Here is a 71,466-nt window from a genome sequence, read left to right as displayed (position 1 = left end):
TTACATTAAATACACAATCATTCATTCGTGAAGCCAAACAAATATTATCAGCTGAAATGAGCATCAAGAATTCCAAATATCAATGGTGTTCAAATACAAAAATGAAAATCAACATAAAACACCAAGTCACACAGAGATGAATGGAGCTCTTCCTTGTGCTTTGCTCAAGCATCAGTCTGTAAACTCCACGCACATAACATAAGCATCTCTAGTCATGGAATAGTATCCTTCAATCAATCTATCGATTTTAAAACCTAGTTTTTGGTAGAGAGCTAAAGCAGCAGTTCTGGAGGGATCGACATGAAGTTGAACACGTTGAATGTGTCTGGTTCTGCATTTCTGAATTGCTGCTTTTAGTAATGCTTCTCCATGACCTTGTCTCCTAAAATTGTCCTTCACTTTACAATTGAAGCACCAAACAAAGATCACATAAAACAAGATTCAGTATCTAGCAATTTATGGATTCAGTAACATCAAAACTTATTCAGATTTGAATCTTAAATTGGTTTAGTTTCTGCTGTTGTTTCAAGTTCTACTATCTAAAAACCTAGATTAGATAGAATTCAGAGGGAGATGGGGTTTTACCTGCAAGTTTAGTAATGGAAGCATACAAGGAAGAAGGCCATTGATACATAACATAACCAGAGACTTCACCGTTAACATGAGAGTAAAGTAATCCGCAATTCTTCTTTTTGAGTTCTTCATCAAAGACTGTAGCAAGTGATTCATGCTTTGGGAAAAGTTTCTTCTCTATTTTCACTATATCCTCCACCACGCTTGCATACTTCTTATTGTTTCGACCTAATTCCACGATTACGGTACTCGCCATTGTTTTCGCTACTGTTCGTGGGATGATTATCAATTTCTGCCTAATTCCGATCTCCCTTTCTCTCTCTCATCCGAATCCAATCCTTAAATATTAGGGAGGGGATTCCCTACCCCATTGGTGGTGTGGTGATGGTCTATCCTTGAGGGTACTATTCTCTTATTGGACATGGCCTAAGGTTGACTCTAATGGGGAGCCTAGTTAGCAATTCGGTGTATGGGAAACATACGTAGCCGCATACTACGCGTATTATTCGTTTTGACGGAAGATAAATTCGGTCCGTTATTCGGTTAATCATTTATAATTCGGGGATAATTTGGAACGGCATACGTACGTGTAAAATTCGTTTTAAAATTTCAACATGGGAGAGAAATTCGGCCCTTAAACAATATTAAATTAGTAAGTATTTGTAATTTTAAAAACCTAATTGTAGTATACGTATAATTTTAAGAAGAATAATTTCAAAAAAAAATATTTTAAAAAGAGTACATACGAAAACACACAAATTCTATGGTTTAAATGGTTATATAGAGAATATATAAACTGTTAATCAAAAATTAGCAAGTGGAACTGTGGTTAGACCAACCGTACAGGGGAACTGTGGTTAGACCAACCGTACAGGGAGTTGGACGTCGCAGGTTCGATTCCTTTTCTACTCAAACAATTTTTGAGTATTTTCTCCCCCAGAAGTGTCGTTCTTTCGTCGTTTATAAGTTGAATTCAGCAAGTTGTCCTTAGTTTGCTTGAACGTGAGATGGAATCAACACCGGACGCCATTAGGGTTTGGCATCCCCAAAAAACACCAGACGCCAGAAGAACCTGCGTCTGGAGCGAATATTCGCTGAGATGCCATTAGGGTTGGCGTTGGACGGTGTTATAAATGGCGTCTGGCCTGGACGCCGAAGCAAATGACGTCCCATGTTTATATTTGTTTGACCTTTCTAATACTACACCCCATTTACATTCTTACGTTTTGTTTCACGCTCTCCTTATAAACTTTGGCGCCATGGGCAAGGGTTACACGGAACATCGTTGTGAATCAATATGACCGAGCCGTACACGGACCCAAGCATTATTTATTAATTTCACCAAGTGACATTGAGATTACATGGATTGATTAAAGAATTCTAAACGAAGCTCACTTTCGCAGGCAGCGCGACAACACTTAGCATGTGCGGCAGGCCTTTAAACCGTTATGTGGCCATAACGGACGAGTGTTGTCTCGTGAGGGTTTACATAGAGGTATACCCACAAAACCAGTAATGTAGTTGTTGCAGTTGTTTTAATCTTCGTCTCCATCTTGAGGAGGATTAGGTGGGGGTTGTATCATGTTAGGTTCCGGGAAGTTTGCCTTCATGATTAAGTAGCATTGATAAAACATGAATTCTATTCATGTATCCTGAGCGTATTTCATGTTTGCATATCGCTCCAACAAAAGAACGTCATAAGTAGGTTAGTGTTTCTAACGAAGAATACGAATAACGAGTAGGAGTGAAAATATAAACCACTTACAAGTCTTTCAACTATCCATAGAGGAGATCGGTTCTGTTCAATATAAATTTTTTTCTGGTAACGTACGTAAACCCTCACTCCCTTTTTTATTACTCCGAGTTTACCCTTTATAGTTGATGTTGTTCTCTGATGAATATTTATGAATTGTTGTGTGTAATTTTCACATATCCGGTTCCAAACCATGTTAGCCAGAACCAAATGATGAACAACCTCGGGGAGGGTAACAACACTAGCCCACACATTTTTGATTGCAACATCCTCTTCCATGGTATACAAAGCCATTATATGTGTGTTGTGCTTGTCGGATAGAAGTGACGAGATGAACCGATATTCCCGGAGAAGATGTAACTGGATGGATCGGAAAATCTAATATTTGGCACAATAATTTGGGTGGACGCATAAGTGACTTTATAAAGGACTCGGTGTCACAGTTCTTTCATGTAGCAATGACGTGTAAGGCTTATCTGGTTTTGCAAGTTGGTTGAAAGACCCAATAAAAAAACCCAACATGTTAGTCACCTTAAATCACTTCCTTGATTTATCATTCACAGTTTGCCTTGTCGGAAGAAGTAAATGAAGAATAAATAAAAGGATTATTTTTACGAATGATTGTGTTTTTTAACACAACAAATATTATTTAGGAGACAAAGTCCTATAAACAATTTTATTGAATTCAACTATGCTTTAAATTATTTCATTAATTTAAGACTAGTACACGTACGATGATCCGATATAAAAGTGCAATATAAGCCTAAGCCACTATCGCAGTCACCGCCAGTTGCACTTAGCACGTGCAACAAGCCTTTAAACCGGTAGGTGTCCCTAGCGGACGAGTGGTGTCTCGGGAGGGTTTACAAGAGATATACCCACAAAACAAATAATGACGATGATGTCACATTACCCAAAGCTCCTTGCTAGCGCCAACGGGTGGAACTCATCCACGACGCCCTTCAAAATGAGGTAGCATTCATAAAACTCGAAACTGATATAATTTTCATGCAAGAACTGACTTTTCGCCATCGATTCCTACATGCATTCAACAATAAAACCATTCATTATGTCCTCAAAAATAATGTTTTACAAACAAAATAATTACTTACGACACCATTTGTATCATAATCAGATGCGAGGTTTCTGATTAGATTAGCCTGGATGATAATATACATCCTAACATGCCTGGGTATTCTTGAAACCCGGTGTCTTATATCATCTCTTATTCTTTGCTTAGGATTCAAAAAGTTTGCAACTAAACGGTTATGTACCAATTGCCAAAAGTTATGTGGGTCTTTTTAAGCTCCTTCTACAACTGGAACGGACTTTACTGTGATCCATGACGCTATGAATATGCTCTGTTCTTGAGGGGCTGATGTAGGATCCGTATTGCAGAATTCAAATAAAAGATTTGATGTAGGAATTAAAAAGGATGTTGAAAGTTCTGGTGTGTAATTATCTACTCTATTTATAGGATATTTCTGAAGGATGTGTCCTCCCTTCTACACACTATTGATAGTGTTTCGGACCCATTGGGTCATTATTTGTTATCAATGTTAATAATATAACATGCCAAGTAGTGTCATTGATAGGTTATTTCAAACAGGAAGTCTCTATGTATTCTAATTATTTTTGGGGTTGGGTGTCCAGTGAGCTCTGTAAGTGACAACTCATAACACTGTATAACATTGCTCGTCCTCACCTTTGGTTGTCGGATATGGTATGATACAAATATTTGTATTATTTGGAACACAATAATCTTTGTCATTATCAACATATATATTTTCGGAGAAAACTTCCAATGGTGAGTATTGATCTTAGTGAATTCAAATAATATTTAAGACACAAGATATTACAGTGATCCTATATAATCAACAATTCTAATCTTATCTCACTTTCGTAGGCACCGCGGATGCACTGAGAACGTGCAACAAGCCTTTAAACCGGTAGGTATCCGTGCCGGCCGAGTGGTGTCTCGGGAGGGTTTACAAGAGGTATACCCACAAAACCAGTTAAGACAGTGCAGTTACATTACGGTGCGCGCCTATACAACCTCCTTGGATTGTACTCGTCGAAGTCGTCCTTCATAAAGACGTAACATTCATAAAACCTGAAATGACGTCCATGTTTTTCACAGAAATATGCTTTCGTCATCGTTTCCTACATGAAGTGAACAAATAATCAAATGAATATGGAACAAAAATATGTTTATTAAAAATCAGCATTTAAAGCTATAATTATTTACAATATCTGTATCCGCTGTAATGAGTGATGGTGGAACGTCTCTAATTAGCCTATCTTGGAGTCTAACATATGATTTCACCTCTTTATTTATACTCCCAACCCTGATTCTTATGGCCTGCTTCGATCTGCGGTTGGGATTCGAAAAATTTTCTACAAAATGGTTATGGACCAGATACAAATACATGCCAAAGGACCAACAAAACGAATACACGGAAATATTATAAATCAATGTCATTTTCGTCTGACCAACGATTACACTTAGCCCGTGTAACAAGCCTTTAAACCATTAGGTGACCATACTAGACGAGTTTAGCCTCGTAAGGGTTTACGAAGAGGTTTACCCACAAAACCAATAAATGAGCTGCTTGTGTCTTAATCTTCGGCTCCATCTTGTGGAGGATTTTCTGCTGGACGATGAAAGATCTCATGATTAAACTCCCCACCAAAATGCGTCTTTAGAATCTCGAAAACCGCAACATATGTCCATCATTTTCCGTGAACACCATCATCTTCATATGTAAGTTGGTATTCACTGTACTGGGGTGAAATTCATAGAGTGTGTTAGTGTAATGATATCGTGAAACAATATCATAAATAATTATTGTTTAATAAATTCACATCTGTTGTAAGGTTAGAGCAATTCCTATGGGATGAACAAACTCTAAGTTTGTTCATTTTGATCCCACTATGGGATGAAAAAACCAAGAAAACGGATGTTCAAATGAACATATCTGTTCATTTGAACATCGAGTCGAACCATCAGACGCGCGTCTGTAGCAAGGACGCGAGACATGGATAATTGCGCTGGCGATCGGAAGGATGACGCCAGAGTTTTCAACTAAAACGCGCGTCCTAGGGTAAAGCTCCGGCGACATCATCAAAAACTCCAGCGTTTGGCTCAATGGCGCCAATGACTCCATCTGAACGGCTGAATAATCTGGTGATCCAACGGCTGCATTTTTTGAATTCTATAAATACTCCTCATTTATACTCTAAATTCACACATTCTACACATTCTTCTCTTCACTCTCAATTCTTGATTGAACATGTCTCGACCCCGGTTAGTTCGGCGAATTCCGTATATTAAAGAAGAAGATGAATCTATTTGTAGAAACTATGTTTTTTTATCTACCCAGCTTGCTTCGGCAAACTATCCATGCGTGAATTTCTGGGCGGTTATTCACGATGGGTTCTGCAGTGATGATGAGTGCCAAATATTGTATATATTTATCCCTTTTTGTTGGCATTTTAACTCATCTTTTATGCATTAATTCTACATTTTATCCCATATTCTGTATTTTCATTGTTTTCAAGAATAAATATTTTTATTAATTAATTTTGCATTTTTAGGTAGTAAATAAAGTTCGGATGAGTCGCGGAGCGAAAAGAGCAGAAAAGTAGTGAAAAGCCGGGAGAAATTACGCAAGGAAGCCGCGAAGAATGGTGCGCACAACCTCATTTTCTACACACAAAAGCGCCTCCGTTCTCAGCCATCAGATCATTTCTCAGAAGCATCCGACGGCCGCTCCTTCATAGAGCATCAAAATCTGAAGTCTCTGCCGAGCACCACAACGCTGAAATTCCAAGCCTTCAGATTAGATGGTCGTTGAATCCAACGGTCGCTCCCTTGCTGTGCATCAAAGTTCGATATATCCGCCTAACACTACAACACCTAACTCCATCTGGCATCGTTGATTTTGTTGTATCATATAATCTGACGGTCGCTACAAGCTTCACTCCGCATCACCGTCTGATTCACCTACCAGCTTCGCATCTCGCGTCCCATCTCACGAAACATCGAACTCGATGAACCTGCCTAACACCCTAGCGACCGAACCCATCCACTTAACCAAACACCCTTCTCTCCCAAACCATCGAACCCTTTCTTCTCCACCAACCCCCTCTGCAGAGCCATCACCCTGCAACTGCCGCACCACCATCATCACCACCAACTCCACTGCCACCACCACTCCTCCACCATCATCACCCCATCACCCAACAACCAATACCATCTACTCCCATCTCCCTAGTCCATCTAATTTCTCAATTTTTGCACGTTCTCTTTCAGAAACCCTAGGCGTGCAAAATTGGTAAATTAGGTCGAGCTAGAGTGAAATTGAAGGCATGGAGTGATACAGGAGAGTCAGAGAAAGGATGGGTCGACGTCAATTTGACGATTAGGTGAGCTAATTTCACTGTTGGAATTTGGGGATTTTTCTATAAACCCTAATTTTATAATTTTGAGAAATTTGGGTCTGTGACTATAAATAGCCTTATGTGTGTGTTGTAATAACTATGTTGGGATTAGCCTACATCCAGGACTCTCATGTCCTGTTAAATGTTAAATTTTAATTTGCAAATTCAGCTTCAGTTCACATGATTAATTTCAGTTCAGTTGTTAATTTCATTTTATGTTAATGCCCATGTTCTGTTAATGCTGTTGTCTCTTGTTAATTTGTATGCTCCTGTTATGTTATGTTATGTTATGTTGTCTCCTGTTAGCTCAGTTCAGTGTGTGATTGTAAGTGCTTAAATGTCATAGGGCTGATAATATCTACTTGAATGAATGCATCTGTGATCAGTTGTGCTGTAAGAAGACAACTGATTCTAGGGGTGAAAGAATGATGGTAGCTAAGAATTCAGTGTGATACATGTTCAGTTAGTTCTGTTAAATGGAGTAAACCTTGCTGCATAGTGTTAATTGAGTAGTGGGAAGAAACTAGTGCTCACTAGTGACAATGAGCAAGCTAGCTCTCTTCCCACTCTAAAAGAGTGCCTTAGTTTAGCTCCATGTTAGTTTAACCATATCCCCTGCCTTAGGCTGATTTCCTTTGTGTCATTTTACTTTGCTTTTGTTTTGTTTTTGCTGTTTAGTTTATTTTCACTGCCCTGCTACATTGCTTTCCCCTACTGCACTTGGCTTGCTGCAATTCTGTTGCTGCTGCCTTCCTTAGCCTTGCTGTGCAGTCTTGCCAGGTTGCTGCTGCTTTTCTCCCCTTGCAGCTGCTGCTGCCTTCCTACAGTTCCTGCTGCATCACTAGTTGCTGCTACTGCTTTCCTTCTCCTGCAGCTGCTGCACTGCCTCCCCTCTTGCTTCTGTTGCTGCTAGGCCTGCTACCTGGTGCTGCTTCCTTTCTCCTGCAGCTGCCCTTCTGTTGTGCAGTCCTGTTAGCTCCTGCTGCCTGCCAAAGCCAGCTGAGCCCAATCTGGTTCACTGTCAAAGCCCAAAGCTCAACTCAAACTGAAGCCCTATTCAGCCAACCTGTGGGCTTAACCAAAGCCCATTTGTTTAAGACCAAAGCCCAAATTCATTAAGGCCCAATCCAATTCAGGCTTAATCAAAAGCCTAAGTTTAAGCCCAAAGCCCATTTGCACTTCAAAGAAAAACTGAGCCCAAGGCTCAGTTCAAATTCAAAGGCCCAAGACCTAGTATTTCATTGTTAAAAACAAACCCATTAAGCCCAATAGTTCCAAAGGGGCTTCTAAGCCCGAAGCAAACTTAGGAACCCAATTAGCTAGAAACACTTCCGAAACACACCCGATCTCTGTGGATCGACCCGTACTTGCACGAGCTACAACCGACGACCGTGCACTTGCGGTATTACTGTAGGCCCCCGTTTTTATTGCGCTTCATTTTATATACATATCTCCGGACCCACCAAGTTTTTGGCGCCGTTGCCGGGGACTACCAAGTTTTTGGCGCCGCTGCCGGGGATTGGTGCTGTGTTTTATCTGTGTTTTTCTTTAGCTATTTTGTATTTCATTGCATAGCATTTGCATCTGCATCTGCTTCACTTCATTTGCTGTTGGACCTGCTATTCTGAACCTGTTTTTTTCTCTGCTGGGACGCCACCAAGGAAAAGAACCAAAACCCAACTGGGTTTTTGCAACAATATCAGAGCAGCTGGGCTGTGCTAAAAAGGTAAGCCTAAACCCATTCAATTGAGAGAACCCAACCTGTGGGCTTCCAAATTTCTTTAATTGTGGGCTTGTAATAATTAACCCAATTTTTTTGGGCTTTTTATTTTTCTATTTTGGGTTTGTAATAATTTATTTGTGGGCTTGTTGTTTAATTTGTGGGCTTGTATTTATTTTGTGTGGGCTTGTTTAAATTCTTCCATTGGACTTGTATTTTGGACTCTGGGTTTAAACCCAGCTGAGCTTATAACTGATTGTGGACTTGAAAGTGGACCTCGAAACCAAAGTTTTAAAACAAACGTCGGGCCTTAACCAACTGGGCCAAATTAAACTTTCAAAAATTAAAACTTGGATTTTCGTAGGCCGCAGCCTTCATTTCATTAGAGGCTTGCACAGTGGGCTTGCTCCCATTTCAAAAACCAAATTTTATTTTCTTTTAAAAAAAAAAAAAAAAAAAAAAAAAAAATTAAATTTTTTTGCTCCCATTTTAAACCAAACTTTTCTTTATAGCCCATCAAAACCAAATTTTCCCATAAACCAAATTTTTAAAATTTCCCATTTAAAACCAAATAGTGGGCTTTTTGTCATTTCAAAATGGACCAACCTCGTGCTCTCCATGAATACATGTATCCATCAATACAAATTCCATTATCATGTATTGTCTACCTCAAACCAATAACCCTTTTAAAATAAATGCAAACATGATACAAATACTTCCTATATTTCGAGGGTTCGATTCTGAGAACCCCTTACTCATGTAAGAGAGTTTGAACAAATTTGTCGGACTATGCAACCTGATCATTTGTCCGAAGACTCTCTGAAATTGCGTTTGTTTACATTTTCTTTAAAAGAAAGGGCCAAAACATGGTTTTACGGTTTGAGACCACAATCAATCACCACTTGGGAACAACTCACTAATCAATTTTTCCAAAAATTTTTCCACATCATAGGACCATCGCTATTCGTCAAAATATCAATTGTTTTGTCCAATTGGATGAGGAAACTGTTTTTCACTATTTTGAACGTTTTAATGATTTGTTGAGTGAATGTCCGCACCATGGAATTGAGAAGTGGAGACTTGTCGTCATCCTCTATGAGGGACTAGACTTTAAATCTCGAACCATGGTTGAATCTATGTGTAATGGTGATTTATTGATAAATCTGTGGATGATGCATGGAATTTTTTAGCCGAGATTGCAGAAAAAACCCATCAATGGAATCCGTTAGGGAAACAGGAACAACACCACATGATATGAGTCACCCTCATGAATTAGAGTTTTATTCTTGTAATAGCTCCGACCTTAGGATTGAAAATTATCCTATTGCAAAATGCCTATCATGATGATGATGATGATTATGATGTTATGTTAGAAGAACATGTCTATACTGAAAATGTTATGGAACCTTTGGGTTCAAATACATTAGGCTTCTCTGCCCCGACCTTAATGCATGATATTTCTTCTAGTATTCCATGTGATGTTTCCCCTGATGTGCCGATACATGAAAATAAATCTGTTGATGATGTTGATAATTCTGATTGTAATCTTGCCATTGATTGATGATTGTGAGCATGATGTGACATGTGTAGATGAGTTAGAAGATTTTGATTTGATTGATAATGATATGCCTATTCTTCTACCTAAGTCACAATCTGTGGCCTTCCACCCAACCTAGATTTGGTTTGTACCAATATTGTAAAACCAATTTTTCTGAAAATTCCTAATCTAGGATTGGAACTGTGTGCTTCCCAAGTCCTCTTGGACTATTTTGCTTCAAAATATAACACTTTTAAAGAGCCACATTGGAAATTGCATGTTTGCCCATCCCGAAAACAGTCCATTATGAGTTAACCTTTTGAATCCTGAACCCTAAAATTGTTAGATTTTGTGCTTAAAAGTAAACCTGTTGAAAATTTAGGTTTAGGGTAATTCATTCGGTTTTTCACTCTCATTCCCATTTAAGTCCAATTTTAGTGTTTTGAAACTTCTTTGTCTCTACACTTGTCTTTTGGGTTGATCCTCAACTCTTTAGATTGTTAGTGTATGGTGAATTTTTTTGTATATAATCCAGTAGTTAAATTTTTAAAAACCCTTTTGTTCCTTTTGTATATATTTTGCTAATCCAATATGATCTCGGCTGAAATATGTTGGATTTTTGCCTTGAATAACGGAGTTTTAATTCTGCTTTCGCCGAAATCGGGTATTCTCTCTCCTTTTACTCTACTCAGCATGTCCCTTTCCATATGTTGCATTTTAATTCTTTCCATATTTTGAAACATTGAGGACAATGTTTAGTTTAGGTTTGGGGGTATAGAGTAGATACCATGATAATTGCCATAATTGAAAACGAACTCCTTCTTCTTTTTGAAAAAATTGAAAAATTCCAAAAAAATTGAAAAATCAAAATTCAAAAAAATTAAAAATGAAAAAAAAAAAATCATAAAAATGGAGCTCATTTACCTTGAAATGTTGACTCTTGTGCAAATATGTATTTTTATTAGGAGTCTTAGTCTAGATATTTAGGCACCCTGATTCTAGCACAATTCACATAGTGATAAGAAATTTGCACGCGCACGATCTACCAATACATGTATGGCCTCGATCTTCAAGGTGTTGATAGGAAGTTACGATTGCCAATCACTTTAGAATACTGAACGAAACTTGACTAGCTTGTTCTTTGGTTGGTTGGGATAGAAGATGGAGGTTACATTAAGAAAAACAACCATCGAATTTAACTGGGTGCATCAAAAAGGGCTACCTCTTGCAAAGTGTCATGTAATTTTTGTTTCCTTTTGTTATGTATCAAAAGTGTTTATTTCAAAAAAAAAAAAAAAAAAAAAAAAAAAAAAAAAAAAAAAACGATGTATATTTCAGAAAAAAAAAAAAAATATCAGAAAAATACCAAAAAAAAATCAAGTATTTATCAATTCCATCATCTCTTGTTCCAAAAATAAAAAGAGAATAGTCAATGTAAATAAGAGTCATGTAAATAGTCATCTTTTGTTGTTTGTTGTAATAAGCAAGGAGGGTGTATGCCATTGATGTACAACGCGAAATTGTGAAATACCTCCAACTCATTCACAATTCTCGTAAAGTCCGGACAGCTAGCTAGATTTCGACCTCAGTTCTTAGCCTGAGAAACTATCTCTTGGTGATTAGTAGTCATGACTTCAGATCTTTCTTTACACATGTGTAGATACACTTTACACTCTTATCACATGTCTTATTTGTTATCAGTGCTAGGATTGTGCCTTCGATAGCTAGATTGACATCTCCATTTTGCTGTGAGCTTAACTGTTTTGCACATGTCACATTTGATGGAATCTGAGCTTATATTTTGTCCTTAGGTTTTGTAGGCACACCTCTGGTAAACCTTCACGAGACTTCAACTCGTCCACTAGGGACACTTAGTGGTTTAAAAGGCTTAGTGCATACGCTAAATGCATTCGAGAGACCAGCGACAGTGGTATAGTTAGGATTTCCTTAGTTTTGTTTTACTTGAGGACAAGTAAAATTCAGGTTTGGGGGTATTTGATGAGTGCCAAATATTGTATATATTTATCCCTTTTTGTTGGCATTTTAACTCATCTTTTATGCATTAATTCTACATTTTATCCCATATTCTGTATTTTCATTGTTTTCAAGAATAAATATTTTTATTAATTAATTTTGCATTTTTAGGTAGTAAATAAAGTTCGGATGAGTCGCGGAGCGAAAAGAGCAGAAAAGTAGTGAAAAGCCGGGAGAAATTACGCAAGGAAGCCGCGAAGAATGGTGCGCACAACCTCATTTTCTACACACAAAAGCGCCTCCGTTCTCAGCCATCAGATCATTTCTCAGAAGCATCCGACGGCCGCTCCTTCATAGATCATCAAAATCTGAAGTCTCTGCCGAGCACCACAGCGCTGAAATTCCAAGCCTTCAGATTAGATGGTAGTTGAATCCAACGGTCGCTCCCTTGCTGTGCATCAAAGTTCGATATATCCGCCTAACACTACAACACCTAACTCCATCTGGCATCGTTGATTTTGTTGTATCATATAATCTGACGGTCGCTACAAGCTTCACTCCGCATCACCGTCTGATTCACCTACCAGCTTCGCATCTCGCGTCCCATCTCACGAAACATCGAACTCGATGAACCTGCCTAACACCCTAGCGACCGAACCCATCCACCTAACCAAACACCCTTCTCTCCCAAACCATCGAACCCTTTCTTCTCCACCAACCCCCTCTGCAGAGCCATCACCCTGCAACTGCCGCACCACCATCATCACCACCAACTCCACTGCCACCACCACTCCTCCACCATCATCACCCCATCACCCAACAACCAATACCATCTACTCCCATCTCCCTAGTCCATCTAATTTCTCAATTTTTGCACGTTCTCTTTCAGAAACCCTAGGCGTGCAAAATTGGTAAATTAGGTCGAGCTAGAGTGAAATTGAAGGCATGGAGTGATACAGGAGAGTCAGAGAAAGGATGGGTCGACGTCAATTTGACGATTAGGTGAGCTAATTTCACTGTTGGAATTTGGGGATTTTTCTATAAACCCTAATTTTATAATTTTGAGAAATTTGGGTCTGTGACTATAAATAGCCTTATGTGTGTGTTGTAATAACTATGTTGGGATTAGCCTACATCCAGGACTCTCATGTCCTGTTAAATGTTAAATTTTAATTTGCAAATTCAGCTTCAGTTCACATGATTAATTTCAGTTCAGTTGTTAATTTCATTTTATGTTAATGCCCATGTTCTGTTAATGCTGTTGTCTCTTGTTAATTTGTATGCTCCTGTTATGTTATGTTATGTTATGTTGTCTCCTGTTAGCTCAGTTCAGTGTGTGATTGTAAGTGCTTAAATGTCATAGGGCTGATAATATCTACTTGAATGAATGCATCTGTGATCAGTTGTGCTGTAAGAAGACAACTGATTTTAGGGGTGAAAGAATGATGGTAGCTAAGAATTCAGTGTGATACATGTTCAGTTAGTTCTGTTAAATGGAGTAAACCTTGCTGCATAGTGTTAATTGAGTAGTGGGAAGAAACTAGTGCTCACTAGTGACAATGAGCAAGCTAGCTCTCTCCCCACTCTAAAAGAGTGCCTTAGTTTAGCTCCATGTTAGCTTAACCTTCTTCCCCTGCCTTAGGCTAGTTGCCTTTGTGTCATTTCACTTTGCTTTTGTTTTGTTTTTGCTGTTTAGTTTTTCTTTCATTGCTCTGCATTGTTTGTTTCCCCTGCTGTTACTCCTTCTCTGTTACTTGTGCTACATTGCCTTCTCATCTTGTACATTCTGCTGCACTTGCCTTTGTTGCTGTTGCTTTCTCTGCTGCACTGTTACTGCACTGCTGTGCAGTCTTGCCAGGTTGCTGCTGCCACTACCAAGCTGCTGCCACTTCCATTTCTCTGCTGCAGCTGCTGTTGCTTTGGCTCTGCAGTTGCTGTTGCTGTTTCCTTTCTCCTGCTGCTGCCTTTCTGCTAGGCCTGCTACCTGTTGCTGCTTCCTTTCTCCTGCAGCTGCCCTTCTGTTGTGCAGTCCTGTTAGCTCCTGCTGCCTGCCAAAGCCAGCTGAGCCCAATCTGGTTCACTGTCAAGCCCAAAGCTCAACTCAAACTGAAGCCCTATTCAGCCAACCTGTGGGCTTAACCAAAGCCCATTTGTTTAAGACCAAAGCCCAAATTCATTAAGGCCCAATCCAATTCAGGCTTAATCAAAAGCCTAAGTTTAAGCCCAAAGCCCATTTGCACTTCAAAGAAAAACTGAGCCCAAGGCTCAGTTCAAATTCAAAGGCCCAAGACCTAGTATTTCATTGTTAAAAACAAACCCATTAAGCCCAATAGTTCCAAAGGGGCTTCTAAGCCCGAAGCAAACTTAGGAACCCAATTAGCTAGAAACACTTCCGAAACACACCCGATCTCTGTGGATCGACCCGTACTTGCACGAGCTACAACCGACGACCGTGCACTTGCGGTATTACTGTAGGCCCCCGTTTTTATTGCGCTTCATTTTATATACATATCTCCGGACCCACCAAGTTTTTGGCCGGGGATAATTTCTATACCCTTTTCAAGGCCTATCAAGTGACACTCGTAATCCGAGTCGTCGTTCTATATCAGACATAAAGCATCATTTTGGTACAATTAAGAAAGAAGTAAATGAGTTTGTAGCTTTAACCATACACGTAAATCGATATCGACTGAGAGGTGAAACTAATGCTGAGATGGTGACAAGATCGTTGGCTGAATGGCGAAGATGGAAAAATGTGGCTTTTGCTTTCGACAAATGTTTTGAAATCCTTAAGGTGTTGAACAGTTTCAACCCCTTCCTTAAGGTGTTGAACAGTTCAACCCCTTCCTTGGTGTTGTTGTTTCCACCTAGTACTTCTTCTCATTAGTGAAGCTAATGTAATGTGTAGTCCGTCGTAATTTAGTGTAGCTGAATTAAAAATTACAATAATTAAAAACTACAAACAAAAACGAAAACTACAAATGTAAAACGCTACTTCTAACGCCTCTCATCTCTATCTCTAGATCCCACATTGTCCTGGGGAGACAATAATTCACAGAGTCCTGGGGATAGACCTGTGAAATCACCCGTTGCCAACATAGTTTGTAAATTTCCCAATGGCGATAGACCTGGCTGAACAAAATTAGGTGATTGGTAAACATTCTGTGTACTCGTTCCTCCAAGCATATAAGAGGTTTGTTGTTGTGGTGGTGTTGGTGTGTAGCATTCACTTTGGTTGTATGACAAATTTGGGTTGTATAGCACATTTTGGTTGTAGGGCACATTTTGTGGTACATTCTGGTTGTAGGGCGAGAATGAAGATGAAATGCGCCTAGGTTCAATCCGATATGCCTGAGGTTGAGATACAGGCACAATTTATGGTGAAGAAGTAGTATTGTGTTGTGTGTCTCGCACCATTGTTTCTTCACTTTCGTGCATTGCTGATCTGTCTTTTCTGGGCTTTCGTGCCATGATGATCTGTTGGAATTAGAAGAATGTGACTGCCGCCCATCATCATTTGCAGTTGGAGGTGGAGTTGGAGTCATTCCAAACATTATGTTTGTATGCCAATTTCGTACTAGTTCCATGTGCGTCGCCTCTAATTGTCGATTAATCCAGTGCAGATCGTTGAGTTGATTTCGCATCTCATCCTCACTTGCAGTGACATTGTAGTAAGGATAATAACGTTCCATACATTGGGAAACAATGGGGATCGTGGTTGGCTCACCTTGTGAAGTAATACTTTGCATCTCCCAATGAATTTCAGGCATATTTGATGAGGATGATGAAGAACTTGCACCCGTCCTGGGATAATGCATAAAGTTTGGATCTTCTGGAGGTGGTTGGCTAGGAACGATATTTGGATTATGGGACATATTTGATAACCCTGGTAAATCAACCCCATAGACGTGCATACCCTGTGTCCCAATCACAGACTTCACAATTGACTTGTACCAGCTGTCATATTGCGCATCATTGAGAACCGGCTTTGTATTTAGTTCATACCTCTCCCATTCAGTTACTCTCAACCGATAAAAATCTGATGTAGAGGTTTCCATCTGTTGTAGCGGGTTAATTGTAATTACAAATATATCTTGTATTTGGTACTGCACTCTTTCTCTCAAATACCAAACCCCTCTTTTTGATTTCGGACTGTAAAAAACAACTCTACGAGAAGAATAATCACGAATACGTACTCCAAGCGCTTCATTATACTGAGGATAACCAACGTAAGGGCGAACAACTACGTTGTTGTGGTTCCGAGTCATCTGCTGTAACCTCTGCAGAAAACTGGAACCAAAGACGTCAGTGCCAGTGTTCTTCTCCATGTTGGTCTTCGTATACATGTCGAACATTGGAAATCTATGTCCCGTCTTTTAGGATTGGTTTACCAAGACGGAAGTAGATATACCACCAATACTGCAAATTACTCCATAATTTTAGTATATTAACTAAATAATCCACATTTGTTCATAAAAATTATTTAAATTAAGTAATAATAATAAATTTAAAAATAATAATTTTGATATTTACCTCTATGATGCTCCACAAACCATTAATGTTTGTATCGCCCGTGGACGCTTTATCCAGCGCAAAGTACAATTCTCCTAAAATTGCAGACCCCCAATCATAATCTGGTGCTTTGTCGAGATCTTCTAACGCTTCAAACTAACCAATATGAGCAACGAAAGTTGAGTTTGGAAAGAATATCTGACCCAGTACCCATAAGATAAACAATCTTTCGAGTTCATCATAGTCATCTACATCTTCTGGGTTTCTGGGTTTCATTAGGAAACTCTTCAAGGCCGAACATCTAATCCCATTTCCTTTCAGACCTTTATTAGGGATATCTGATTCCATAAATGAGGAACAACCGTTCTCCCATTTACTATTTGAGATCCATTCGTTTTGGTTGAATGGTGGCGAGTCTCCAATTCCACTTGGGATCCCACAAATGAAATACAAATCAAGGGGAGTAATTCCTCTTACAAGTATAATATCAACTATGATTAATTCTTTCGATTATTTAATTATTTAAATTTTTTAATTTAAGTTAACTTAAAAAAACTTACCAATTTCGAAATCCAGAAAATGAAATGTGTGCGTCGTCTTCCACCATCTTTCTACCACTGTTTTTGGATTTTTTTTGTTATGTAATCTAGGCAATATTTTATAAAGCGCACGCCAAGGATATCTGTCAACCTTGCTCGGACGGCTAGCGGTAGACGAAGATAAATAGCATTTAATTCTGAAAATCCACCTCTCGTGACATGATAATCCTCAGATCGTTCATGATGCCCCGACACATGACATGGAATTAGTAATGCAGCAACAACTGGGATTGGATTATCAAACTCTTCTTCTCTATTTTGAGAAAAATCTACATTTGTGTGAGGCAACGATAACGATTCACCTCTTCGATCTCTTTTATTCTTTATATGGTTTATCGCTCTTCTCGCTAAATGCATATTGTAGTCGAAATTTTTGATTTTAGAAGAGTTTTTAGATTAAGGAAATGGAAGTGGTGTGACTGAAAATGAAATAAATAGAAGGAATTTATAGGCAAAGAATTGGACCGTTGGAGATATGGGGTCGACCGTTGGAGTCTTTGATCCTAACGCCCGAGACAGCATGCCGAACGTTGGCGTAAGCATGGCTGTCGCCCAAGTCCTTGACCCAAACGCCCAAGTCCGTGACATTTTCGCGCGTCTGTTCGCGCAGCGCACTACGGTTTCCCATAGTGGAAAACCGAGTTTGGCCATCCACCTGGCTGAACAAATATTTGTGTTTGGCCATTTCCATAGGAATTGCTCTTATAACCCCAGCAACCATTCCCCGACAATAAACTCTCACATGACCTACGTATCTCTTTACATATTTTTTCAAGGTTTTCTCTGCTGTATTGACTTTATATTTCTTGTAGTGTCGTCGCCCATTGCTTCTCTGTGTTCCGCTAGAATGAGCGCCCGGAACACGCTGCCGCCCGTAGATCTTCCTATAAAAGGTTCACTAGAAACCGAACAATAAGCAAGAATTAAAGCGACATCCTCGGCGATTTCAAATTTATGTTGGGGTTTTGTTCCGTGAAGATTCCAGAACTTACCAGAACGTAACTTGGGTGTTTCCCAGGTTATGTGGTTTCCTAGTTTAGGATTTCCTAATTAAGGTGTGAGTCTATTTTTAGGAGTTCTAAGACTTTGGGAGCAAGGATTTGTCTACTATATAAGAGGGTTATATTGTGAGTAGAAACCCATTCTCTTGGAGAATCCTCTCTTTATGACAGTGTTCAGATCACAACCGTTGTGTCCTACGATGGTTGGTGATGGGGAAAAATCTATGTGAGAAGAGTGACTCATAGTGAGAACGATATGGGAGAAATCTAGGGTTCATATGGGAGAAGCTAGAATTCATGATGTTCTTCATGTTCTTGTCTGAAGTCGAAGAAACCATGACGGTGGAGGTTTATGGAAGAAGAAGAACAAAAGAAGAGGTAAACTCTTCGTAATATGTCTTGTTGTTTCTAACATTTAGCGCTAGTGGGTTATATAACTACTTGATTATATGATGTGTGCCGATGTAATAACTTGTTATGATATTGAAGAATCTCGGGGTGGTTTTGGCCGTGGATATAGCCTACAAAGGTGAACCACGTAATCTTTGTGTCGTGTGTGATTGTCAATTATCGTATTGATTATATATTCATACGTGCTGGTATTGTCCGATCATGCTAATCTAAAGATGTAAGTAAAGGATTCAAGCTAAGTTATCTAAAGTAGGATGTTTCATGGAATTGACTTCTATGGAAACATGCCAGTTCGAGATGAACATAACCTCGGTTTCCCGACAATCTAGGCATATTGTGGTAAGTAAAAGCGAAAATTCGGGAAGGAGAAAATAAACCAGGAGGTAACGAAACTAAAAGTATTTTGTTGTGTATAAAGTTTCCAAGAGTTGGCCCATCGGTGATCTGACAGGTGATATAGGGACAACTTGTGAGCGTATCGCTGTCTACAGTAAATGACTTGTGGTTTAGATATATAGGACATCGCACGAGTGTCTATTATGGTTTTGATGAAGCCTATTTTTTGCAAATGACCTAACTATTTATAAACACCCGTACTATTTACGTACAACCCTTATTCACTAATGATTGCAAAGCAAGCCTTACTTAATCTAAAAGACAATCACAGCTCAAAAACAACCAAAACTTTTTTCTAAAGTCGATAACTGTTATCAGACAACCCATACTTTTTAACGAAAACCATCCCACTTGAGAATTTAAACCTTGTCATTGATTTGTCAATTACACATTACACCATAAAGTGGGTGTCAGAATCACGTGGGAAGGGAAATCAAAAAAGAAAAATATAATCTTTGAAGTTCGAAGATTCGTAAGAAGAATCAACAACTTTTTCCGTAGTGGGATTCACTCCTCAACTTTATTCGGACAAACCAAAAAGAAAAAACAAAAACATTCATTATTAATAATACATGGAAAAATAACATAACTATGTTCTTTTCATAGGACCCATCAACATTTATTTAACCAAAAATAGTACGTTCGGTCATTGCCACACATTCATAAATTAAAATATAAACAAAATTGAAAAAAAGATATACGGAAACATTCTACATCTGTCATTTTCGCCTGACCAACAATTACACTTAGCCCGCGTAACAAGCCTTTCAACCATTAAGTGACCCATTAGGGTTGGTGTTTTGACTGTTTGACTAGGTCAAGGCGCCAATAGAGTGGTCGTCTGCGTTAATTTCTAGGAGACGCCCGTTCTCTTGGCTTCTGGCGCCATTACAACTGACATCCCAAGCGTGAATCCATGATCCCGCTATGGTTGGGCGTTGAATTTGGATGACGTGGGTTCCCCAAAAATGTTGAATCTTGGAAAACCGTTAGAGCCGGCCTAAGAAACTTTGTTTACAAGGATGCTTAAAAACAAACCAACCAAATGTAAAATTGTCAGCTCCATCTAGGGACTAAATATGAATTAGTCCGCTTCAGCTATCCAAACTGATCTATGGCTTACTTAACAACAAACAAAAAGGTATAGGAGCAGAATTCTATGAACTTTTTTATGCATCAGGAGTACGAAGAGTTGTGGTGGTTATATTTCCATAAGTACTGCCGCTGATTTTACCTCCTCTTATAGGAGGTTGAACTGTGGTTTAATAGGATCAGCCTTGCATGCTAGGCATAGAATAATACCATAGGATGGTAGTTACTGGTCTTTTCACCTTGCAGAGAAGGGACCATATCACGAAAGAAAGAAATCAAAGGTTGTGCAAAAAATAATCACGAAATTCTCTTGATGTGAACCAAAAATATACGACTACAGTGAATATCATCGTTTTTGTTCGTTTACATCAAAACTCTGGTACTACTTTTGGCGGTGTAGATAGTCCCGCATCAGGGTATGTATCTCTGCTTTGACAACTAATCGCATCCTCTTTGAATCTTCCCATAATAATCCACCATTATCTCTTGCATAGTCACAAGCACCTTCAAAGACATCCTAACAAAAGAATAAAATAATAAGAATATGAGAAACCTCTACCGATTTTATTGTCGACAGTTAACATTTCGTTACAAAGGCCAAAGGATGCAATGTGAAGCATAAAAACAAGGTACAACCAAGTTTTTCTGAATCCATAAAGTGTTTCTGATATGTGATTAACAGATAGGTTTACTGAAACACCAGAATGAATTTCAACCTTTTCTTGTTTAAGCGTTTGAGCAGTTTTGAGTCTATAAAACTCTGATATTAAATAAAATCTATTCTTAGAAACGTACACAAGGAAAAATTTATGTTACTAGTGTTCATTAAGTGGTATTTATCTTTTGATTTTGAAAATGGATGATTTGAAACCGGATTGTGAATCAAAACACCACCTCAACTAAACCTAGTAGATCCCACAAAGTAAAGAGCAAGAAGAGAGAATGGTTACCTTCGAAGGGAATTCGTCGTAGAAATTTGCAGGAGTTACCTCCACTCTATTCAAATCACTTTCCCACAGCCTAATCTGTACAGTACAGAGGACGCTTGAGCTAATCCAAATTATGGGTAAAAGACAATGACTGATAGTCCGGTGATCAAATGAGTGATCGACATAGTATGGCTGGGCTTTGAGTTAAACTGAAATGAGCTTCTGCTCACTTCAAGATTTACCAAACAAGCCTAAAGTCCCACCCAAATGTTCAAGCTGGAAAGATATGTACCTGATCTGTAACGTTTTCTGGTACAGATGGTGCTGCTCTATCACTTACACGAGGATGTGCATTCTGCTGAAGAAAAGAAATTATCTGCAAATTCACAGTTTCAGAATAAGGAACAACTTAAGTTATGCAGTGAAGAAAAACTAAAAAATAATCCCAATATTTTCGTGAACGACAGCCTAGAAGAAGGATCTTTGTGAGTTGTGACAACTTTTCGGCTGTTTCAGGGCAAAGGACAATGTTAAATAAATGTCAATGTACAAATCTATAAAAATGCTCCATTTAGAAAATTCTTATAAGGTTGGTGTAAAAGATACGAATAGAAGAAAAAGAAGAAGACATGCTTGCCCATAAACTTTGAAACTCACTCGCCTGCTCAGATGTAATGCCGTTCTCAAAAGCAGTGTACAAACTTTCCTTTGTTATTGCTCCAACTATAAGGTTGGGAAGCTGATACTCGACTCTGCATTTTAAAACAATACTCAATAATTTTGGGAAACAACCCCGTAATAAATTACAACAAAGGATTTGGATTGGTAAAAAGTGTAACTGGCGCAGAACTGAAATATAACAGTGGCCTATTGTGTATTCACAGCAATAAATGTATGTCATTAGGTTTTAACATAAAAATATTACTGTATAGAAGCTAACAGCCAACAAGCACAAATATTTGCATTGACCATCCGATTTAAAGTGACAGGTCAGGGTTCTTTGATGGTGTCACGATATGATCCAACCATGAAGCAATCATCTTTGAGAAAGCGTCTGATTCCAAAGTTATTATTACTTCTAGATGATATCCTTGATGAGTTACTAATTTAGAAAAAGAATAAAATGTGATCCTAGGACATAATTTCACTCCAGTGTGCGTTAGTACCAAGAAAACAACTCCAGAGACGATCTTGTTGTGTTAATTCTGACTAAGAGTCATTATGCATTACTTCTAGACGACAAGAAGTTCAAACAGGTGTGAAAAACATTCCTTTTCTCCCTCAATGAATTGAAAGATAACATTTGATGGGAAGAAGACAAGAAATGCAACAGAGAGTGAACATGCGATCTCATGAAACGTTTTCACCGAAGTGTGTATGTAATCTTACGGAAACTAATAGAATGATTTTATTGATGTTATATTGATTAACAAGTCATATTGACTAGGAATATATAATTGTCAGGTGAATAGAAGAAAAACCTCGAATTATTTGGACATACCTCGCAAACAGGCGCAGAATCTCGCAATGCAGTTTAGAAGTAGAGTAAGCATACAACCGAAAGTTTGTTTCCACCACCACAAATCCCTACAAAGAAATGTATTAGGCAACTTCACGTAGCATTTAGCTAGTAATTTTTGTGTACAATGTATTAGAACCAGAAAAGAAAGGAGGGGTAAGGACATGGGACCACAGAAATATAAGTAACACATCAAAATTTTGAAGTTCAGTACAAATGTAAAGATCTCAGGACCACGTTGGTTTACATTGACAGCAACAGTGCACATGTTGCTCATTAACAGGTCAAATTAAAATTTCAGGTCGAAACATACCTGCTTGCGTGATGAAGAATCAGACAAACTAACGGAAAGATTTGTAGCCAACTTAGTCGGAATGAACCAATTATCTTTCCTACCCTGTAAGATGAAAACAAATGCCAATAATTTTAGGATAACCGCGTGAACTACGTTCCATTTAAGAAATAAAGAGTATAATCTAGATTGAATTACCTGCTGAAGTTTGATTAATCCAAGTTCTGCAAGATCATTGATAGCACTCCTCTGTACGTCATTCAAGGTGCTCGCATTGTAAGCCTAACATGTAGCGCATCAAGAAAACTCAGCCTTAAAATGCAAGTAATGGAGTTAGTAACTAAAAACTACCCCCTCAGTCCTATATAGCATATTTTCAAAAACGCTTAGCACATAAGAAGCCTCATCTAGGTTAATCCAACAACAGTTGTGTACTATATGATATGGGTGTTACTTTTAGACCAGCAATTGGAAATGGTAAGAACTAACAAAGTTTCAATGGTCATGTACATAAATAATGAAAGCTTTAACTTCTACTGTAAAAGTTATAGTACCTGGCCTGTGACATGGAAACTGTAAAGTTATCTTACCTGGCCTGTCACATGGAAACTGAGCTCTAAAAGAAAGGAAATCAAATCTGCTGAATCTACTCCACGGACCTGCACCATTTAGAGATGAGATGAGAAACTAGGAAAAAGATATACAGACCATGAAACTAGGAAAAAGAGAAGATACAGATAAAATCAGCTAATTTTTCAGTGATCTCATTTGTATTGTGTAGAACTTGGAAACTAGGAAAAAGAGAAGATACATAGTTTCTTCATATCATACTATGACCATTAATTTGACATGAAATTACAGCTTGTCTTGGTTAGAATTTCCTTTTTCCAGAGACATCACCTTTGCATTCAAAAATTAAAACTTCAAATACACTGAAACACTGATTATTACTGTTGATAGATGAGAACACTGGTGATTTGCAAGGAGTATCCCAAACGTTAAACAACATATACATACCTCAGAGTTGATAATGTATTCCCTAATTATGTACCAAAGCTGTGCATTTGTATCCATCAGCTGCAACAGGAGACATAATAAATTTACAATGAATATAGTACATGTAGAAAGTTGATAACAAAAAAGTAAATAGGTATGCAATAATAAGAAGCACAAAAGATGAGTTGCATATGCATATAATACACACCAGGAACTGAAACCCACTTTCAGTTAGTTTTGGAGCTTCTTTGTCTCTGTAATGAACGCAAACTACAATTTGTTATCCATCAGATATCAAATCACGTTTCTTTATGTAAGAAAGTGAGATTCAGTGATTCAAAAACTCAAACTGACAAGGAAATATTTGTAGGACCTTAGACTCAAAAGACCTTGCTGGAAGATTTTCATCATGGAAGAGGTAAAGCTTGTCATCTTTTCTGGTTGGCTCGAGCTTATAAGCTGAAGCAAGAAGCTCTGTTTCACCAGGGTCAGAAGCAAGAATAAGCAGAAGTTCAGTGGAACATCACATTTGCAGCTATCCAGAAACTATTTAATTCATCAAAGAATATGGCTTCCGGCTAAATAGTACAACCTCCCATTGCTCAAGTGCATAAGAATCTAACTCCTCCGCAGTTGGGAGCCTGACGGTGATGCTCGAAGACATTGATTCCCTTGGTAAAACTCCGCTGCAGTTTCCAGATTTGAAGTTTTAAACTCACTTTATTTATAACAAAAATGTTCATTTTGTGCACAGTGAACATATTGAAATGCATAGTACTGATACAGTATCACGAATAGCACTGTTATGTAAAAGAATAAAATTGGTCAGAAGTTTTAGCTTCATATCCTGGAAAGGTTAAAAATGAAAAACACTTGCGTATATGGCAACCATATTTACTGGACAAAAGATCAGAGGATATAATGCAGCAGGTAGGGATATAAGGCTATCACACTGCTTCTGGTTTTAAATTTTACGAAGACCGTCAAATTAACAGATTTCAGATACAAACACCCTGCACAGCTCAAAAAGGATATGTATCTTAATAATAAGTTCAGCAGTTACTTCTGCGTCTTACTTTTAAAAACAAGAGAATGCGATTCATCTAAAGAAGGACAACCTCAAAGGAAAACAACAAAATGTTGCTATATGAGTGATAGTACGACTTACCCATGCACTATATAATGCTGAAGATTACCCTGAAACTTGGGATTCAGTCTGTAACTGGTTTCCTTTTTCCTACAGTGACAAAAGAATTTAAACAGTTAGGAGTAAAGACTGGCAACACAACCTTTCCAATCACTTCTAAATGCAGGTAGAATTGTCCCCTTGATATGGAACTAATGCATAAGAATCTCACAAGTATCTAATTGCAATATAACCTCTGCATATCTGAGACTCTGAATTTATCAAAGGTAACCTACCATGGCATGCTACTACCCAAACAGAAGAATGATAGAAAAGGCAGAACAAGCTCAATCCCAGATGCTACATTATGGCCAAACAAGGCTCTCTCCTCTTTACAATATTATGTGGACTACGCAAAATGTCTTAGATTCTAGGACATCGTCTAATAATGGATCCATTACTCCATTACATAATCTTAACAAGTGGAGCTTGGGTTGGTAGATAGGTTTTCTCATGTTAATTTTCTTTGTTACTCTAAAATCTCATTCATCAAGTTCCTTTACTATATGTACAATCGTTAGTTGTTCAGTTATTATATTGCAAGAACATAACATAATTTTCGCCATAATTCACATGATTCAATCAATTTTTTTAGTAGATTAGTTTATCCATGTTTCTGGGGCTATGGAAAATGTGAAACCCTGCAAAAGGTTCATAGCTGGGTAGACATTGCTATACATTATACTATTATAGAGAAGACTCAATTACTAAGATATCAACAAAATGATAAGCAAATAATGTTAATACCCACCTGTCTGTAATCTCAAGAAATACCCTTAATTGTATCAACCGATCAATAGCCACTCTATGCTTTGAAGTTCCATCTGTTAAAACCCAGTCCTCCATTGATTTGGCTGTCACTGGCTCGTCAATGTATAACAGTTGTAGAACATATTTCTTGGCCAAAGGGGGCAAAGACCTAAATACAATAAACTCAAACATACATTACCATTAAATTTCCTATCCCATTCTGTAACCTTAGAAACTTAAAAGCATATAAAATGGTGAAGATATAAGCTACCTCAAAACAGCTTCACAGATGAAGGTATTATCGTAAAGCTTATCAAGTTTTAGAGCAGGTAGAGCCGCTACCATGTCCATAAAATTCTTCGCAATAATCTTCACTTGTGGCATCTTGTAAACAATCTCCTCTCGCTTAATCACAATTAATCAAAATTAGGGTTTTCGAAACAATGCAAATTAGGGTTTGAAAAAAGTTGGCAAAACTTCTATGCTCAGGATCACCAAGAGAGAAGGGGAACCCAGGAGATAACACACTGAATCACTAATATACGTAATGAAGTGTAAATTTTTTTCTCCCACCGATATTTATGGACTAATAGGGGTATAGTCGTAATTATATCATAAATCTTAAGTTACACTTACACTTCTGTTACACCTTACCTGTATTTCTTCCTTGTCTTGTCCACAATTCTCACTCCTCTTTCTCTTTCCGCTACGGCGGTCTCTCCTTAAACCCTAAAAAAAAAACTCAGCTCTTCAATCAGGGCAAGTATCGCCGCTCTCTCAGTTTTAGGTTTCTTATTGATTCAGGGTTCAGGTAAATCAGAGAGCTCTGGTTTTGTGATTTTTTGCGAGATTTATATATCTGTTAGGTTCTGACAGAGTGAGTTGTTAAATTGTCTTTGTAGAGGTAATATACAAAATGGTGATGAAGAAGGAGAAGAAAGTGAATATTTCAGGGAAACCGAAACATTCACTGGATGTTAATCGTAGTGATGGCAAAAGTGGTACTAGAACTGCTGCTACTGTGCGGCGGCTCAAGATGTATAATACCAGACCAAAACGTAATGCTAAGGGAAAGATTTTAAAGCATGATTTGCAAGAACCAACTCTTCCTAATACACGGATTCAACCTGATCGACGTTGGTTTGGTATGTTCGGTGTTCCTTTATTGTTTTTATTATGTTCATCAAATTTGATTTTATGTTATTAGATTGGTCAAAATGGGAATTTGGAAGCTGTTTATAGAGAGTAATAGAATGAGTGATGAAATTGATCTGTTTAATTTACAGGAAATACTAGAGTTGTGGATCAGAAGGCGCTGAAGCATTTTCGAGATGAACTTCATAACAAATTATCCAGTAACTATAATGTTATCTTGAAGGAAAGGATGTTGCCCATGTCCCTTTTACAAGATCATCAAAAGGTATATGTTTCTTTTCTTTGAATCAATTTATAATTATTACGTTCAGTTGTTTTGAATTTACTTTCTGTTGTTGTATCTTCTGAATCCGCAATTCTTTTGCATTTTCAATAGCAAGCCAAGGCTCATCTTTTGGATGTTGAGCCATTCAAAGATGCATTTGGACCTCAAAGGAAAAGGAAGCGTCCAAAGCTCTTGGCAGTTGATTATGAATCTCTACTTAAAAGGGCTGATGGTTCTCAAGGTATACGAATTTTTGTTATGCCAATTTGTGCTTGTTCACAGTTTATTTTTGGTTGAAATTTCAATTATCCACTTATCTTCTTAATCAAGATTGCTTGTTACATGACTCGTGCTACTCTTCTTAATCAAGATTGCTTGTTACATGACTCATATTACATTTTTCATTAGATGCATTTGAGGAAAAGGCTGCTGCTGCTCCATCTGTAGAAGGGACTGAAGCAGATGGTTTAAGAGACCTGGTTAGACATACCATGTTTGAGAAGGGCCAAAGCAAACGTATTTGGGGTGAACTCTACAAAGTCATAGACTCTTCAGATGTTGTTGTGCAGGTCAGATTTTCCAAATGTGAAATATATTGCTGTAATTTTTTTATTTTGATGTGCTTCCAATAATATTTGCTTTTGGATGTTGTATTGTAGTTATCACTTCCTTTTTTCAGCCAGGGTAGCAAAACATAACATCCAATGTTTTTTTTTATGTTCTAATATCTTAACAGGTATTGGATGCTAGGGATCCAAATGGTACACGCTGCTATCATCTAGAAAGGCACTTGAGAGAGCACTGTAAGCATAAGCACATGGTGTTTTTGCTAAACAAGGTTGTTAAAGATTCTGTTTATAGAATGTGTGTGATGTTTATCTGTGTTTTTGTTATAATCCATTTGACATTTCTTTGATATTTTATGCCCTTCTCAGTGTGATCTGGTGCCAGCGTGGGCTACAAAGGGTTGGCTTCGTGTGTTATCAAAAGATTATCCTACTCTGGCTTTTCATGCTAGCATAAATAAATCTTTTGGGAAGGTAATTTATTCAAAGATAACTCTGATTCTTTCTGGTCAGTTGTGTATGTCAGAGTCTTTGTTGCGCTCTTTATTATTAGTACAGTATGGTTTAATTTGGACTCGCTGTTTGTTTTTTCTCTTCTTTAACAGGGATCTCTGCTATCAGTATTGAGGCAGTTCGCCCGCCTAAAAAGTGACAAGCAAGCTATATCTGTGGGATTTGTTGGATACCCAAATGTTGGCAAATCATCAGTCATCAATACCTTACGGACCAAATCTGTATGTATAATCTTACTCAGTTTTTGTTGATTCTCAGTAGAGCTTAACTGGTTTGACATATTTTTTGGTCAGTGAGGAAAAATGTCGTATACAGTATGTGATTTGCAAAGTAGTTGAGGAGTATGATGCTTTAGATGTCTTGGTAGATTTATCTTTACATATTGTTTGTATTTTTGAACCAAGTGTATTGTGCTTTATGATGGTAGTCATTGTGATACTTACTACTTCCTTAATCGAAAGATCTGACATATTTGATTTTTATTACTTCTCAAGGTGTGCAAGGTTGCTCCAGTACCTGGAGAAACTAAAGTCTGGCAGTACATAACACTTACGAAACGGATTTTCTTGATTGATTGCCCTGGAGTTGTTTATCAAAATAGTGATACTGAAACTGATATTGTTCTTAAGGGTGTAGTAAGTAAAAGCAACTATTGATCACCTTCTCTAAAATGCAATTATGCTTACGCCATCACAGAGTTTTTACTTTCTCAATGCTGTAAAAAGCTTTTTAACTGTTTATTATTTGGGATTATCCTTTGCACCATAACTAGGTACGTGTTACAAACCTGGAGGATGCAACTGAGCATATTGGAGAAGTTTTGAAACGTGTGAAGAAAGAACATTTAGAAAGAGCTTATAAGATAAAGAACTGGTATGGTTCTTTCTCAACGGTGGAGCGTTCGGGAAAATCCAAATTTTTTTTACTGTTAACTATGCTGATTTTTCTTTTAATTCATTTTCCTGTTTCAGGGTGGATCAGGAGGATTTCCTTATTCAGCTTTGCAGAATATCCGGGAAACTTCTAAAGGTTTGTTTCCAGTTTATAATACTTACGAGTATTGCTAATTTTATGGTGAAAGCTTGCTAAGGTTGGCCAGGGTTGACCCTAAAATGTTGGTTAAAAACAGTATAATATGGTGGCGCACAGTAGTCTTGCCTCACATTGTTCTCTCAGAAGAACATACAGTGCTTATGGCGGCATTTGCTGTCGCCAGCACGTAAAATTAAAAATAAGACCAAAACAACGTATATGTACCATCTCAAAGATTTTACAAAAACTCGACCTATATTGGACATTTTGTTATTGAACTGTTTCTAGGTTTCTCATTCCAGGCCATTAGTGTTGGCCTGGATACTTAGGGCTGAACTAGTCAATATTAGCCGAGAAGAAAACAATTCTGGTACATAAACAATTTTATTGAAACAATTCTCAGGATTTTGACTTGAATGTTTCTAGGGTGGTGAGCCAGACATGGCTTGTGTAGCAAAGATGGTCCTACATGATTGGCAGAGAGGGCGAATTCCCTTTTTTGTCCCCCCACCGAAGGTAGAAAATGCTAGTGAACAAGCCTCTACATCCAGTGCTAATGATGAAGCTGCGGTAGACAATGATCGTGCATCAGCAGCTTTGCGAGCTATTGCAAATGTTGTTTCATCACAGCAACTAAAATCCGTCCCCGTTCAGAGAGATCTCTTTGACCAGAAAGAGTTGGAGGGTGATGATCCTGAGCAGCAAGGTTCAGACCAAGAGTTGGGTAGTGAATCTGATCCAGAAGCGGGGCAGGAATCTGACGAAGAATCTGAGAAGGATTCTGGTAAGGAACCTGAGGAGGAGCTGGAGAAGCCTACTGAATCTTCCAAATAATAGTTTTAGTTTGTTATTTCAAGTTGTCTTTAATTTAGAGAACCTAAAAAACAGAGAATCTAGAAAAGCTGTTAATCTTGTGTTTATCCTTTCTCGCAACTACAAATTTTTTATTATTTGAGTCTTCAGTTTAGAGAACCCCAAAAAGCAGAGATTTTAGGAAATCTTTAATCGGTGTATCTGAGCCTCTGTAATAAGTATTTTGTTTATCCTTTGCTCATATACTTCAAATTTACAGTCGGATAACTTCACTACTGCTACATTTCAAAGCCAAGTCTGCTTCACACTTTTTTGCTTACTAGGATTAATTTTTTGAAAAATGATCTGCCTTGAGGTTTGCATCTCAAGTGAAGGCCTGTCAGGTAAGATTATTAGAGACCTCATCACTGAGAAACTCTCGAGAGATTTTTAGAGACCTCCGCAAAACTCTCTTCAGCAGAATGCATTGCACATACTCTGTGAGGCACGGAACTTGTAAAAATAAATGCGTTAGAGTTTCCAGTGGATGCAGCCATGGGAATTAACATTTGCAATCTTTGCCTTCTCTTAGTCAGAGTGGCACCCCTTGTCGTTTCCATTCAACACTGGTTGGCAAACGCACGCTTATGGCCAAATACTGATTGCACTTGCTTGGCACGTGCTCACTAATCGCAGGAATGGGGAGCGAGTTCCTTCTCATGCATGCAAGAGTCGGAGACTCGAAGCGAAGTAAGCCCTTCGACTTCGTAGAAACGTTTGGGGTTCGTTATTAGGGTTTTAAACTTGAGACAGTCTGGTTCTCTACTTGGGGTGTTAAAGCATGGTGATGAAGGAGAGAAAAGTTAATGTTTCAGGGAAACCGAAACATTCATTGGATGTTTACCGTAGCGATGGGAACAGTGGTACTCGAACTGCTGCTACTAAAAGGAGGCTGAAGATGTATAAGACCAAACCTAAACGTAATTCTAAAGGAAAGATTTTGAAGCATGAGTATCAAGAGAAAGATCTTCCTAATACACGGATACAACCTGATCGACGCTGGTTTGGTATGTTTGAGTTTTTCTTTAGAATTTTATGCTTATCAATAGATTTAGAGACATAAAATGTGATTTGGTGAATATAATCTAAGTTTTGTTGGAAAACTGTTGTTGCATTTGTGCCTTTTCAAGCTCAATTGATTGGGTTGAATATTAATTTATCTCTAGAGGGAAAAGGTTAATGTATTGTTGCTGGAAAGCTTTCAATTGCGTGATAATTCGGTGATAACTTTACATTAATCAATTACTATAGATAATACCCGAGTTATTGATCCCAAAGAGCTTGAGGAGTTTCGAGATGAGCTTGGTAATAAGCTTTCAAGCAACTACAATGTGATCTTGAAGCAGCGGTTGCTCCCTATGTCCCTTTTACAAGATCACCAAAAGGTAAATGTGTTTTTTTTTTTTAATTTTTTTGATCAACTTACATTTGGTTGTTTAGAATTTGCTTTCTTCTATGTAAAAGTAGACTTTATCTTCTGAATGTGTGAGTCGTTTACTTTTCCGATAGAAAGCTCCGTCTGTAGAACGGAGTCAATCGGATGGTTTAAGGGACCTAGTCAGGCATAGCATGTTTGAGAATGGTGAAAGCAAACGTATTGGGGATGATCTCTACAAGGTCATAGACTCTTTGGATGTTATTGTGCAGGTGAGATTCTTCAATGTAACTTGCAGCGCTGTAGAACACTTCATGTGCTTCCTATAAGATATGTGTTGCTTAACTGTGTTAACTAATTGATTTTGTGTAATTCGTTTAAGCTCTGAATTTTTGATTTTGGGGTTTGTTGGCCAGGCTAATGATGTATGACCCCAAATTTTCTTCATGTATTTGACAGGTATTGGATGCCAGGGATCCACAAGGCACGCGATGTTATCTCCTGGAGAGGTACTTGAATGAGCGCAAGCATAAGCACATGGTGTTCCTGCTAAACAAGGTTGTTACATGTTTTGGTTATGGGAATCTCTGACACTATCTATCTGTCTAGCTAGTTACAGTCCATTTGGCACTTCTTTGATATTTGTTACCATTTCCAGTGTGATCTTGTGCCAGAGTGGGCTACAAAGGGTTGGATTCGTGTTTTATCAAAGGATTATCCTACTCTTGCTTTTCAGGCTAGCATAAATAAATCTTTTGGCAAGGTAATTTATCCAAAGATAACAATTATTAGTTCTTTCTCTGAAAAAAATTTGGCCAGCTACTTCTTTATTTCGTTGTCTTAGTTGCACTTGGAAGCTATTTTATATTTTGTTCTTTCTTGTTTAACAGGAACTTCTTCTTTCAGTACTAGGGCAGCTTGCCAGCTTAAAATGTGGCAAGCAAGCTATATCTGTGGGATTTGTTGGATATCCAAATGTTGGCAAATCATCAGTCATCAATACCTTAAGGGCCAAATCTGTATGTCGATAACTTTACTCCATATTATTGATTTTCCAAATAGAACTTGTGCAATTTGAGTATTTGACTTTTGATATTGTCATTGGAAAAAAAATGTGGACTTGCCAAGAAAGTCGAAGAGCATATAGGATGCCTCCTTTATTATAACTTCTAACGTGATACCTGTTAGTTCCAAATTTGCATACCCAACGATCAACCTTATTTATTTTTTTCACAAGGTGTGCGAGGTTGCTCCTACCCCTGGAGAAACTAAAGTCCTCCAATATGTAAAGCTTACGGAGCAGATCTTCTTGATCGACTGCCCTGGAGTTGTTTACCAAAATAGTGATACTGAAACCTCTATCATATTTAAGGGTGCTGTAAGTACAAGCAATTATTAATTAGCTTCTGGTTTTTTTATGGAGCATTGCAATTTGATCATTCGGAGGAGGGGAACCGTGTGTTCCCTGTAGATCCTGGGTCTAAAGTCTATCAGGATTCTGCTATGTTTAGTATTTTCTTATGCAATTGTGAAGGTTTCTTTTTTATGTTGCAAAAGCTGTGTAGATCCTTTTGCTTTCCATTTAAACAATTCATTGTTTGTTGTCATCCTTTGTACCATAATTAGGTACATGTTACAAACTTAGAAGATGCAGAAAAGCATATTAGAGAAGTTCTGAGACGTGTGAAGAAAAAACATCTCCAAAGAGCTTATAAGATAAAAGACTGGTATGTCTCTTTCTCAATGGTGGAGAGCATTGAAAGATCCAAACATTATACTGTCAAATATGCTGTGACTTATCTTTTAGTTTTCATCCTGTTTCAGGGTAGATCAGGAGGATTTCCTTATTCAGCTATGCAAAATGTCTGGCTTACTTTTGAAGGTCAGTTTCAGCGTATACATTACTTAACTGACATCAGCAGTTTTTATCTCGAGTGTTCTTTAAGCCTGCTAAATTTGGTCAAGATTTACACTCATCTTTCCAAATGGAAAATAAATCATGCTTGTAACCGTTTTACCCTAGGATATGCTCTATTAGAAAGCAATATAGTGCTTGAGACCATCAAGTTTGTATTATGGCATTTGATGCTGCACATGCTTAAGAATCCAAAACTTGGTACTATCTCAAAGATTTGTCAGAAACTGACTTTGATTGGATTTTTTAACTTTGGTTATATTTCTTGAACTTTTGCACTTCTTGGTATCTCATAATTGGCCATAAGTGTTGGGCTGACCACCTGGGGCGAAAATTCTCCAACAATCATTCCAAGAATTTTGACTGTGCTTTTGACTTGGTTACCTCTAGGGCACTGAGCCTGACATGACTAGTGCGGCAGAGATGGTTCTCCATGATTGGCAAAGAGGTCGAGTACCGTATTTTGTAACCCCGCCGAAGCTAGAGAATGCTAATGAGAAACCCTCGACAGCCAGTGCTAATGAAGAAACTGTGGTTGGCAACTAAAATATGTTCAGGTTCGAAGAGATCACGTTGACCTGAACAAGTTAGATGGTGAGGATCCTGAATAGAGTCCAGATCAGGGGTCAGACAATGAATCTGGTCCACAACCAGAGCAGGAATTTGAGAACAAATCTTGTAAGGAACCTGTGAAGCTTCTTGAATCATCCTAACAATTGGTGCCTATTACACTCCTTTTCCATGTCTTTAATTTAAAATCTAAAAAAGTAGAGAATCCAGACAATTGTGCTGGTTGCATCTGGATTTTCTGAGTCTCTGTGATCGAGTCTTTCTTTTATCCTTTGTTTGTGCAACTTCAAATTCTGAGCCATTTATAGAATTATTGAAACATGACTTTTCTAAGTTATTTTGCCAAGTTAATATCCATACAGTTACGTACTTTGCTATGATTTTATAGTTGTAAACATGGGGATAAGATTGAATTTTTAGACATTGTTTGTGTAAGAGAGCAATTTTTCAGCTGATGTCTTAGCTAAAAAGTAGTCATTCATGAATCATGGGAAGAGCCTGAGAGGGCAAGTTTTTTTTTGTTTTTTTTATGGGCTTGGAGGGAGGGGAAGTTGGCTATTTTCAAAGTAGGCCAGATTTCTTAGCTACTAGCCTGCCTACTGTTGGAATGATTTTCCAGGGACCATGGTTTTTTTTGGGACCATGGTCTTATTAGACCACCTTCCCTATAATTATAAGGGGTGTCCTAGAATATTGTAGTGACCTATCCTTAACCTAATTTAATTTAAAACCAACACAATAACCACCTCTCTCTCTATATATATATAACCACCACCTCCTCTCACCATCACCTCCCACCACCGCCGATTACCACCACCACCAACCACCGATTCCCACCACCACCACCAACCACCGATTATCACCACCACCACCAACAACCACCGATTATCACCACCGCCCACCACCGCCGATTACCACCACCACCACCTCCAATTATCACCACCAACAACCACTGATTACCACCACCACCTCTGATTACCACCACCACCACTATATATATATAGCTTAATTTAAAACATTAACAAAGATATTCTCACAAACCCATTACTTGTCATTCGTTTTTGGTTGAATAAATGAGAACTAATCATCAAAATGAGTTGAAAATGGAAGTTGCAGAGAGGTTTAATGGATTTTTTTTTCAGTAAAAAGTTCGGTTATCACAAATTATTTTTTTCTTAACCGAACTCAAAGTTCGGTTGATTCGCAAAAAAATACTTTTAACCGAACTCCTTGTATTAGAACAATACAAGTCCATAAGTTTGGTTCGTTCGCAAAATTATTAAGTTTTCTTTGTAACCGAACTCTACCTATAAGCCCAGTTCGGTTGATTCGCAAAATATGTTGAAGTTTGCGAACCAACTGAACTTCTAACACTAGGTTACTTTTAACCTGAAGTTCGGTTGGGAATTTAGTTGCGTTGAAGTTTGCGAACTAACCGAACACACAAGATGTACTCAAATAAATTGTCAAGTTCAAAGTTCGGTTTCCTACCATTTTATCCTAGGTAACCGAACATTGCACTGTACGACCAAAACCTCCATTAACGAGAGAGTTTGGTAACCTGCGTGTTTGGAAAACGTAACCGAACTACACTTTCAGGTGTGTTCGGTTACATGTTCTTGACATATGGTAACCGAACTACACTTTCAGATGTGTTCGGTTACATGTTGTTGACATATGGTTAACCGAACTGGCCCAAATTTACATAAAAAATTTCGTTTTCTTGAAAGTTTGGAGCAATTCAACCAACATTATCTAAGTTTGAAGCATACCTGGGTACCCAAATACCCTTCCTCCGGTTGTGGTTGGTAAAATCCATCGTTTTTCATGTTTTCCTTCTTCATCTTCTCTAACTTTACTCTCTCAATAATTCTACTTCTTTAAAAAAAAAACTCATCTGATTTTTTAATCTCACTAATTATCTTTAACTTAATCATCTCACTAATCATTACACTAATTATTATTAACACTAGCTAATCATCACCCAAAATTAATCAGGAGGATAATTTAGATATTAATATAAATATCTAGATAAGGGGTGACCTAGATTTACTTCTAATGTCTTTACCCAAAATAAAATCATGGTCCCCAAAGAAAAATCATGGTCCCAAAAAATCGTTCTACTGTTGAAGTGCCTGATCTTGGATTTGTAAATTGAGCTTTGAGGTTTCAGTTCTTTTTCAGGATTGTGGAGAACAACTTCTATTTATACTTGATATTATTGGTGAATAATAAACATTCTTATAAAGCAAAGAAATCAAGTAGGTGACTCAATCCAGCTTCCAGCTTTTTGCTTTCTAGCACCACTTTGTTTCATCATGTTCCTCAGCTCTGTCACTTGATTCCACATTCCCTTCTCACCTTGAATCTTTGTAAGCAACGAATAAACTGCAGGATGATCTTGTTCCAGTTTGTGCATCTCTTCTGCAGCAAACAACCCGACTTCCAGACTTGAATGCAATCCACAAGCTCCGAGCAAAGCTCCCCATATTACAACATCAGGTTCAAATGGCATTTTTCTTATCAATTCCACAGCCTTCTCCAATTGCCCTACTCGCCCATAAAGATCCACCATACAGGCAAAATGCTGAATCCCTGGTTTTACTGCATATTCTCTTTCCATTTTCTCAAAGTGCATCTCACCTTCATCTGTTAATCCACCACGTGCACACGCAGACAGAACATGCACCAACGTTATTTCATCTGGCCTAACACCCACATTTTTCATACTTTCGAACTTCTCCAATGCTTTCACTCCAAGCCCATGTTCTGCAAAACCTCCTATGATCGAATTCCACGACCCCAAATTCTTCTCTGGTATCAACTCAAAAGCACTATTTGCAGCATTAATATCCCCACATTTAGCATACATATCGACAAGGGTGCTTGATAATATAATGTCAACTGGCTGACCAGATTTTATTAGGCTTGTGTGAATTTGCATCCCAAATACAAGAGTCGAAAAACCTGCACAAGCACTCAAGGCACTAGACAATGTAATTTGATTAGGACAGTATCCCAATCTCCTCATTAAAACAAACAATTCTAATGCTTCTACAAACTGGTCATTTCGCTCGTACCCACTGATCATAACAGTCCATGACACCACATTTTTTTCAGGCATTTCATCAAAATAAAACCTAGCTTCATCAAGTTTCTTATTGTTAACGAGTCCGTTAACCATAGTAGTCCAAGAAACTACATTTCTCTCGGGCATTATTTCAAAAGCTCGTCGACCTTGATCAACACACCCTAAATTCATATACCCAGAAAGCAATGCATTCCAAGAGGTAACATCTTTAACCAAAATTTCTTCAAAGACGCGATATATTGCAACCGGACATCCCATACTCATGTAACTTTTCATCAAAGCCGATCCAACAAATACACTAGAATTCAACCCAAGATTAACAACACGTGTATGAATCTGTTGTATCAAAATACGAAACTCCTCATTTGACAGTGCAGTAATCAGTATTGCTATGGTGAATTCTGTAGGTTTCAATCCATACATAATCATTTGTTTGAAATAACTAACCAATTTCTCAATATCGTTTATCCGTTGGAAACCCTTAAGCATTGTGTTCCACGAAACAACATCTTTCTCAGGCATTTCATCGAACAACTGTTGTGCAGTATGAATTTGTTCATTTTTTACATACCCAGATATAATCGAGTTCCATGTAACTATATCTCGACCTTTGGGGTTTTCATCAAACAGTTTTCGAGCATCCATTAATCTACCATTACGAACACTCTCATTGATCAAACGATTCAGATTGTTCACTGAACAAAACCCTCTGACTTGCGCCCGGAGCATTAAAATTGTTAAGTTGACAGTAAACAACTGAAGTTATAAGAAGTGGGAATCAATTATTGGATCAGCGGTTATAGTAGTACGAGTTGTAAGTACATAAGTGTGTAATTAGAGTTTGATACGGACATTAGAAGTGATAAGTTGACATTTAACAATCGATTACGACAATACGACCCGTAGTCATTGGTGAGGACTACATTCACACATGCGTGCACTTATTGTAACGTTTACTATTTACAAGCCATGTGAGAGATGCTAACACCTTTTTTAATTCTTTATTAATCTTAATTAAATAAAAAATTAACTAAGAAAAATATTTTTTTCAAAAAAATGATAGAAGAGAAGAAAAGTGTCACTTGGGTACTTGCCTAATTGGATTGGCAGCACAGTGAAAGGCGTCACGGCTGATAAATTGTTGAATCACTATATCAACAATCTGAGTTTGAAACTCATCAGCTTTGTGATGGTTTGCTTTTCAAATATAGTTTTCGGGGACAATTGAACGGAGAAAGTTTACTCAGAAACCGGACATTGGGGCTGAAAAGAATGCTCAAAATGAGACCGACACAGACAGAAACCGCTGCCAAATTTATGGGCCAATGTCTAGCTAACGCTACAATGTCAGTTCAATTACCATTCAATGTGAGTTGTTTGATGATCAAGTGGATTAGCATCAGCTGGAAGAATCTGTACACCATTAGATTGATTAATTAACGTGTCATAAATATAAAATTGAAGTCTAATAATAATTAAGAATAATTGTTTAGCGAGAATGACAAAGAACAGAGAAGATACTTATGATGTAATTGAGAATGCACGTTCGTGGGGTCAGAAGTAAGATACGAATGATTAAGATATGAATTGTTGATTTGATTTGATTATCAGCGGGGCTAAAAATAAGTTAATACATCTTGATTCGATAATCAGGTACAGTTATATTTGCTTACGACTTGATAAATATCTAATTTTAAACTAATTTACATGGTACCCGTAACACTCGCCGGGACAAATTCTTTTCAATCAAATTCATTGTAATATGCTTTTGACTGTTTTTTTTTTCTTTTCGAAGCATTTTGACTATTGATTACGCACAATCTATTTGCTTCAAAAAAAAAAAAAAAAAGATAGGCCGATTGCCGATCTAAGATTGCAAGAACTCGTTCTCGTTGTTTTAATTGGTTTAACAATGTAGCTGACCGAATTATAACTATGATTCAGTAGGATAAAAACAATATGTAAGCTTTTATCCCTAATAGAAATCCTCCTTCCTATTAAGAAAAAAAGATCGCCAACCTATTTTTTTAAAGTAATTTTTTCTTATATCTTTCTCCGTCCCATTCATTTTTGAAATTTTTCCCAAATGGCTTATATATCGTTAAATAAGGGGATATTTCTAACACAATCTTTTTAATTGATTATTGTTAGTATAAAAAATATGTACAATTTGATAGTCATGTTTATATTCGTTAGGTAGATGTTTTAAAATATTTTTCGATGGTAAAATTTTACGAATATTCGTGATATATTTTGAGAGATAAATCATTTCTATATTTTATTAATTATTATCTAATAGGGTATAACTGTAAAAAATACTTCTGAATTGTACAAACTTGAACTAGGTTATCTATTAAGGACTGAAGGAGTATAAGAAAAACAAGGGAAAACTCTTGCGAGGTGATCACACTGTTTCTACTGTTATTAGAAGTGCCAAGACGCATCGTCGAACAAGTCAGAAATACATCGTTTCCGACCATTAAGTTATTGAACAAAAAACTTAAGTTTGGACATTCTAATAAAACTCTTCTTGATTACTCATTATATGAACTACTACGGTTACATATTGAGGTTAGTTGCGCAACAAGTTTGCATTATGGTTTCCTAATATAAATGAGATCCCATTTATGCCTTCACCAATTAGTAATCTGACTTATATTCCTGTGGAAGTTTAGAGAGGACCTTTCTTGCACTTTTGTTTCATAAACTTCCACGATGTAGTTGAGGATTGTAAAGCTCCCAACTTCCAAATATACATATGTTTTCTGTAATTCTTTGGCCCATTCAGTGCTAGATCAGTTGTTTTTTGTTTTTTCTTGCTTCATTACCATTGTTTCTGCAAGATGGGTATTCTCTAGCCCCAATGTAGTTCCCTGAGGAAGACAAAGAAATTAGACAATATTAGTTTAATTGGAAAGGTTGCCCGTTTCCTGCATGATGTATATGCTTATTATATGCCAAACTTCTTCTTGTGGGCAGCATTCAGTATGATCAGTTACCACTCTTGTATCCATGGTGAAGTGGAAATTATTTAGAATGTGACCAGGGTTATGAATGACCCTGTAATAAGAGCAAAGGTGTTGTTTTATATTGTTGACAGTCGTGGCAACATCTGAAACCACATATATGAAGGTATTTTCACATCTAGCTTTCCAGATGAACCAACATATTGTCACATGTATGGGAGCCTAATTATTGGAGATGTAATTATCTTGGAACCAAGAACTTAATCAATCATGAGAATTTTTAATAGTACCAAGGAGCTGGTTGTTAACTCCAAGAAGCATATGCCAAACAGACTTAGCAAGGAGACAATACATGAGCAGGTGAGAGATAGTTTCTTCTTCACATCTACTTGATTTTCATAAAAGTTCGATTTAGTTTAGAAGGATATTCATTTAGCATTAGTGAGAAGAACTTCATGAGCACATTTCCACAAGAATATATGAATTGATGGAGTATTCTTCATTTTTCAGATTTTTTTCCCCAGTCAATATTGTGATATATGTGTTGTACATCTTGTTTGATGAAAGGATTTGACAGTGATGTAACTTTTAGGTTGGTGTCTGCTTTAACCGCATAGAGGAACAATTGTGAAACTGGAACTGACATAAACAACATGTTATCTAAAATGCAACAGTTGTCCTCCTTACCACCACTACCTTTTATAGGAACCATTCCTGGGGTAGTTTTAGCAGTAATATATACAACCCTTATGACTAACACAGTTCATTAATATTTTACAAGTCCACCACTCTCATACCTCATTCTATTTTCTTCTATGATGTCTTCTTCTCCTCCTCCTTTATCAATGGCTTCTTACTTAATCATCTCTTTAATCCTCATCATCATCGGTGCAACCCCTCCTTTCTCACAAGAAATTATTACTCAAGATGATGAACAGAATCATCCCAACTTCACGTGATTGTTAAAGCTCTAATTGATTCTAATGGTGATGAAATACTACTCATCTCTACTAAACCTTTGAATTTTCTGTTTGTTGCAACATATCGCCACCTCTGGTAGAAGTTATCATTAAATATTTGTCTTTATAATATAGTTGTAATTCTCAAGGGTAATAGTCCTCTGGAAGTTGTTGTGCACTTTAACAATTTCCTTTTGTATTTCATGATTTTTTTCTTGTTTGGTATTTTCAAAATAATAAATTTATAACTGGGTTTTGTTGTGCAACGATTATAAGTTAACACCCAATCATTAAGTACTCCATGGATAAAATATAAAATATTTGGAATACATATAATTTATTATAATAACACATTCGTGAATTAATAAATGTGATAAATGTGATACATATGTGATATATATGATGTTAACAATAGTGTTTACTAGACACAATAGTGTGTCTTGTCATTTCTGTGATAGTAGTGATCGAGTCAGCCATCATCTGTTTATAAGTTGCCCTGTAGCTACTAGAATCTGGTATATTGTTAATCAAGATCTTTACTTAACTATCAGTAGTTATAACTTCCATGATTGGCTTTGTTCCATTTTCCAGTTAATTCTACAGGGGTGCAGGTAGATCAAAAAGTTGTTGCATATGTTGGTTTTATTGTTTGGTATATTTGGAAGGCAAGATGTTCCAAAATATTTGATAATGTTCAGGTTGATGAGACAATAACTACAACCAATATCACTAAGTATATGGAGGAATGGAATTCCTATTCGGCTGAATTTGCTAATAATATCAGAAATGTGTCATATGTTACATATACTTGGCATCCTCCATCTATTCATGTTGAGAAGATCAATCTTGATGCTTCTTTTGTTGATGATAATACAATGTCAAGAACTGGACTAATCCTCAGAACAATGTATATGGATGCAATGGAGTGTGATGTATCCTAAAAGCTGCAGTAGATCCAGAACAGGCAGAAGCATTGAGTGCACTGGAAGCAGTTCTATGGGCAAGGAGCGTGGCATTAGGAAATTACATCTTGAAGGAGACTGCATGAATGTTGTGAAAGCTATCCAGGGACATACAATGACTGTGAAGTGGACTAAAAATAGCATAATAAGAGATATTTGTTCAAAGTGGTAGACAAAACAAGAGACAAAAACATAAAGGAGACAAAGTATGAAAAGAGAAGAAGGAGAATCAGATGTGTTTTCTCATTAACATTTACTCTTTAAATACATGAGATGAAGACAAGGTAGGAGTAAGTGCTCCATGTGTCCATCAAATATGAAAGTTGACCATGCATAGCGACACATGGGGGTGGTCAATCATACCACCAATAACATTCCTACAACACTCCCCCTTGGATGACCACCATTATAAACTAACTTCTTTGTCAAAACCTTTCCAGAAAACGTTTGTTGATGAAAAACTGGTCAAAGGAGAAAGACACTTGAGCTTCTGAAATGACGTCGCTTGTCAGGACTCTTCTCCTTTGTAGAACCATGTCAGGAAAAATATTTCGCACAAAAACCTAAACACTTGTAAGGAGAAGAATAACCTCAACCAAAGTTGTATCTCTAGTGTTTTTGTTGTCTCATTAAAAACCTTACCGAGTAACAAAACCTTGTGGAAAAAAGTAACCTCGATGAAGGAAAAGAGTAAAACACACTTTGATGTCATCATTGCATCGTTAGATGCTCCCCATGAATTGTATTATTGTTGTCTCATTAAAAACCTTTCCGAGTAATAAAACCCAGTGGGAAAAAGTAACCTCGGTGAAGGAAAAGAGTTCAACATACCATCAGGTGCTCCCCCTGATGCATGACACTTTTTTTAGTCTAAAACATTTATGGGAGTGGACAATTTCTTTAGTCCTACCTGTTAGAGAACTTCTCGATCAAGCGTTGCTATCTCAAGCTTGTTTGTCAAGTTTAGTTGCCAAAACTATAAGTCTTGATTTCTAGTCTACTTATAACTATGTCTCAGATTAGGATAAAATGTGTAGTTGAGATTTAGACTTCACGGCATTCATCGATTGAAGACGAAGAACTACTAAGGGGAGCTTGTGGAACTTCATTAACAAAAGGTATATGGAGACTTGTAATCATCTATCACTCAGAATTCTATTTCTATTCTATCTCCTATTGACACAAAAGTCGTATAACTATATAGACTTTATATTATACACATTTGATATTTCGAGCTGAGTTTAACTCGCTTACATATTTCTCGAAATATGTGTTGGTAAGCTTTCGCTTTAACCAAGTTCTTCTTTATTCTTGACGAAATTCAAAAGATGATCATGTGAAAATCGCCTGGTAACATCTTACATGATTTGTGTGAGGCAGTCATTTGATGTAGACTCGGAATGTTGCGTATTGATCTATTGATCACTTGAAAATTGCTTTGAAGCTAATAGTTTGTGTGAGACATCTATTCCCATCTTCTAAGAATATTTCAATGATTAATATGGAGTTTAGAACGATTAAACATTTATTAGATATAGCACAATATGAGTACTTGTATGCTAACTATTGCAAGTTATTCAAAGTCCGGTAACCATAGTATGCATACCCGTACGCGTACTGGTGTGATAGTTGAAGTCCGAGAACTTAGTATGCATACCCGTACGCGTACTGGTGTGATAGTTGAAGTCCGAGAACTTAGTATGCATACCCGTACGCGTACCGGCTTAACAGTTCAAGTCTGGGAATTCAACTGAGTTTGGTTGTGTACGTCAGTATGCGAACGGGTTCGCATACTGGCGAACCCGTACCAAGTTCGGAACTCTAAGTATGCGTACCCCTTTGCATACTTGAGTGGGTTAAGTTCTAAAATCGGTTTGTTCATGAACAAATATATTTATATATTAAGAAATGCAGTCTTTTGCAAACCTTGGGTATAATGTTCATGAATTGATTCAAGTGAATCAAAATCGATTTTGCTTCAATTATGCCTTGTATACTTCTATGAGAATACAAACAATTGAACAACTCCATAACTAGTTTCATTTAAGTCATTTGAACTAGTTGTGATTAAGATGAACAAGGTTGATATGAAAGTATTCATATGGCTAACTTCGGTTATCTATTGTTGAGCCAACTATGTGCACATGTTTGGGTACGGTTACTCATATCTAAATGAAGTCACATTTCATTTGTGCAAAACAAGTTAAGTTCGATCTAACGGTTAAAATATATTAGCTTGACTCTAATCATGTTTTTATCTAAAGGTGAATATTGAATGCTTTGTTTCCAAGGTAGCATTGATTGCAAACCCTGATTTGAAGACTATTTAAGGGAGAACTCTAGCAACTAGGAAACCTAATCCCAACACCTCATGTGTGATACTAGTTGCGACTAGAGTCGATTCTCCTTTAACCTAGGTCTTTTCCTAAAACCATTATAGGTTAACGACTTAAAGACTTCATTTGGATTCTGAAGCCAGACCCAATTATTTTCTCTGTATTTGCGTGTTCTGATCTTACTTTGTTCTATCGTTTTGAGTACTATCTTCTCTAAGATTTGCTCGAGATTTAATTGTGAAGACCCCCAAGCTCGTCAACGCTATTAGACCAGTCAAGTGACGAATTAGCCGATAATAACTCGATTAGGTTAACACGAACATTAATTAATAGAAATTAATCTAACAACAATCTAGATACAAAAATAGTATCGTTGAATAGGTCTCTAAAAGTTATGCGAAATAGACTACTCGAACGTGTCAATCAGATACCGGACGAGGAAGATACCGACAAATTAGTTTGAAGGGCAAATTAGTTATTTTGTGGTTTAACCGCCTTGGCGGACCTTATCCATAATGTGGGTGCCTCAGTAAAATTTGGTTGGCCTTATCTTCACCGAACCGATCGGGAAGAAGTCATTCTTATCTTCTTCTTTCTTTTTCTTCGTCTTCTTTCTTCCTCTCTTTCTCTGTTCTTCTCCTCCTGTTGATTATCCATGAGATTAAATGAAGAAAATCAATTGATGAAGTTGTATAGATAATGAAGGTGATGATATGGTTGTGTAAATTCAAGCAGTTATTTCAGAGTTATAAGAAAAGGTGAATCAGAGAGAATCAATTAGGGTTTCTTCTGATTTCGTGTTTTTTATAGAAACAATAGGCTTTTTGAATAACAATTGTGTGTAGAACGAAGGGGTTGTCGTTGATTGATGTTTAACTGAAACTGTAGAGTTTTTATGGTGAGTGAATTAAGAGTTAGGGTTTCAGAGATTGAATTGGGGTTTCGGTGTTGAGAATCGGTACTTGAATTGGAGTTTACTGAGAATCAAAGATGGTGATAAAGAATGATGGGTTTGTTCTTAAATGAAGTATAGTTGGTGAATTGGGGATAGTTGCATGTCTTGGGTCTATGTTGGTGGCTTGTTGCAGTTTCAAGAAGAATTGAAGAATTGATTCAAAGCAAGAAGATGAGTTGATCTTAATTTGCTGGGATGGAATCATTTAAGTTGGTTAAGGTGCTGTTGTGAATAAGACACTGTGTCTGTAATTGAAAGAATAAAAGAATGTTGGTGTTGCTTATGAAGATTGAATGAAATGGTGTATGGATATGGTGGTAGAGATGAAAGTGCAGACAGTGTATGAGTTGATGTTAGTAGCGCCTGAGTTGAAGTTAATGAATGCCGTTGGTTTTAGTGATTGAATGGCAGGACTGGAATTAGAGGTAGTTATGAAACCGTGGTTGAATCAGTTGGGTGCGTATGATGTTGAGTGATGTTTCCTGTGATGTTGTTGGAGGGTTAAATGATTGTGTTGGGTAGAATCTCTCTAGTGAAAGCTTGTTACTGCAATTTCAGTTAGTCTATATTAACAACGACCGATTCAAAGGATGAACCAGTGGATCGTGAATCTCGAGCTAGGTGTGGCTTGTCATCAAAAGATGTGGGAATTTATATTTAACTCTTTTGTGATTATTATTGTTTTATTTACAAAAGTTTATGTTTAACAAATTCATGCATTGCCTAATTGTGTATTCCATGCATTGTTTTATTTTAAATTCCGAAAGTACTGTTGATTCTTTTAATCTTTCCATTGCTTGGAAAGGAATTGTAATGCTTTGTTTGTCTTTATGAATTGTTTGGGAAATGAACATTATCATCTGAGGTATATAGAATACGCTCCTTCATTTTGGTGTGTAAGGAATTGGTCGACACCAACATTGATGTGTAAGGAATTGGTCGACATCAATGTATACTATTGGATGTGTAAGGAATTGGTCGACATACAATAGATTTCATTGTCAATGTATACAATTGGATGTATAAGGGATTGGTCGACATCCAATAATTCATTGTTTTGAAGAAGGAGTTAGTTCCATATACCATGATTGTTTATTTATGTGAATTGGTTGTCTTTTGGTGTTTTGGGAAAACATGAATTGTTTTCCAAATCATTCTAATGATTACTTGAAAGTTAAATTTTTTATTCCTACTGGGCACCCCTTTTAGGGATGATGTGCTCACCCATTCCCACTTTCAGTTTCAGAGACAGATCAGAGTTGCGCAGCGAAAGCTTCAAGGGTTGAGTTCGTTAGTTGGTTAATTTCGGATATGATTATTATTTGTATATTCTATTTGCAAACAAAATGTCTATTGTATATGTATTATTTTGAGAGGAGTTCTTGTATATATATATATATTTCAGAGCGGGCCTAGTTTTTGAGTTAAGTTTTTGTAAAAGATTTCTCAATTGAATATTTAAGTAAATGATCTGGATTCGTAGTACCTCTTTATTTAGTTAATCTCTTGGATTAGTCAGCTGCTAGCTTTGGGGGCGCTACATTAATCTCCGATAGGTAAGATAAAAAGTAGTCCCAAAAATCTTCGTCTCATCGTTTGTGATTCCACAAAATCTTGTTTCGCTTCCATACGATTAAGATTACTGTGAGGTGATTGATATTACTAGGTTGTTCTTCGGGAATATAAGACCGCCGTATCAATTGGTTCATGTTCACCTTGATTTATCAAAAGACGGAACAAAAACTCGTAGGTATTTCTATGGGAGACAGATTTATCTATTCAATAGACTTTTCTGTGTGAGACAGATTTGTTTATAAAATCTTCGACTTTGGGTCGTAGCAACTCTTAGTTGTGGGTGAGATCATCTAAGGGAATCAATTGAGCAGAATCCGTCGTGGTTCAAGAGCCGTAAGGAACGCGTCTGTACCTTAATCAGTGTGAGATTGGTTAGGGCTCAACTACATTCCAGTCCGAAGTTAACTTGTAGTAGGCTAGAGTCTGTAGCGTCTTAATACAGTGTGGTGTTCAAATATGGACTAGGTTCCGGGGTTTTATGCATTTGCGGTTTCCTCGTTAACAAAATTTCTGGTGTATGTGTTATTTCTTTTTCGCATTATATTTTTATATAATTGAAATATCACAGGTTGTGCATAGTTCAATAAATTGGTGAATCTAACCTTTGGTTGTTGATTGAAATTGGTTGACGCTTGGATATTGGTTTTTAGTACCATCCAAGTTATTTCTTACATTAATCCGGCTCACATATTTCTATCTGTTCGATTGCAGATTGATTTGAGAAATTGAGATATAACTTTTGGATGTATTTTCCTTGATTGAGTCTGATTGTCTAGTTGATTCTCTTGGAAATATATTGGAGTTAGTCCATACAGATTGCCTAAACGAAATATTGGGTGTGGTTGTAAGACCTCCGGTTTTCACTATCGAGTCATGGAAGTTTGTACAATCTCTTTAGTCCTATACTTCTCAGATGTTTTTCAAATGTGGACTTAGGTAATGACTTAGTAAATAAGTCTGCCAAATTTTCATCAGATTTTACTTTATCTAGCGGTAAAGAGATCGCCTGTCAAAAGTTTTAATTAACAGATAATTGTTGGGGATTCATATCCAACATAAATACCTACCTGTCTTTGTGGACCCATCTTAGTACGCTGTGGGGGCGTAATAAGCATGCACATGACACAGCCAAATATGCGTAAATGTGAAATATCAGGCTCATATCCAGTTACCAACTGGTACGCAGAAAATGGTTGGATAGCAGTGGGTCTATAGCGAATAAGTAATGTTGCATGCAATATGGCATACCCCCAGGCAGTAATAGGAAAGTTGGAACGCATAACCAATGCCCTAGCTATCATCTGTAACCTTTTGATGGTAGCATCTGCGAGACCATTTTGAGTGTGTACATGGGGTACGGGATGCTCTACGTCAATTCCATTAGACATACAAAAATCATGAAATCCTTTAGATGTAAATTCTCTAGCATTATCAAGTCTGATAGACTTGATTGGATGATCAGGGTGGTGTTCCCTTAGTCGTATAATTTGTGCTAGGAGCTTTGCAAATGCAGCATTAATTTCTTGTGGACAACAACGCAACATGTGTCTAACGGGTCGAAGCATCAACCAGAACCATAAAATACCTGAATGGTTCGCATTCTGGATGTATATGTCCACAAATATCACCTTGTATTCTTTGTAAAAATGGAATATTTTGTTTGGTATCTTTAGCATAGGATAGTCTCGATCCTGTCTTTGCTAAAGAACAAGCTTTACAGAATGAGTGATGTGCCTTCAAAAAGGACAACGAAGAAGAATGAGACAGGTGGTGCGCTTCAATTACTTTGAAAGACGAAGGCTGCGCTTCTCTTACTTTAGAAGGCATAAAATGTGCATCATTTACTTTAGAATGCACATTGTTACTCTGCATTGTAACAATCTTTGGTCCCATCTTATTTTTCATTCGAAAGAAAGGATGTCCATGTGAGTTCTTCAAAACACGTATCATCATATCTCGACCTGGGTGCCCTAGTCGATCGTGCCAAAGCTTATATAAGTCACTGGCCAACAGTTCATCGTTGGAAACCACATGGGATTCAATAATCTTAATAATGGTGATATGCAATCCACTAGAGTGACTCATTAGTTTCTCTAAGATGCGCTCCCTTTTTCATTCACTAGAGTTCACATATATGTACTCAATTCCATTTTCACAGTGAGTTTCCAAGTGATAACCATTTGCACGGATATCCATGAAACATAAAAAAGTGCGGTGAGCTCTTAGTGCATATAGAGCTTCTGTGACTTTAATCATTGTTCCGTTTGGAAACAAGAATTGAGCAGTACCTCGCCCAATTATTACTTGTGATGATCCAATCATCGTAGTCACAAATGTATTATAAGGAGTAAAATCGACAAATAATTGTCTTTTTCTTAGGATATGTGGGTGGTTGCACTATCAATTAAAACATTCAATTTCTCATGGAGACATTCCTACAAGTACATTAGGCAGGAATGTTACAAACAAAAAAAAACGAACAATTTATCTCACTTCCTTTACAGAATCTTGTTCTACTAGAATGACGTCCTTTCCATTCTAATTTACATGCTAAACAACAGATTATCATAAATAAAGTAAAATTCTATAGAATATAATAGAAAATAAGTATTATAGATAATCCATACACATACACATAACATAATGATGGTAAGAACATGTTCAGCAACAATAATACCTACTTAAACTATTAAACAAATGATAGTCTAAGATAACATAAAAAATTCAAAGCATCTAAAGGCAGACAGAAAGCCATAAAACAAGAGACTAAATTCTTAGTCCCAAGCAAAGTCAGGAACATCCATTATTGGGGAAAATTCCTCATTGCCCAGGAAGTCTGAGACTGTGAGGTTGACGTCAGTGGTTACATCATTTTCTTCCATATAGTTAGACTCTTGTTCGAGAGTTTCCCGGTACTATTTGTAGCTCGCAGCTACATTAGCACTAGCCTTGCAATGTTTGTACCAATGTCCGGTAAATCCACATCTAAAACAAATCGCATTTCCGTCTGCGGACTTTTTGTTAGCGGGATTTTTAGATGTTTTCTCGAACTTAGGATCACCACCACTATGGCCAGAAGTTCTTTCTATGTGCCAAACATAGAGTGACCTTTACGTCCTGGAGCTCGATTATGCCCCTTACGTCCTCTTCCACGAGAGGTGTTTACTTCACGTGGGTATGGATCATCGTAATGTGAATCAGAATGTCGAGCCCTCTTTCTTTTGGGGTTCTTTCCTCTATTGACCTTTCCATGGTTAGATTCGAGAACTTTCTTTTTCCTCACAACTCTGGTATTGTTATTGACAAGAATCTCATTGTGCTTTTTCGCTACTTGCATTAAGTTTATCAACCCACTGAATGTGGTGATTGTTTTGTTGTCAACCTCTAAATGATATTGGTTCGCTAGTATCATGGACGATGTGGGAAAGGTCGATAGAGTTTTCTGAATCATTTCCTCGTCTGTAAGTTTCTTTCCACAAAAGTCCATAGTGCCTGAATTTGCAGCATGTCTTTTTGGAAAACATTAACTTTTATATGATCGAGGAACTGGATTTCGTTCCACATGATGTTCAATTCTGGTATTAAGGAATTATGAATGTTCCCAAAACGGCTATCTAGAGCATCCCATAGCTCTTTTGGTGTTTTCAAGTGATGATAACCCCAACGCAGCTTAGGATCGATGTGCCTCTTGAGAAACATAAGAGCATGAGCTTTTTCTTTCTCAGTTGTTGGAGCAGCGGCGGCGGATGGCTTAATAGTGGAGGTGTATTCATTTTCCATGAAGATGGTTTCCACATCAAGTACCCAACGATAGTACTCAAGTCCTGCTGAGTCCAAAAGTTCGAATTCTGGTCGAATTGGGTCCATCTACATAGACAAAATCTCAAGTCCTTCTGAGTCCACGACAAATCCCTGTATCATTTTCCCATGACCAAATTTCTTTATGGCCAAGATGGATACGAAAACCAAATTTCTTTATGGTTTTGTGGGTAACACGGATATGTCATATAGTCCAATCTCTGATCATAATCCAGTTCACAAAATTAATTAACCAAAAATCTTTATGGTTTTTAACAAGGAAACTCTGCTTGCAAACCAAATTTCTTTGTGGTTTATAATTTGCAAACAATTTTGTAATAAAGTTGACAAAATAGTCAACTAAAAATAAGTTTGTTAAAAAATAATAATAAAAAAAAAACAGGCATGTTTATCATTTATATACGCATATAAAATTATATTTAGTAGCAAACCTTTTGTGGGAATAAGTTTTGGTTAATATTTGTGATATGCATGAGTAATATCAAACTAAGATATAATATTATGCATAAAATACATGTCTAAAATTAACAATTTTGAGGAAGGTCTTAAAAAAAATAGTATAACATACTAAAAAAAAAAGTATGATAAATTATAACATATGGTGGGGATAACATCATGAATATATACATATATGATGAATATTTGATAAAAATAAAATACTAGAATATTCATAGCTTAAAAGAAAAATAATTAACATAATACATACATATGCACCATGGGTATAATACATTTGCTAACGAGTAGAATGATATGATATCCTTCAAAGGTAATATCCATGAGGAAGGATCCCTTTACATTTTTATTATCACATTATCTCACACGTTGGACGTCGTTTTTGCGGATAAAAATCAAACTGTAACGGATTTGAAGCTAATATTTTGAGGATATATTCCCCTTACCATGTTCTACATTCTTACCAAAAATGAGCACATTCTGAAATAAAAAACCTCACAATCTATCGGTCTTAATTTCGACGGCCAGAAATATGTTGATTTTCAACGGCTCATTTTCAAAGTAGTAAACGGTAGTGTTATATGTCTCGGAATACGCTCATTATCGGTAGGAACGTAGATCTTTGTAATAGCAACATATCCCCAAAATATTAGCTTCAAATCCGTTACGGTTTGGTTTTTATCCATAAAATAACCTCCAACGTGTGAGATAATGTGATAATAAAAGTGTGAGGGGATATCTCCTCAATATCCATACATGTATTTATTTATTTTGTCAAAAAAATGAAAGAGAAAGTACAACATCACATGGGGAATTTGAAAAAAAATCAGATGGTTTTTTTTCTTCTTTGTATAAGTGAAACAAACCATATTTTTGTGTATCACATGATGATTTTAATTAATTAAACTATAGATAAAAATCCTGGCATTTTTAGGGGCGACCCCGAAAGAATTAGGGGCGACACAAAAAGGAAAAAAAGGTCACCCAAACGTAAAATGTAGCCATCCCTTATCTCCCGTTTTTTTTAATGTCCAAACTACCGTCTACAATCGGTAGATAACTTCACAATCGGGAAGTTAATCCACAATCGGGAGTCAATTTAGTTTATATAACTTCCGAATATAAAGTATCCCCAAAATAAAATCCTCTATCTTTTGAATTTTGATTATCCTCTAATCGGTAGTAAACAAATTTATCTTGACTCCCAATTAAAGTATATCTTTGGCTAAAATGCTACCATAATCGGTAGTGAATTTAGTTTATTGAACTCCCGAATATAGAGTAGCCCCAAAATAAGATTTTGCAAAAATTCTCAATTTTTTGAATTTTGGTTGAGCCTATAATCGGTAGTAAATGAAGTTATCCTGACATCCGATTATACAGTAAATCTCTTTACTGAAATCCTACCATAATCGGCAGTCAAGATAGTTCATATAACTACCTAATATAGAGTTCCCCCAAAATGTGATTTTGCAAGAATCCTCAATTTTTTGAATTTTGGTTGAGCCTATAATCGGTAGTAAATGAAGTTATCCTGACCTCCGATTATACAGTAGATCTCTTTACTGAAATCCTACCATAATCGACAGTCAAGATAGTTCATATAACTACCGAATATAGAGTTGCCCCAAAATGTGATTTTGCAAAAATCCTCAATTTTTTGAATTTTGGTTGAGCCTATAATCGGTAGTAAATGAAGTTATCCTGACTTCCGATTATACAGTGACTCTCTTTGCAAATATCCTACCATAATCGGTAGTCAAGGTAGTTCATATAACTATTGAATATAGAGTTGCCCCAAAATGTGATTTTGCCAAAATCATCTATTTTATGAATTTTGGTTGAGCCTATAATCGGTTGTAGATGAGGTAAAATCCTGACTTCCGATTGTATATGGATCTCTTTCCAAATATTCAACCATTTTCGGTAGTCAAAATAGTTTATATAACTACCGAATACAGAGTAGCCCCAAAATGAGATTTTACAAAAATCCTTTTTTTTTTATTTTGATTGAGCCTATAATCGGTAGTAAATGAATTTATCGTTAACTTCCGATTAATAGTATCCCCAAATGCGCATTTAGCAAAAATTTATATCAATCGGTAGTATCTTTGTGTTACTTAACTACCGATTTAATATTAACAATCGGACACAAAATAACTTCCGATTACGGAAGGGCATTAACGTATTCTTCTATCTTTTGGACATCCCTTAACCTTGGTTATGGGTTGGGAATAAAAAAGTCGCCCCTAATTCTTTCGGGGTCTCCCCTAAAAATGCCAGGATAAAAATGTCACTTTCAAGTTAGAAGAAAAGCATGTGATCGTTAGAAACAAATAATTAAGCTATCACTATCAAGTTGAAAATCAACTAGTAAAAATCAAATAAACTATTTTCTTTTAACCGTTGGTGTAACTAAAATAAAGAGTACAAGCTAATATTATCATGTCATGTGATAGATGAGACAAATATATTACTTTCAATAAGAGTAAATAAGTACATGATAATAGAAGGAGTGGTTGAGTTATACCTTCTTTGGGAAAAATCCTACTTGATTTGAGAATGAAGCCAACAACTTTCTTTTGGTTTGTGTTTGAAGGATTGATACTCAAATGGTTAGTGTTAGAGCATTGCTCGGTCGAACTCGCAAGCGTTGCTATCTCAAGCTTGTTTGTCAAGTTTAGGTGATCAAAACTATAAGTCTTGATTTCTAGTCTACTTATAACTATGTCTCGGATTAAGGTAGAATGTGTATTTGAGTTTTAGACTTCACGACGTGCATCGATTGAAGATGAAGATCTACTGAGGAGATCTTGGAGGAACTTCATCAGCAAAAGTTATGTGGAGACTAAAACTTATCTATCACTCAGAAGTCAATTATATTTTATCTCCTAGTGAGACTAAGTCGTATAGCTATATAGACTTTTATATTACACATTTGATATTTCAGGTTGAGTTTAACTCGGTTATATATTTATTGAAATATGTGTTGGAAGGTTTTTGCTTTATCTACGTTCATCATATTCTTGACGAGTTTATTTGGAGACAATTTATTTGTTGGAAACTAAATAATAAGTCAAAAGATGATCATGTGAAAATCTCCTTGAAACATCTTACATGATTTGTGTGAGACAATCATTTGATGTCGACTCGGAAAGTTTCGTATTGATCATTCAATCACTTGAAAATTACTTATAAGCTAATAGTTTGTGTGAGACATCTATTGTCGTCTTCTAAGGATGTTTCAATGATTGAAATAGGAGTGTAGAATAAATTAACCTTTGTCTGGATACAGTACAGTATGCAAACTGTTGTGATATGATTCAGGTCTGGAAACCTTGTTTGCATACCAGCATGCAAACCGTTTTAATTGTTAAAGTCCTGGAACCAAATTTGCATACCAGTATGTGAACGGTTCTACCTGAGTTAAGGTCTGGGACAGCAGTATGCATACCGGTTTGCAAACTGCTGGACAAGACCAAAGTCCGGAAGCTATAGTTTGCGTACCCGTTTGCAAAATTAGTGTTTAAAGTTCTAAAATCGGTTATGTATGTTTTGATACTCATGAAAAAAATACATTTATAAATTAAGGAATACAATCTTTGCAAATCGTGGGTTAATGTTCATGAATTGATTCTCATGTATTAATCCGATTTTGATTCAATTGGTTCGTATATAATTTTGTGAAATAGTAAACAATTGAACAACTCTATTTGAAACACAATTAGATTCATTTTATTATCTTTCATGTTTGATTGATCATCAAAGTTGATCTAGAAGTGTTAGATGAATGTGGTTAAGACAAAAGTGATCATATGGCTAACTTCAGTTAACTATTATTGAGCCAATTCAATATACACGTTTAGGTACCGTTACCTATATCTAAATGAAATTATATTTCATTTTGTGTGTAACGAGCTAAGACCATCTAACGGTGGAGAGATATTGCTTTGGTTTTAAGCAGACTTAGCTTGAATCTTAAATCAGGTTTTCATCTAACGGTGAATATTTAATGCTTCGTTACTAAGCTATCTTATCTTTGATTGAACGAAAACCATGATTTGAAATACTATATAAGGGAGAACTCTAACAACTGGAAAACCTAATCCCGACATTTTCCTGTGTCCTAGTTGCAACTAGAGCCGATTCTCCTTTAACCTAGTTTTTTTCCAAAACCATTATAGGTTAACGACTTGAAGACTTCATTTGGGATTCATGAAGCCAGACCCAACTATTTTATCTGTAGTTGGGTGATCTGGTCTTACTTGTTCTATCGTATTGAGTACTATCTTCTCTAAGATTAACTCGAGATTTATCTCCGATAGGTAAGATATAAAAAGTAATCACAAAGCTCTTTGTCTCATTCTTTCTGATTCCACAATAACTTCTTTTACTACCATATAGTTAAGTTATTGTGAGGTGATTGATATTTCTAGGCTATTTTTCGGGAATATAATGCCGGATTATCAATTGGTTCATGTTCACCTTGATTGATCAAAAGACGGAACAAAAACTTCATAGGTACTTCTGTGGGAGACAGATTTATCTATCAGAATAGACTTATATGTGGGAGACAAATTTGTTTATCAGTCTTCGACTTTGGTTCGTAGGAACTCTTAGTTATGGGTGAGATCAACTAAGGGAATCAAGTGCGTAGAGTCCTGTTGGGATTCAGAGGCGTAAGGAACGCGACTTTACCTTAATCGGTGTGAGACTTAGTTAGGGCTCAACTACATTTCAGTCCGAAGTTAACTTGTAGTAGGCTAGTGTTTGTAGCGTCTTAATACAGTGTGGTGTTCAAATCTGGACTAGGTCCCGGGGTTTTTCTGCATTTGCGGTTTCCTCGTTAACAAAACTTATGGTGTATGTGTTATTTCTATTCCGCATTATATTTGTTTATATAATTGAAATATCACGGGTTGTGCGTAGATCAATCAATTGGTAAGTCCAACCTTTGGTTGTTGATATAAATTGATTGACACTTGGGCATTGGTCTTTGGTACCGCCAAGTTATTTCTCATATCAACCGGGCTCACAGATTTCTATCCGTTCGATTGCAGATTGTATTGAGAAATTGAGATATAACCCTTTGATATATTTCTTGGTTGAGCTCGCTTTATAAGCTGGTGCTCTTAGAATTATATTGGAGTTAGTCCATACAGATTGTCGAACGAATTATTGGATGTGGTTGTTATACCCCCACTTTTTCAGTCAAGCAAGGTGTTGATAACGTGTTCAAAGTGGTAGACAAACAAGAGACAAAAACATAAATGAGACAAAGTATGAAAAGAGAAGAAGGAGAATCAGATGTGTTTTCTCATTAATATTTACTCTTTAAATACATGAGATGAAGACAAGTTAGGAGTACATGTATTGAGTAACATAGAAGAAGTGTTCCATGTGTTTATCAAAGATGGAAGTTTCCCATGCGTAGTGACAAATGGGGGAGGTCAACCATACCACCAATAACGTTCCTACAATAATATTTTATTTATTTTATTAGACTTTGATTTTTGGACATGTACTCATGATGCAAATGAGACTGCAGACTCTGTGGCAAAGTATGCTAGAACTCAGTTAATAAAAGTATATTGGGATGTTAATTAGCCTACTTAGGTTAATTCATTATCCAAAGTGACCAAAACAATTTATCTTAATCCTTATCGATAAAACTTCATTTCCCTATTAAAAAATGTTAACTTTTCATTTATTTCTTAATCACATTAGTAGATATTTAGTTTTATTTCAAGTCACATATTTGACAATACATTAATTACTTATTTATTTTTTGCATTTAGTAAACTAAAATACAATAAACCAAATATATTTTTTTTGAAGGCAATGATAAAGTTTTTACAAACCAGTGTTACCAAATTGTCGACCAAAGGCCAAACTCTTTAAAATTTCTGTATTTTTGAATGTATTTTTTCTTTCTTATCTTGATTTGTAGTGAAATAATGGGATGTTGTAATTGTCATCCATTCATTTAAGATTGTAAAATATTGTGCTTGACTTTTATTACATCATAAAATAAAGAACACTCACCATCTACTATTAATGTATGTAAAATAATAAATTAAACATCAAATAATAAACAAAATAACTTAAAATTTATAACGAAAAAGCATCAAATGGTTTGTATGACATGTGAAAGTATGCATGTCGAGCCCAGCGCATGGGCACGTACATGAAATTGACCTTCACACTGTTAGAGCATAGCTCGGTTGAACCCACCAAGCATTGGTATGTCAAGTTTGGTTGTCATGTTTTAGTATCAAAACTCATCTAGAGTCGCTTGATTAAATACTAGAGTCAACTTCGTTCAGGTTAGACTAGAAAGTCTAGGAATGTTGAGACATACAAGTATTACTCTGAAGACCTGAAGAATGAGAAGAAGTAACGACTACAACAAAGACATCATCCTTCCGCTTGAGGTTAGTAATATTGACTTGATATTGTTTCCATTCCTAATGTATCTTTCAAGTCGTGCTATATTGAAAACATAACATGTGAAGATGTACCTATTGTATATAATACTCTAATAGTGAGACTTTGTCACAACAGTATGATCAAAGTATCAAGGAAACATATTATGAAATATAAACGCTTATCTTTTGGAACTTTATAAATACGACATCGACATAATATATTGTATATAGTTATTTGATTAAGTGTGCATTATATAGGTGTGATTTCATCCTAGAAAACTACGTATCTTTACATTAGTTTAAGGAAGTAGATGTATGAACTTGCTTTCATAATCGAAAGGTAAATCATGATTGGTCTTGTTATTCATTGAATATATTTTGGGTGACCAATGGAAGATGACTATGGTAGAACCTATCTTAACCTTCTTGTGACTTGAGGTATAACCGATCATAGCCTATGACATATAGCTAGTTGGAATCGGTCACAAGTAACTTTGGATTTCAAGGAGTAACCGATCACAAGATATATTGGAATGCAAGTTGTAACCGGTCACAAGTTACTTTGGGAATCAAGGTATAACTGGTCACAAGATGAATTAGGGAAGTTAGTTGTAATCGGTCACAAGCTACCTTTGGGAAGTAAGGTGTAACCGGTCACAAGACATGTAACGGTCATAACATATATTGGAGTGATGGTTTAATCGGTTCCATGTACAAAACCAATATCCATGGTTCACATATTTCTTCATGATGTGTGTGAATTAGGGTTTTGGGTTTGTCAAGATGAGAAGCTTCCAGATGTTTTGAACATGTACACAACTCTTATCATTTATTGTTCAAAGATATTCCTTGATGCTCAAGGTACTCCTGGTCCGAAATATTAAAAAGCATTTAATTATGATTTTCATACATATATGTTTTAATTATCATCAATTAAAGCATATCCTCTGGAATATATTATTAGTTAATGTGCTAGACTAATAATAGAAGTTTTTCTATTATTAGTTAACATTAATTGGTTAACATTAATTGGAAATAGGAAAGCCGAATTTAGGTACTTTAATGCATATCTTGAGAATATTTTCGGTTTTAGAATTTCCTTGTTGTCCAAAAAACCTTGGTCTATAAGTACTTGAGTTTGCATTTCTTGCAAACTATCCTAAGAGCCAGGAAAACTTCATTTCTTGTTGTTTCTGGTGCAACCGTTTATCCTGAGATGAAAGTACCCTAATAAGGCGAAATCTCTTACGACCGCTCGTTTAAAGGCTTTTGTGGGATCAAGAAGCTCTACGAGTACCATTGGTGGGAAACTAGATAATTGTAGTGTTATTAGTTTTCAAATATTGATTTGATTGACTAACGGTTGTTATAACTTTGATTGCACCTAGTTTGTTTATTATTGAGAACCTTCTCTTATGATATAAGCGCTCACTCAAACTAGATCAAAGTAGCAACAGGATCTTTAGAACCATCTTTGGATCTAAAGATATCTTGTGATAATCCGTTGTTAACAGACTCCGTTCTGTGCGTGATTGATCATAAGAGGATTAAAATGTTGTTGTGCAGGTTATTGAAGACAATATAAGATTTGAAGACGAAGAAGGATTCTTATTAGTTTTCGCATCTTGTGGATTTAGTGCACAAATCTTGATCGGTTGGGATCCAACTAGAATCGGTTTATCTTTGATAGACTTGATTGATTAGTTGCATGAGACTGACATCGCTTTATAGTTTCTCTTTGAGATCTATATTGATTGATTACGAATCTATCTTTTGATTATTACGGTAATCAAAAGATATATTGATCCAACCAGACAAAGGAGTTTGTTAGATTAAACAGAAGAGCCTTTGTCAACAACTCACATATCTTCTAGCAAGATTGATTAGAGTGGTTACCAAATAGATTCTTCCTTTGCTGCTTGGAATACGATCCAAAGGACTTTCTATTCACGTGCGTGACTCTAGAAGTCGAAGGCGCAGGGATACTGACGAAACTAAGTATCTAGGGGTATTCTGCTTGGTCCCAACTATACGAAGTTGATATTAGATTTTTTATAACAGTTTAATTCTGAGAGTATTCAAAACTGGATAAGATCTCGGGGTTTTTTTACATTTGAGGTTTCCTCGTTAACAAAATCTTCTTATGTCATTTACTTTGTTTTACGCATTATAGTTGTTATAATTAAGTAAATTATACACGTACGTTAACTCCGTGACACTTGATATTGATTCTATAGAGTTTCGGTTTAATACTGTACCTGTTATCAAGTGCACACTTTGTTGTCATATCGTATCGATCTTGTGTCCATAGTCAATCACACAAGTGATCTTGTTGTTGTTTTGTATCGATCGCGTATCCATCGACGATCACACGAAGTGTGAACCGAATCTGTTGTGTTGTCTCGACTATGTCCATAGACGATCACATTCGGTAAAGGACTTATAGGTGGATAATTAAAAGACTATGGTGCATTTGGGTACCCTCGTCTTTTTACATACTCTAATTACTTCCTTGTAGATCATACCTATAACAAAATAGTAGATGTGAAATGACGAGGGTACCAAGTACACTGCAATCTATTTGATATCAACCTGTATGACAGATACCTTACGTGATCTAATATAGACATGGACTGTCAAGAAGATAACAACTACAAGTTATGCACTTAGTATATAAGATAGGTATTGAAATCTAACCTAACTATAGGGATCAACCTAAGTGTTTTTGATTAACATACAAGTGTATTTACTTTAATTATAAAAACAAGCTAAATAATGTGGAAGTAAAGTAAATAACACAACACAACACAAGATTTTGTTAATGGGGGAAACCAGAAATGCAGAAAAATCTCAGGACCTAGTCCAGTTTTGAATACTCTCGGAATTAATCTGTTATCAAAGACTACTACCAACTTCGTGTAGTTGAGACCAAGTAATATACCCCTAGTTACCTAGTTTTCCTAGTATCCTTGCGCCTACATCCAATCTGGCCAACACACATGAATCCTGAGATAAAGTCATCCATCTTAAGTTGCTTCACCTGCTTTTTGAAGACTTCAAGCACTCAACTTCTTTGGATCATCTTCGTAAACAGTAAAAGACTAATCTGCATTCGGTAACCACTCTATCAGTCTCAAGAAGTAAATCATAGATTTGTGTTGAATCAAAAAAAGCTTCATTCGTTTAATCTAATAAACTCATTTGTTCGGTTAGATCAACCAAGATATAGATTATCAAGATACTCAGATATATGTTTACAATCTATCAGATTCGAATCCTGAAGAAAAACACTAAATGATAGATCGTCAATCTATACGACTAGAAATAAGTTGTCTATCAAAATATAAACAAAGCTAAGTCGGATCCCAGCCGATTAAGTGTGTGCACGAAGTAAATCACAAAAATCAATAAAAAATCTTATTGTCTTCAAATCTCCAATGTCTTGAATGTACCTGCATAAACAAACTTGATTCCACTTATGATCGATCACGCACAGAACATAGTATGTTAATAATGGATGATCACAAGTCTATCGTCAGATCTAAAAGAAGATCTGAATACCGTCTAACCTTGATTTAGTTCGAGTGACTTATGTAAGAAGAGAAGGCTCTAAAGAATAATCAAACTAGGTGCAATCAACATCTAACCACCGTTTATCAATCAAACCAATAATAAAAAATAAAAAACAATGCACATTCTAGTTTCCCACTAGTTGTACTATCTAGACGCTTCTTGATCCCACAAAAGTATTCAAACTAGCAGACGTAAGTGATATCGCCTAATTAGGTTACTCTCCTCTCCAAGATAGTATTATAAGTATAATTATTAGTCGTCTACCACAATGATTACAAAATGAAGTGTCAGTGTCAGGATAATTCTTTAAGAAGAAAAAACTTCATTATTTGTAGACCAAAGTAGATTGGACACCAAGGAATTTTCATAACCGAAAATATTATAAAGATATGCAATAACACTAATTTTTGGTTTTGTCTAGTTACAACTAATATCCAACTAATATATCGAAATCCCTCATGAATGACAACCCAATATTAGCTAGCATACAAATATACTATACTAATATATCTTCCAGAGATATGTTTTACTTGCTGGAAAAATAAAACATATAAATTTGAAATATTAACAAAAATATTCTCAAAAATTTCGGTTGGGATCTCACCTTGAGTACCAAGGAATATCTTTGAACAATAAAAGATAAGATTTTACACATGTTCAAATTACTCACTATGTCGACATCTTGAAATTTCAAATAACAAACCCATATTTCGAAAATCACACAAGCACTAAAGAATACGTGAAACCGGAAATATAACTTTGCTATGGGGATCAGTCCTGCTAGAGATCCCCAATAGGGATCGGTTCTGCTATATATCCCCAATAGGTAGGGATCTGTCCTTCTATAGATCCCCTAATAGGGGTCGAACCTTCTATATAGATCCCCAATATGAATCATACCACCAATCCCACTGATTCCTTTCAACTACGAAACAAGTTTTCCAAGTTAAACATAGTCTAGATATGGAATCTATCCTAAGTTCATTACACAATAGTCTACTTCCTTAAACTCATGTAGTTAAACATAGTTTTCTAGGTATGGAATCTATCCTAAGTTCATTACACAACCTAGTTTATTTATTCTTGAGAACCTTTTCTTCTGATATAAGGCTCACTCAAACTAGATCAAAGTATTTACGGGATCTTTAGAACCATCTTTGGATCTAAAGACATCTTGCGATAATCCATTGTTAACAGACTCGGTTCTGTGCTTGATTGATCACAAGAGGATTCAAGTATTGTAGTGCGGGTTATTGAAGGCAATAGAAGATTTGAAGACGAAGAAGAATTCTTATTAGTTTTCGTATCTTGTGGATTTAGTGCATAAACCTTGATCGGCTGAGATCCAACTAGAATCGGTTTATCTTTGATAGACTTAATTGATTAGTAATATGAGATCGACATCTCTCTCTATAGTTTATCTTTGAGATCTATGTTGATTGATTGCGAATCTAGAGTTTGATTATTTCGGTAATCAAAAGATAGATTGATCTAACCAGACAAAGGAGTTATTAGATTAAACATAACAGCCTTTGTCAACGGCTCATTAATATATTCTAGCAAGATTGATTAGAGTGGTTACCAAACAGATTCTTCCTTTGTTGTTTGGAATACGATCCAAAGGACTTGTTATTCACGTACGTGACTCTAGAAGTCGAAGGCGCATGGATACTGACGAAACTAAGTAGCTAGGGGTAGTCTGCTTGGTCTCAACTATACGAAGTTGGTATTATATTTTGTATATCGTCTTAATTCTGAGAGTATTCAAAACTGGACAACGTCCCGGGGTTTTTCTGCATTTGCGGTTTCCTCGTTAACAAAATCTTGTTGTGTCATTTACTTTGTTTTCCGCATTATAATTGATATTATAATTAAGTAAATTACACACGTACGTAAATTCCGTAACACTTGCTATTGATCTTATAGATTTTCAGTTATTATTGAGCCTATTATCAAGTGATCACTTCCTTGTTGTATCGTCACGATCTTTTGTCCATAGTCAATCACACAAGTGATCCTGTTATTATATTGTCTCGATCTCGTATCCATAGACGATCACATGAAGTCTGAACCGAATTTGTTGTATTGTCTCGACTTTGTCCATAAAAGATCACATTCAGTAAAGGACTTACAGGTTGATAAATAAAAGATTGTGGTGTATTTGGGTACCCTCGTCTTTTCACTAGTAAAAAGTTACAAAGATAGTGTCTATGTCGAGATTATGCAGTTCAATAGATAAGCGTAATACTTTGTAATTTAATATGCACAACTTTGGTATATTCTTCCTTGACACTATGATCATAATAAAATGATCAAGTCTCTAACACTAGAGTTTCATATATAACTTCGCATTTTATGTTTTCAATCTAAACGACTTGAAAGTTACGTAGATAAAAACGGAAACAAGTCAAGTCTTGTATTACTAACCTCGAGTAGAAGGATGATGTATTCGATGATGTCGATACGTCTTCAGATTTTCTAGGTTCTTTAGAGTAATACTTGTATGTCCCAACATCTCTATACTACCTAGTCTAACCTAACGAAGTTGACTCTAGTAATCAAATCAAGTGACCTTGATTTTTGTAACTAAAATATGACAACCGACCTTGACATACCAACGCTTGGCGGGTTCAACTGAACAATGCTCTAAAAATATGTTTTTGTAATATATATGCATTGTTATTACGTTTTAGTTGATAAAACAAAATAACATTCATTTATACTCATTTAATATGATTGTAGAGTTTTCATAATACAAATAAGTAACTGGGAAAATAATATCTCCGCTGGTAATCATCGAACACATGGTGTTTTTCATCTGCAAATATATTCTGATTTCTATGAAGATATGAAGAAATGATAGCTTACTAGAGAAGAGAAAAAGTGGGAGTAGTTGAGGATTATTACAATATGAGTGAAAAAAATAGTGCAGGTTTCGAAAATTAAGGGAATTTTGAAAAAGTGTCATTCAGAATTTGCATCCATCTGTACGAGGTTTCCTCATCAAATGATTGTTACTATTTTTTATATATCACTTCAAGAGAATAACAATCAAATTCTTTTTCTAAATTAACATTTATTATGGATGAAATCACATTTTTATCATCTTGGTATGTTAAAACGAATGCCCGATTGAACCCCACGTGTATTATTATGTCAAGTTTGTTGTCAACTTTAGATGCCAAAACTATTTCTTGATTTATATCTTATTAAAGTGTGCTTCGGTTTAGATTAGATTAGGTACTAGAGTCGTAGGATCATACAAGTTACTCTTCAAGATTGAAGATCACACGAAGACATCATTTTGAAGAACTTCATCAAAGGATAGTAACGAAGATTGATTCTCTTTTCATACTATTTTTCTTTATATTTATCTATCTACCTATTTATCGTAGCAAATTCAAAGACTCGACTAAGCAAAGAAGGATCATATCACATATTGCCAATGGGAAATATTTAGTGATGTTCTGAATTCGATCATTGGGTTGAAATTTTTCGAAACAACGAATCAAATGATAAAAGTTCTATGAACATTGTGCACTTGAGTTCGCAAACCTAGCTAGTTGGAGATTTTTTGAACCTACTTAGTGGCAGAAATTCTTGAACTATGAATTTCACTTGAATTCGCGAACCTATAGAAGTCCAAAGTTTTTGAACTCCAATTTAATTTTGATCTCGCAAACCTAATTGAAATTCAAAGTTCTTGAACCAAGAATAGCTTTGAGTTCTCGAACCTAACGAGATTTTGAAGTTTTTTTAACTTTAGAGCCCACTTTAGCTCGCAAACCCACCTTAGTGAGCACGCGAACCTAGAGCGCAATCGACCCATGTTAATCTTGGGTATATGCACTTTTCTTTTCTTTTTCAAGGAAAACTTTTTACACGCTTATGAATTCCTGTTCTTAGTTAATTTCTCTGTGAGGAAAGTTTTAGTCCAATAATCGATTCAACTTGTGAACCAAGTTGAAATGGGGAGGGTACCGAGTACACCATAATCTTCTCGATATCAACCTATTACAGACGCACCTTATATAATCTTACAAAAATAATAACTTCCAAAAAATTATTTCAACAAGGTGTAGCTTTGTAAATAGTCTTAATTCGAAACCGAACACAACTACGGGATCAATTACCAAGGTGATTAATATAGTAGTATATGATTACTATAAAATAAAAGTAACCACACAACATACAAGATTTTGTTAACGTGGAAAAATATTTGGCAGAAAAATACCAGGAACTAGTCCAATTTTGAATACTATCAGAATTAAGCCGCTATACAAATTGACTACTGTAATTTCGTATAGTTGAGACTAAGTAAACTAACCATAGTTACTCAGTTCCTTCAGTAACTCTGCGCTACAACCAATCTAGTTTTTCCATGTGAATCCCAAGACATGGTCCACTATCTTGAGTCTTTTCACCTGCTGTGAAAACTTCCGATCTCAACTCCTATGGATCATAACTCGGAACAACAAATGACTAAATCTGTTTCAGTAACCGAATCACTTATCAATCTCCCAAATTCGGCAATAATCAGATATAAGGTAGAGTATAAATGATCTTTTGTTATAAATATATTGGTCAAATATCAAACCAAGACAAAGATTATAAAAATAATCTATTTAGTAAACAAGTTCTATCCAAGCAACTCTACAAGGATAAACAACTAGATAGTTTGTTCAATCTTAACAACAAGTCTTAAGTATATCAAGATAAACTGCTTGTTTGGATCCCAAAGAATCAAGTGTGCAAGAAGAATCACAAAAAGCATAAACCAAAAAAAAAAAAAAAAAAAAACTTCAATCTTCAAAGTAATTGTTGTACACACAACTTGATTCATAATAATAATCAACGCACACAGAACGGAGTCTGTTAACATTGGATGATCAAACTTTTTATCTACAGATCCTGAATCACGAACTCTGTAATAGTCAATCCTCGAACGGGCTTGAGTGGCCTTATATCACAAGAGAAGGACCACAAAATAAACAAGTTTGATGTATCAAGGATAACTATACCTTTAGTCAATCAAATCAATTAATCGAAAACTAAAATATCTACATGATTTAATTTCCCACCAGCGGTATTACGTATTAAAAGTTTCTTGATCCCAAAGAATATTTTAAATGAGATTCTCCTAATTAGATTTCTCTCCTCTATCGACGAGTGGGCTTCCCACACAATCACTTGAGTTCGTATATCAAGGTGCAAGTTTGTAAGAATACATGCTCCACTATTTATAGTTTTATGACCAAGGCTTGTTTGAACAACAAGGAATTACCAAGTCCGAAAATTCTTAAGATATGAATAAACGTATATTTTTGGTTTTGACAAATTTCAACTGTAATCCAACTATCATACCGAAATCACTCTTGGATGGAAACTAATATTACCTAGCATACATACATATAATTTACTAGTGATAACAGATATGCAATCCATCGGATATAAAAAGCATACACATCTGAATATCTAAAAGATATCTGAATATTTCGATTTCGAAATCTCGCCTTAACTATCAAGAAAAATACTTAAACATGAAGTAATAAGAGTTTAACACATGTTCAAATACTATGTCAACATTTTGTGAACTTTGCTTTCTAACCAAATTACATTTCGGTATCTACGAAAACCTTAAAATAGTAGACAAATCGAAAATGCACTTTTGGTTATATAAGGATCGGTCCTACTAGAGTTCCTTAAGATCGGTCCTAAAATTTATCCTTCTCTTAGGATCGTTACCAGTAGATATCCTTTAGGTGCCGGTCCTACTAGAGATCCTTAGGATCGGTCCTAGTGTAGATCATTTGAATCACCTATTCAACTCCGAAACAAGTTTCTCCGATTCTACTCCTTTAAACTATGTAATTAAACACAATTCCAAGGTATGGATTCAACTGATAGTTCAACACACTAAATAATAATGAATTACCAATTAGTGTTATGTCGATTCTACGAAGTCCATAGATAAACTATACTTCGTAACCCTATATATCCAAGTTGTATAAAATAACTAATATACCTTTCTTTAATACCTTGATCATAATATTATGACCAAGTCACCGGTACTAGAGATAAGTAAACAAACTATACTTCATATGTTATGTTTTCAATAAATACTAACTTGAAAGAACTATGATCGAAATGAAACAAGTCAAGTCTGCGTTACTAATCTCAAACTGAAGGATGATGTGTGTTCGTTGATACCGATACTTCTTCAGGTTTTAAATGAATAACATGAACAAGTCTCAATATTTTATGTTCCTAGTCTAACCTAACGAAGTTGACTCTAGTAATCAAATCAAGCAACTTCAAGTTTTGGAACTAAAATACGACAACCAAACTTGACATACCAACGCTTGCTGGGTTCAATCGAGCAATGCTCTAACAGTAATTACAGCAGTTGTTTCTTTGATGAGTCAGAAATTTTGCAAGATAAAAAAGGAATGATATCAGAGAATATCAAGTTTATCAGTTTTTCAAGAAAAAAAAAAGAGAATCACATGCAAGAAATATATCATAAAGAGAAGAAAAAAAAATCCTTTTCAGAAAAGAGATGAGTTACAGACTTCTATGTTTTTTAGGATGATAAGCGTTTGACGATGATCTTCCAGTCATGGTTCACTAGTTGAAAAAGAAAAAGAAAAAAAAACCATTAAAGAAAAGCTTCGGTAGTGAAGTAACACTGAGTTGTGAGAAAGGATAGAATACGCGTAGGATGTTCATGATGAAAAAGAAGAGTTGCTAATACACAAGAAATATAAGGAATTTGGTTATAATTCAAAAACCGATAATCCGATAATTCAAAAACCAAGTTATAATTTGGGCAAACAGATGGTAGAGGTATCAAGTTATAAAGTGGAAGTTAGTGAGGTGAAGAACGTGGCAGTTATAAGACGTGGAGGTGATTACTGGAAAACTGAAAGGTTTTTCCCATTTTACCTTCGGGTCAACGAGAAAAAAGGCAAAAAATATAATATTCCCTCATTCCATCTTAGATGATGGTTTAGATATTTTTTCTAGTTCCACAATACTTGAAAGTTTTCATATTTTTGCATAGTACTTCCAACGGCATCCTCACATTTTGTCTTGGAATAGTAAGTTTTTATTTTAAATTTAATAATAGTAGTTAATGTTTGAAGACTTTTATCTAGGGTATAAGAAGGATTTATATATATATATATATTCCTTAAACTGACAGTCATCCAAAATGGAAAGGAGGGAGTAGTAAATAAACTGGTAGCCACGTGGAAGCATCAGAGTAGGGACTACAAAAGTTGAGGAATGAAAAACACGGGGACAGAGATTTAAGCTTTGCATTTCACCCAACATATCTACCATGGAAGCATAAGATAAAGACAAGACATGTTGAAAACATAGTGAATATCGAACGACTAAGTTTGAATTGAAGGGGGGGAGATATTAATGTAACTGCTAAGGGACAAAAAAGAACAGAGGAGTCATATCATGGTGGGGTCCGATAGTTAGATCCTAACAGGAAGAACCAGACTCAGAAACAACCAAGTAGTCACTGGAGGCGACAATGAAGAACTGGCCTAGAAACTAAAGACATAAGTAGCAAGTTAGGATGTGTCTGCCCACCGTTGTACTGTGGTTGTATTAACACTTTGTGTTAGAGCATTGCTCGGTCGAACTCGCATGCGTTGATATCTCAAGCATGTTTGTCAATGTTAGTGATCAAAACTATAAATCTTGATTTCTAGTCTACTATAGATAAGTCTCGGACTCGGATAAAAAGTGTAGATGAGCTCAAGAACTCTATGGAGATCATCATACAAGACGAAGGACTACTCAAGGAACTGGTGGAACTTCATCGACTAAAAGGTATGTGGAGACTTGAACTTATCTATCACTCAAAAGTCTATCTACTCTATCTCCTATCTTGAGACAAAAGTCGTTTTCCTATATAGACTTTGATTATACACATTTGCTATTTCGAGTCGAGTTTATCTCGCCTACCTATTTCTCGAAATATGTGTTGGTAAGTGTTAAAGCACTGCTCGGTCAAAATCGGATGCGTTGCTATCTCAAGCATGTTTGTCAATGTTAGTGTTCAAAACCATAAGTCTTGATCTCTAGTCTCTTATAGCTAAGTTTCGGACTAGGATAGTAAGTGTAGTTGAGCTCATAGACTTCATGGCGATTCATCATACAAGTAGAAGATCTACTCAAGGAACCGGTGGAACTTCTCGACAAAAAGGTATGTGGAGACTTGAACTTATCTGTCACTCAAAAATCTATCTATTATATCTCCTACTCTTTGAGACAAAAGTCGTATGATATATATATATATATATACTAGATCATACACATTTGGTATTTCGAGCCGAGTATACCTCGCCTATCTATATCTCCAAATATGTGTTGGTAAGCTTTTCGCTTCGACCAAGTTTATCTTTACCTAGTGACGAAAGTCATGAATATTTCAATCATCTTGAAAATTGCTTTGACGAGAAATAGTGTAACAACTATATAACGTCCTCTAAGAATGTTTCAATGATTGGAATGAGAGTTTAGATTACATAACCAATGGATTCCTTGAACCGAAGTTTTTGAACTTTGTTGATCAAGAGAACCGGAAGTATGGCAAGTGCCAAGTCCGCAAACTCAGTCCGCGAACTCCCGAAGTTCTCAAACCCGAGAATTTCTGCTGGAGTTGACAAACTACTTGCGTGAGCCAAGTCCGCGAACCGGCGTAGTTCTCGAACCCGAGAATTTTTGCTGGAGTTTGTAAACTCTATCCGGTGTCTTAAGTCCGCGAACCTAGTCTGCGAACTTGAGAAGGTTATATATCTAAAGATGATTTTTGAACTTAATCCTAAAAGACTAAGGAATGCATTTGCAAACCGTGGCTATTAAAGTTCATGAACCGATTCGACTGAATCAAATCATCTTTGCTTCAATTGTGTCTTGTGTAGTTACATAAGATTTCCTTGCAATTGAACAACTCTTTTAACTAGTTCATTTGAGTCAATTGAAATAGTTATGGTGAAGAAGAACATGTTTGGTATGAAACACTCATATGGTTAACCTCTTTGGGTAGACTATTTTTGAACCAACAATGTACACGTTTGGGTGTGGTTTACAAACCTAGAAGCGTTCAGTCATTTGTGCATGACAAGCTAAGTTTTCGATCTAACGGTTGAGAAATATTAGCTTGAATCTAAATCAGGTTTTCATCTAACGGTGGATATTGATTGCTTTGTAACTAAGGCAAAACCCTGATTTGAAAGGCTATATAAAGGAGACATCTAGTATTGTGCAAAACTAATCCCCACACCTTATGTGTGATACTAGTTTGCGTTCTAGAGTCGTTTCTCCTTTAACCTTTGGTTTTCTTCTTCTAAAACCAGGTTAGCGACTTAAAGACTTCATTGGGATTGTGAAGCTAGACCAATTCTACTTTTATCGTAGTTGTATGATCTGATCTTGCATCTTCTATCATAACAGTATAATCATATTGATTGGCTTGAGATCGTGAGAGTTCTCCGATAGGCAAGATATAAAAAGTAATCACAAACACCTTCGTCTCATCGTTTGTGATTCCACGACATCTCGTTTCGCTACCATACGATTAAGATTGTTGTCAGGTGATTAATTAATCTAGGATGTTTTTCGGGAATATAAGACCAGATTATCAATTGGTTCATGTTCACCTTGATTATTATCAAAAGACGGAACAAAAACTTTTAGGGTTTTTATGTGGGAGACAGATTGATCCTTTGATAGACTTGTCTGTGTGAGACAGATTTGTTTATTGTTAAAGCCTGCGATTTTGGGTTGTAGCAACTCTTAGTTGCGGGTGAGATCAGCTAAGTGAATCAAGTGCGCAGTATCCTGCTGGGATCAGAGGCGTATGGAGTACAACTGTACCTTGGATCAGTGGGAGACTGATTGGGGTTCAACTATAGTCCAGTCCGAAGTTAGCTTGGAGTAGGCTAGTGTCTGTAGCGGCTTAATACAGTGTGTATTCAATCTGGACTAGGTCCCGGAGTTTTTCTGCATTTGCAGTTTCCTCGTTAACAAAATTCTGGTGTCTGTGTTATTTCAATTTTCCGCATTATATTTGTTATATAATTGAAATAATAAAGGTTGTGCGTTTGAATCGATCAATTGGAAATCTGACCTTTGGTTGTTGATTGATATTGATTGATCCTTGGACATTGGTCTTTGGTACCGTCCAAGTTATTCCTTGTGTTTGATTATAGACTCGCTGATTTCTATTAGCTTGAGTGAATCAAAACAAGATAGAGATATTAACTCCTTGAGATACTTTTATCTAGATTGAGTCCGAATGTCTAGTTGATTCTCTAGTAAGTGTTTCAGAGTTATTCCATACAGATTGCTAATCGAAATATTGGGTGGTGTTGTTAGACCCCAGCTTTTTCAATTGGTATCA

At 36.3% G+C, this 71,466-nt stretch overlaps 6 protein-coding genes across 7 annotated transcripts; 2 read left to right on the top strand and 4 right to left on the bottom strand.

The window, feature by feature from the left end:
• Positions 1–24: 24 nt before the first annotated feature.
• LOC113318624 (putative ribosomal-protein-alanine acetyltransferase) lies at positions 25–919 on the bottom strand. Its single transcript, XM_026566810.1, has 2 exons — positions 586–919; positions 25–398 (listed from the first exon to the last, which is right to left on the bottom strand). Exons 1-2 carry the CDS (start codon positions 827–829, stop codon positions 172–174), a joined length of 471 nt encoding a protein of 156 aa, XP_026422595.1. The 5' UTR covers positions 830–919; the 3' UTR covers positions 25–171.
• Positions 920–20,293: 19,374 nt separating this feature from the next.
• On the bottom strand, positions 20,294–26,215 carry LOC113316918 (general transcription and DNA repair factor IIH subunit TFB2-like). Of its 2 annotated transcripts, none has more exons than XM_026565082.1 (15): positions 25,955–26,215; positions 25,685–25,852; positions 24,916–24,984; positions 24,340–24,433; positions 24,121–24,221; positions 23,956–24,001; positions 23,769–23,828; positions 23,342–23,410; positions 22,950–23,033; positions 22,773–22,856; positions 22,442–22,527; positions 21,602–21,692; positions 21,233–21,316; positions 20,962–21,036; positions 20,294–20,528 (listed from the first exon to the last, which is right to left on the bottom strand). In XM_026565082.1, the coding sequence occupies exons 1-15, from the start codon at positions 26,065–26,067 to the stop codon at positions 20,394–20,396; spliced, it is 1,359 nt and encodes a 452-aa protein (XP_026420867.1). In that variant the 5' UTR covers positions 26,068–26,215; the 3' UTR covers positions 20,294–20,393. The 2 variants fall into 2 exon arrangements, 1 of the variants encoding a protein (XP_026420867.1); XR_003343084.1 differs by having other exon boundaries at positions 20,303–20,528; positions 21,598–21,692.
• A 147-nt stretch (positions 26,216–26,362) lies between these two features.
• Positions 26,363–30,308, top strand: LOC113318295 (nuclear/nucleolar GTPase 2-like). Its single transcript, XM_026566441.1, has 12 exons — positions 26,363–26,494; positions 26,586–26,828; positions 26,970–27,103; positions 27,215–27,344; positions 27,512–27,672; positions 27,840–27,941; positions 28,039–28,143; positions 28,275–28,403; positions 28,677–28,817; positions 28,955–29,055; positions 29,154–29,211; positions 29,641–30,308. The coding sequence occupies exons 2-12, from the start codon at positions 26,600–26,602 to the stop codon at positions 30,046–30,048; spliced, it is 1,698 nt and encodes a 565-aa protein (XP_026422226.1). The 5' UTR covers positions 26,363–26,494; positions 26,586–26,599; the 3' UTR covers positions 30,049–30,308.
• Positions 30,309–30,769: 461 nt separating this feature from the next.
• Positions 30,770–34,272, top strand: LOC113319012 (nuclear/nucleolar GTPase 2-like). Its single transcript, XM_026567318.1, has 10 exons — positions 30,770–31,073; positions 31,318–31,451; positions 31,576–31,713; positions 31,901–31,999; positions 32,100–32,204; positions 32,332–32,460; positions 32,679–32,819; positions 33,068–33,168; positions 33,266–33,323; positions 33,747–34,272. The coding sequence occupies exons 1-10, from the start codon at positions 30,848–30,850 to the stop codon at positions 33,900–33,902; spliced, it is 1,287 nt and encodes a 428-aa protein (XP_026423103.1). The 5' UTR covers positions 30,770–30,847; the 3' UTR covers positions 33,903–34,272.
• A 1,911-nt stretch (positions 34,273–36,183) lies between these two features.
• LOC113315753 (pentatricopeptide repeat-containing protein At4g02750-like) lies at positions 36,184–37,662 on the bottom strand. Its single transcript, XM_026564011.1, has one exon. It carries the CDS (start codon positions 37,660–37,662, stop codon positions 36,184–36,186), a length of 1,479 nt encoding a protein of 492 aa, XP_026419796.1.
• Positions 37,663–49,855: 12,193 nt separating this feature from the next.
• LOC113315752 lies at positions 49,856–50,637 on the bottom strand. Its single transcript, XM_026564010.1, has 2 exons — positions 50,379–50,637; positions 49,856–50,262 (listed from the first exon to the last, which is right to left on the bottom strand). The coding sequence occupies exons 1-2, from the start codon at positions 50,635–50,637 to the stop codon at positions 49,856–49,858; spliced, it is 666 nt and encodes a 221-aa protein (XP_026419795.1).
• Between the last annotated feature and the right edge of the window lie 20,829 nt (positions 50,638–71,466).

Source organism: Papaver somniferum, chromosome 10 (genome assembly GCF_003573695.1).
Source record: "Papaver somniferum cultivar HN1 chromosome 10, ASM357369v1, whole genome shotgun sequence".
NCBI lineage: Eukaryota > Viridiplantae > Streptophyta > Magnoliopsida > Ranunculales > Papaveraceae > Papaver > Papaver somniferum.
The sequence above is the reverse complement of the archived record's forward strand: the minus strand, read 5'-3'. Positions and strand labels throughout refer to the sequence as shown.

Coding starts and splice junctions, on each gene's coding strand:
- LOC113318624 (XM_026566810.1), bottom strand. CDS start 829: ATGGCGAGTACCGTAATCGTGGAATTAGGTCGAAACAATAAGAAGTAT. Junction 399..585: donor TTCCATTACTAAACTTGCAG/GTAAAACCCCAT, acceptor TCAATTGTAAAG/TGAAGGACAATTTTAGGAGA.
- LOC113316918 (XM_026565082.1), bottom strand. CDS start 26,067: ATGCCACAAGTGAAGATTATTGCGAAGAATTTTATGGACATGGTAGCG. Junction 24,002..24,120: donor CAAGGTCTTTTGAGTCTAAG/GTCCTACAAATA, acceptor CGTTCATTACAG/AGACAAAGAAGCTCCAAAAC. Junction 22,857..22,949: donor GATTAATCAAACTTCAGCAG/GTAATTCAATCT, acceptor TTCATCTTACAG/GGTAGGAAAGATAATTGGTT.
- LOC113318295 (XM_026566441.1), top strand. CDS start 26,600: ATGGTGATGAAGAAGGAGAAGAAAGTGAATATTTCAGGGAAACCGAAA. Junction 27,673..27,839: donor CTTCAGATGTTGTTGTGCAG/GTCAGATTTTCC, acceptor ATATCTTAACAG/GTATTGGATGCTAGGGATCC. Junction 29,056..29,153: donor GCTTATAAGATAAAGAACTG/GTATGGTTCTTT, acceptor TTCCTGTTTCAG/GGTGGATCAGGAGGATTTCC.
- LOC113319012 (XM_026567318.1), top strand. CDS start 30,848: ATGGTGATGAAGGAGAGAAAAGTTAATGTTTCAGGGAAACCGAAACAT. Junction 31,074..31,317: donor ACCTGATCGACGCTGGTTTG/GTATGTTTGAGT, acceptor CAATTACTATAG/ATAATACCCGAGTTATTGAT. Junction 32,820..33,067: donor CTATCATATTTAAGGGTGCT/GTAAGTACAAGC, acceptor TACCATAATTAG/GTACATGTTACAAACTTAGA.
- LOC113315753 (XM_026564011.1), bottom strand. CDS start 37,662: ATGGATGCTCGAAAACTGTTTGATGAAAACCCCAAAGGTCGAGATATA.
- LOC113315752 (XM_026564010.1), bottom strand. CDS start 50,637: ATGGACCCAATTCGACCAGAATTCGAACTTTTGGACTCAGCAGGACTT. Junction 50,263..50,378: donor ATGGGATGCTCTAGATAGCC/GTTTTGGGAACA, acceptor CTGCAAATTCAG/GCACTATGGACTTTTGTGGA.